The 60,948-nt window shown below is 37.2% G+C and overlaps 3 protein-coding genes across 3 annotated transcripts; 2 read left to right on the forward strand and 1 right to left on the reverse strand.

The window, feature by feature from the left end:
* Positions 1 to 22,896: 22,896 nt before the first annotated feature.
* LOC110890461 (histone H2A.1) lies at positions 22,897 to 23,613 on the reverse strand. The gene is made up of 2 exons (XM_022138067.2): positions 23,341 to 23,613; positions 22,897 to 23,265 (listed from the first exon to the last, which is right to left on the reverse strand). Exons 1-2 carry the CDS (start codon positions 23,545 to 23,547, stop codon positions 23,029 to 23,031), a joined length of 444 nt encoding a protein of 147 aa, XP_021993759.1. The 5' UTR covers positions 23,548 to 23,613; the 3' UTR covers positions 22,897 to 23,028.
* A 24,175-nt stretch (positions 23,614 to 47,788) lies between these two features.
* Positions 47,789 to 48,486, forward strand: LOC110890460 (histone H2A.1). Its single transcript, XM_022138066.2, has 2 exons — positions 47,789 to 48,050; positions 48,128 to 48,486. Exons 1-2 carry the CDS (start codon positions 47,844 to 47,846, stop codon positions 48,362 to 48,364), a joined length of 444 nt encoding a protein of 147 aa, XP_021993758.1. The 5' UTR covers positions 47,789 to 47,843; the 3' UTR covers positions 48,365 to 48,486.
* Positions 48,487 to 49,496: 1,010 nt separating this feature from the next.
* On the forward strand, positions 49,497 to 60,670 carry LOC110890458 (putative protease Do-like 14). Its single transcript, XM_022138065.2, has 11 exons — positions 49,497 to 49,636; positions 49,744 to 49,834; positions 51,704 to 51,793; positions 51,889 to 52,047; positions 52,225 to 52,352; positions 52,497 to 52,708; positions 53,168 to 53,249; positions 53,388 to 53,530; positions 53,599 to 53,719; positions 59,695 to 59,787; positions 60,329 to 60,670. The coding sequence occupies exons 1-11, from the start codon at positions 49,622 to 49,624 to the stop codon at positions 60,443 to 60,445; spliced, it is 1,251 nt and encodes a 416-aa protein (XP_021993757.1). The 5' UTR covers positions 49,497 to 49,621; the 3' UTR covers positions 60,446 to 60,670.
* The last annotated feature ends 278 nt before the right edge of the window (positions 60,671 to 60,948 follow it).

Here is a 60,948-nt window from a genome sequence, read left to right on the forward strand (position 1 = left end):
TGAATCTCAGACTTATATATAATCTCTTTTATAAGCCTTAAAATGACCAAAATGCCCCTACGGGGCATAGTTTGAGTTTGAATTCGTTTTGGGCATAATGGAAGGTATCCTACTGATATCACAACATATTTAAGGCATATTAACTTAGGAAACCTATTCATGACTCATTTGTTAACCCATTATGCATTTTTCACGTTCGGTGCGGTTTATGTAACTAGTTTGCATAAATTAGCCGAAACGGGTAAAACCTTATCATTTTTATCTCAAAATCCAGAATGTGTTTAGTTTACCCATATTACACAAGTCTTCAAACTTGTCGGGTCTAAACCACATTCTAATCCGGTCTTCGCTTAATCGTGCGTTTTGAACCGTATATCTTCCTTTAAAACTAACCGGTCTAAGTTAGGCTTAATTAAGACCCGTTAGAAATCAAATAGGTTATTAAAAACCTTCGTTCCAGATTAGGAGCCTGGTAAAAGCTACTTGCACTCGCTGTTTGTGATATATACTTGCTCAGGTAAGTACTTTTAACTTATTTTCCCTATACGGGCTTAGGATACGGTATTATAATAATACCGCTTGGTTGGGTATGTAGTTGTTTAAATCGGATTGTGATTAATATATTTACATAACCCGTTTTAATCTGTTTTATTTGGTATATGGCCCTTGGGGGTTAATGACCATGTCCCGGATATCCTTGGCATCATTCATTGAAATGGCCACGATGTCACACCCTGACCACGTAAAACAACAAAACGTGGCGGAAACGTCGGGGAGTGTTGTAACAGAATCATTGTTTCACAACCATGGAATAAATAGTTTTGTTTTATTGAATTCTTGAACTAAATGTTTTGACACAAATTAGATAAATACAACTATTATCCTCCAAGTTTTAAAGTCGCTAAGGCCTTGTCCATTCCTATGGGAGAATACACCAATATCGTCATCAAGCATCATCAACTATAGTACCTGAAACACATGTGAAAATAGGTACGTCAGCATAAAAATGCCGGCGAGTACATAGGTTTTGTATGAGTTTCAGATTCATGGCTAGTTTGCATGCTGCAATACTTATTTAAAAAAAAAAACCTTGTTTTGAAAAGTATAGTATTGCGACACAATTAACCAACTCAAATCAAATTGGTTATAGTTTATAAAATCCCGTAGCCATGATTCTTAACTTCAAAACATTTGTTTAATTAAATCCAGATCGTAAATCGTTTTTGGAATAAAAACTCGAAAAGTATATATATATCATGGGAAAAATACCTTGTAATATAACTTTGTTTTGTTAACCATTGCCCAAGTGATCTAGATAACGCAACGATATATAATGTGTTAAAAGCACTTATATATAGGAAGTACCAGCGGCGTATCCACCATGCTTTTAACACATTACACCCGCCCCGTTACCTAATCACTTCCCTAACCCAACGGTTCAAACAGATTTCAAACGGTTCATGTCAATCAGCGATTACAAACGGTTCACATAGTCAAGTAGTCACAAACGGTTCACATAATCAAACGGTTACTAACGGTTCACATAATCAAGTAGTCACAAACGGTTCACAGAATCAAACGGTTACAACGGTTCACAGGATCAAACGGTTACAACGGTTCAAAATGTAAAACAATGTGTCCATAAGCTGGATGAGCATATGCGACAAAATGTAATATACGGAAATCAATATGCTAGCATGTTAAGTGAACATACATAGCAAAACGTAATAAAATCATGTACTAATAGTGTACTATTGAACATAGTAATTATAGGATATAAAAACATGGGAAACATGAAAGTATCAAGTAGGCACATGTGTTCCACCCCAAAACAGTTTGAAAACAGTAAAAGAGGGGACTATGTACTCACCTGAGGGTGCTTAGAAGTCTTTGAACAACAACCAAGCAAAGCTAGAGTGATCAGGGAATCAAACGGCACCCTATATAGGTAACTATGTAAATAACCGGACCTAAATCGGGAGATAGGATAGAATGAGGTTCTATAAATCAAATGAGTAATTAAACTCATATGGTATGATTTAATAGACCTTACATTCTGATTGGAAAGTCTACCTAAGTGCTTTTGACCCGTTTCGACACATTATGGTAACATAAGCTACTATAAGGTGTCGTTAGCGTAAAACTATGTTCGGATAGTTAACTATGTGCTATGCCAAGTCTTACATGCCCAATTATCCCTAAACATGTTTAGACCGCTTACCTTACGACCCTAAACAAGCACTAAACTAATAGTGTCGAGTTAAACATGTCAAAACATGTATAGCCTACTGATTTGGTATCAAAGCAAAGTGTTTTGATACACTAAAGTAGTTCTGTTGCAAAATGCGGTGCTAAAACGCATTTTGACCGAAACTTTGACTCGACACTACACCTAGCGAACGTGGTAATCAGCGGGTATAATCACTAAGGATTATAACCAACGTGATTACAATCACGTTGCAAAGTTCAACCGAACTTTGCGTTGACCAAAGGCTGGTCAAACTGATAGTCAAACACTTGTTTGACTATTTAGACTAGAAAGCAAATAAAAGAATGAAAGAAGGCTCACCCAAGTCCTTGCTATCTTTTCTACAAAGAAGACAAGTCCCAATTCAGATTGAGAGAGCTCCAAAGCAGAAGTAGAGGAGAAATGAGAGGAATGAGCAAAGAATTGAGGAGGTTGGCTTGCTATTTATAGTTGTGTTGATGCTCTAGGATCATCACAAGTGTTTTGCTTGGCCATTAAGCAATAAATCACAACCATACATGTGTTAAAGCCAGCTAATATTACTTGGGAAGGTGTTAACTTGGCCACCACACAAAGAAATTGCCAAAAACAGCCCCTGAAGTATCAACAGTTTGCTAAAATCAACTTTCTGGTCGCTGGGCACCTGAGGCGGCCCGCATAAGAAATGGGGAAGGGCTTACGCGCCCCGCCTGAGGAAACTTTGACAGAAATGTCAAAACAGGTCCCTGCACTTCAGAAACTTGGATTTCGGCTGATTTTTGACACGTTTAAGCCCCGTTAACCTCATTTCAAGGCTCCAAAATGAAGTTAAAGTATTGGGAACTCAAAACATGCTCAAAAATATCTCGAATGTCGGTTCGTTTGGTCGTACGGTTGCGTTGTTCGGTTAATTACGACGGAAGTCGTAACGAACGCAAAAACGATCCAAATTGAGCGACGAATGGAATTTTATCATGTCAATCACTAAAATATAATATTTTAATGGTAACATAAATTTTTTGGGTGTCCGGATATATTCAGAACGTAAGATATGCGCGAAAATGCAAACTTGTGCATTTTTTGACGCTTTTAGTCCCTGAATGAGCATAAAGTTTATTTTAGCACACCGAACCCCTCAAAGCCTATTTCTAAGCTATGGAAAGGATATTTAAGGTGTGTTTAACTTATGGTCAAGTTCCGGATTGTTCATTACAGTACAAATCAACATACTTTCGCAGTTTGTCGAAGTTATTCCCTGTAAGCGAATAAACTTGATTTCGGCATACCAAACCATCCAAAACTTAATTCTAAGTTATGTAAAGGTTATTTAAGGTATGTTAAGCCTATGTCACTATTCCGGAGTGTTTGTTGCATTAAACTGGTTATATTTACAAATTAGATCGCGTATAACCTTCCAGAAAGCGATTTAAAGCCCGAAATAGAACAAGAATTGATATGTGCAAATGATACACATATTTTCACAAATCCCAAGTATGAAACACAAAATTTCATTGGTTTAGAATTTGTTTGACGGTCACAGTGACACAGGTGTCACAGTCTCCCCTACTTTAGGAAATTTCGTCCCGAAATTTATTCGTAGGAGTCTGTCTGTGACTTTGTGTCAAATAACCACTAGAGATATGCAAAGCATAATCCTATCATTTCCTTAACAGACATTCTTCAGAAATGAAAATGAATGGACGGAGTCATTTTCAACAGATGCTTCCTTAGAAACGGAAAGGAAAAGGATAATCAAACGGATATTCATTTCCTTCAATGGATATTCTTCAGAAACGAAAATGAACAAACGGAGTCATTTTCAACAGATGCTTCCTCAGAAACGGAAATGAAAAGGATAATCAAACGGATATTCATTTCCTTCAATGGATATTCTTCAGAAATGAAAATGAACAAACGGAGTCATTTTCAACAGATGCTCCCTCAGAATCGGAAATGAAAAGGATAATCAAACGGATATTCATTTCCTTCAACAAATATTCTTCAGAAGCGAAAATGAATGGATGATCCATTTTCCTCAACGGATTCTTCATCAGAACGGAAATGAAGGATTAAACAAACGGATATTCATTTCCCATCAACGGATATTCTTCAGAAGCGAAAATGAATGGATGATCCATTTTCCTCAACGGATTCTTCATCAGAACGGAAATGAAGGATTAAACAAACGGATATTCATTTCCATCAACGGATTATTCTTCGGAAGCGAAAATGAATGGATGATCCATTTTCCTCAACGGATTCTTCATCAGAACGGAAATGAAGGATTAAACAAACGGATATTCATTTCCATCAACGGATATTCTTCAGAAGCGAAAATGAATGGATGCCCCATTTTCCTCAACGGATTCTTCATCAGAACGGAAATGAAGGATTAAACAAACGGATATTCATTTCCATCAACGGATATTCTTCAGAAGCGAAAATGAATGGATGATCCATTTTCCTCAACGGATTCTTCATCAGAACGGAAATGAAGGATTAAACAAACGGATATTCATTTCCATCAACGGATATTCTTTCAGAAGTGAAAAATGAATAGCTAGTTCATTTTTCTTCAACGGGTGCTTCATCAGAATTGGAAATGAACAGGGTTCACTCTAGACACATGACAAAACTTGCTGTGGTTTCTGTGCACTAAATTCCATAATTATGTAGGCCTCCATAATTACGTAATTCCTTGCACAGTCCGCACAGTTCATTTCATAATGTGTAGGGGAAGAAGATCAAACCTGTGATGAGTGTGGCTAGACTACCATAGGGTCCTTTTAATTAGATCGACAGATGATCTCTTTAATTAGACCACCAAGGAGTCTTTTCAGCTATATCATCACATGATATTCCTAACCAGATTTTTGGATAAATCTGTTTAACTAGACCACTCAAGGGGTCTAATTATGGAATAGTACTTCATAACCCAAGGGACTTAACTACAACGTAGAAGTCCATTAAGGATTTAAGATAGTACCTTTGGATATCCTACTATGAATCCCTTATACGAAGATATGGAAGATTCTACGAGGATTTGGATAACAAAAATTTGGATCACACAAAACATAAAAGGGAACACATAAGCATATAATCACATAATTGATTAACTTGACCTTTAATTTGTTATCTTTGGACACGGATATTTAAAGCGTACCAGGAATCCAATCCGTGGATTTCATTTGGCACGTTAATCATAAGAATCTAACTATGGAGATAGAAAGATCTTAATAGGAATTTGGATTTATCCTTACTGAATCATAATATACGTATTAAGGCATACGAATAATTCAATTTAGGTCTCCGATTTGATTGATAATCATCCATAAGGATCTAATTATGAGGATGGAAAGATCCTATTTTGGAATTTGGAATTTTGTGTAACGAGAGGTGTTCCGACACCTAGCACTAGGCGTGCTTAAGTCGATACACAAAGTAGAAAGTTCATGAGGTTGAGGCGCTAGATATGCCAAGGCGACATATGAAGCAGGATTTGAAGAATTGAACAACAACATGGTTTATAACAGCTTTGCTTTGGATTGCAAAGCGGCACATATTAACCAAATGTCCCCATCGTCCACCGTGGGTACACTTGAAACAGGGTATTTGATTCGGATGATGACGGCTATATTGATTGCACCAAGGAGCAGTTCTCTTATACGGTTTCATCCCTGAGGCGAGTCATGGTGATAGCTAAAACAACGGTCCTCTGGAGTACGACGCCTATTTGTTGGGTAACTGCAGCACCTGGTTCGGACATTTGAGTGTTGTTGCGATGAAGAGGCATCTTGAAGACAATGGAAGGCATAGGAGGAAACAAGCGAAAGATAGCCAAAAGAGAATGACAACGCATGAAGATTGTGACCATTTGTTTGTTACCAAAGGCAAACAAATGAGACAGTGACTAATCAAAGTAAGCGGGTCAATATAATGTATTGCGAAGACATGCTCGCCTATAAGTGGACACTCACCCCAAGAGTTCCCAGGTAAGAGTGATTGGTCCGATACTGCGGATTTGTACGAACACTCTAGCCTTAGACAGAAGACCCAGGGTACAGGCATCCACTCTTCCAGTTCGCACGTGTTCACATTATAAGACCCAAACTTTGACGGGATCTTTGAAAACTTAAAGGGTTCGAAACCTTATATTAAAGGGTTCAAAACCTAGTAATCAATCATCCTAGAACAGATGATTAGTTTTCAAAGCGGATTCGAATTTCGTGTTCTCGTTGTGGTTATCACCTAAGGATAGGTGACGGTATTGTTTTATGACTAAACGCAAGTAAACTCGCGTTAGGGTCCTAGGAAGGTTATAGTCTAGGTCAAAGCATTACTAATAACCTAATTCCCTATAACCATTGGCTCTGATACCAACTTTTCTGTCACACCCCGACCACGTAAAACAACAAAACGTGGCGGAAACGTCGGGGAGTGTTGTAACAGAATCATTGTTTCACAACCATGGAATAAATAGTTTCGTTTTATTGAATTCTTGAACTAAATGTTTTGATACAAATTAGATAAATACAACTATTATCCTCCAAGTTTTAAAGTCGCTAAGGCCTTGTCCATTCCTATGTGAGAATACACCAATATCATCATCAAGCATCATCAACTATAGTACCTGAAACACATGTGAAAATAGGTACGTCAGCATAAAAATGCCGGCGAGTACATAGGTTTTGTATGAGTTTCAGATTCATGGCTAGTTTGCATGCTGCAATACTTATTTAAAAAAAAACCTTGTTTTGAAAAGTATAGTATTGCGACACAATTAACCAACTCAAATCAAATTGGTTACAGTTTATAAAATCCCGTAGCCATGATTCTTAACTTCAAAACATTTGTTTAATTAAATCCAGATTGTAAATCGTTTTTGGAATAAAAACTCGAAAAGTATATATATATCGTGGGAAAAATACCTTGTAATATAACTTTGTTTTGTTAACCATTGCCCAAGTGATGTAGATAACGCAACGATATATAATGTGTTAAAAGCACTTATATATAGGAAGTACCAGCGGCGTATCCACCATGCTTTTAACACATTACACCCGCCCCGTTACCTAATCACTTCCCTAACCCAACGGTTCAAACAGATTTCAAACGGTTCATGTCAATCAGCGATTACAAACGGTTCACATAGTTAAGTAGTCACAAACGGTTCACATAATCAAACGGTTACTAACGGTTCACATAATCAAGTAGTCACAAACGTTTCACAGAATCAAACGGTTACAACGGTTCATAGGATCAAACGGTTACAACGGTTCAAAATGTAAAACAATGTGTCCATAAGCTGGATGAGCATATGCGACAAAATGTAATATACGGAAATCAATATGCTAGCATGTTAAGTGAACATACATAGCAAAACGTAATAAAATCATGTACTGATAGTGTACTATTGAACATAGTAATTATAGCATATAAAAACAATCCTATGTGATCATAAGGTATAACCTCAGTGGTTATTCCCTAAGCAACTATGATCACTAACTAATCTTGGTCGGATCCTAAAGATCGACCAACCGGGTCGGGTTCGAAAGTCTAAGCGGTTATTTAGACCGCTTACCTTACGACCCTAAACAAGCACTAAACTAATAGTGTCGAGTTAAACATGTCAAAACATGTATAACCTACTGATTTGGTATCAAAACAAAGTGTTTTGATACACTAAAGTAGTTCCGTTGCAAAATGCGGTGCTAAAACGCATTTTGACCGAAACTTTGACTCGACACTACACCTAGCGAACGTGGTAATCAGCGGGTATAATCACTAAGGATTATAACCAACGTGATTACAATCACGTTGCAAAGTTCAACCGAACTTTGCGTTGACTAAAGGCTGGTCAAACTGATAGTCAAACACTTGTTTGACTATTTAGACTAGAAAGCAAATAAAAGAATGAAAGAAGGCTCACCCAAGTCCTTGCTATCTTTTCTACAAAGAAGACAAGTCCCAATTCAGATTGAGAGAGCTCCAAAGCAGAAGTAGAGGAGAAATGAGAGGAATGAGCAAAGAATTGAGGAGGTTGGCTTGCTATTTATAGTTGTGTTGATGCTCTAGGATCATCACAAGTGTTTTGCTTGGCCATTAAGCAATAAATCACAACCATACATGTGTTAAAGCCAGCTAATATTACTTGGGAAGGTGTTAACTTGGCCACCACACAAAGAAATTGCCAAAAACAGCCCCTGAAGTATCAACAGTTTGCTAAAATCAACTTTCTGGTCGCTGGGCACCTGAGGCGGCCCGCATAAGAAATGGGGAAGGGCTTACGCGCCCCGCCTGAGGAAACTTTGATAGAAATGTCAAAACAGGTCCCTGCACTTCAGAAACTTGGATTTCGGCTGATTTTTTACACGTTTAAGCCCCGTTAACCTCATTTCAAGGCTCCAAAATGAAGTTAAAGTATTGGGAACTCAAAACATGCTCAAAAATATCTCGAATGTCGGTTCGTTTGGTCGTACGGTTGCGTTGTTCGGTTAATTACGACGGAAGTCGTAACGAACGCAAAAACGATCCAAATTGAGCGACGAATGGAATTTTATCATGTCAATCACTAAAATATAATATTTTAATGGTAACATAAATTTTTTGGGTGTCCGGATATATTCAGAACGTAAGATATGCGCGAAAATGCAAACTTGTGCATTTTTTGACGCTTTTAGTCCCTGAATGAGCATAAAGTTTATTTTAGCACACCGAACCCCTCAAAGCCTATTTCTAAGCTATGGAAAGGATATTTAAGGTGTGTTTAACTTATGGTCAAGTTCCGGATTGTTCATTACAGTACAAATCAACATACTTTCGCAGTTTGTCGAATTTAGTCCCTGTAAGCGAATAAACTTGATTTCGGCATACCAAACCATCCAAAACTTAATTCTAAGTTATGTAAAGGTTATTTAAGGTATGTTAAGCCTATTTCACTATTCCGGAGCATTTGTTGCATTAAACTGGTTATATTTACGCATTAGATCGCGTATAACCTTCCAGAAAGCGATTTAAAGCCCGAAATAGAACAAGAATTGATATGTGCAAATGATACACATATTTTCACAAATCCCAAGTATGAAACACAAAATTTCATTGGTTTAGAATTTGTTTGACGGTCACAGTGACACAGGTGTCACACACGACCTAAGAACGGGGTGTAGGCATACACCTGACAGTTGCATATGTAAAAAAACTGGTAACCCACTTTAAGGAATCAACCTTGTGGGCATTATACCTGTGGCGTGTCAATTAATCTTGTCCGGCTCTTCTAACCGGCCCTGACGGACGACAAATAAGTAAAATTGTATACAAGATTATTATTAAATAATTGTCCCAAGTTATAAAAGATATTTTGTGCCTCGTGCATTCAAACCAATTTTCTTAAACTCTTTTCAAAATGAGTCGGTTAATTGTATTTTCCAGTGTAAACTGGCGTATTTTCCCAAAAAGGCTAAGTGCAGGTACTATACGGAATAAGCTGGTTACTCCTAGCATCACTAAAGAGTCTTGTAAGCTTAACAAGTTAAAGTCTGTTGAACAATGATCTTTTTATCTTTTGATCCGCCTGTGGATCCTTTACAGTCCGTTTGTAATACTTTGATATTACTTTTTATTCGGTTTGTAATGTGATTCATCTTTTTCTTCCGCTGTGCATTAAATTGTGTTGTTTGACTATGATGATATCAACTGCATCACGATACTCCCCACCGGGCCCACCGGTAATACGTGGAAATATCGGGGTGTGACAAAACCGAAGTCAGAAACCTGTTTTACACCTTTGCAGTTTGTCCACACGGGGTCGTGTTCACCCGACACGCCCCCGTGCCCATCGCCCAAACCTGCTCTTTGTTTAAATTATGCAGACCTTTGCCAAACACGGGGCCGTGTTCACCCGAAACGCCCCCGTGTCCACCTTCTGTAAGTTTTCCTTACTGGCAATCTGACCACGGGGTCGTGCTCAGCAAGCACGGGACCGTGCCCAGATGACCAGTAACATTCAATTTTGTTTTTAACACACCTTTTACACATTCAATCAACCTAAAAACTTATTTTTGGGACACATTGAGGACAATGTGTAATTTAAGTGTGTGGGGATGCTAAAACCTTGAATTTTGCAAGTCCTAATTACAAGCTTTACACAAAACTCTATTGGAATTGCTAAACACCCCAATTTTTTTCAAAAAAAATCTTTCAATTTTTTTACTTGTCTTGGTTTAATTTGGGAATAACAAGTTATAAAAAGGTTTTATCTTTATAAATTTACAACCGATAACGTCGTGATAAAAAGAACCAACATAAGAAACTTATGAAAAGGCATGACAAATCTAGTTAAAATTTGATTATATATACTCGATCACATTAAAACCCATTCCCACAAAAAGTGAGTTTTGAGCCTTTATTGAGCATACAAATACACATCTTTAAACTAAATGCTCATTTTTCGTTTCTTGTGTGAATAGCCGCTTGGTTTCTTACGACTCTAGAACTTGCCATGACGATTCATTCTCGGTCCTTACCAACTTAAACTCAAGTAAGTAAATGATAGAGGCATTAGGACTAACCCTTTTTCTTTCAACACCATTATTTTTCTTTTTTTTTTACCACCTACCCAAAATCCCCCTAGTTAACCCCTTTGAGTCTAAACCTTTCCATTTCTAAACCCACAAAACAAACACCCTTTACCCACCAAAACCTTTTTTTATTTTTAACCCTTTTATTTTAGTAACAAGCTCGGTTTTCTTGTGACATTCCTTATCAAAAAAAAATTATGAAGCCTAGCAATAAACAAACAAGTTCATCAAAAAGAAACTTTGTTTGAAAATGCTTCATTAAAATAAAAAGTCACAAAAACAAAAAGTTTTACGAAAACCGATGCTTTTTACACTTTTCGCCCTTTTCTACTAACCACTAACCCAAAACCACCTACCTTTAACCCAAGCCTACCCCTTCCCCAAAAGTCCTCTTGATATTTACAAAGGTTTATAGTTAAAAAGGAGGAGGATTGATTGCTTGGCAAGCTTATGGTAGAAGTAAGTTTCATGCCGGTCTCGAGTGTTTCACAAATACACCTTCGGCTGAGTGTTGAGTGATCTCCCGTGAGGTATGTGAACTTGTATATGAATGGAATTTTAAAAAGGCATGTTATGCCCAAATAAGTAATTTCTCTTATGAAATGTTCTAAATAAATCATAACGAATAGGATTGTAAATAACATAAAAATAAGCCTAATAAAAATCTTGGAATCCCGACACTTAAGACAAGCCCAAAAACCTTCTCTTCTACCCATTCCATTTGGGAGTGTAAGCCACATTGTAAAGAGTTTTGCTTGAGGACAAGCAAAGATTCAAGTGTGGGGGTATTTGATTTGTGTAAATGCAACATATAAATTACATCAAATGAGGCATAAAACTAACCCTTTTTTAGTACTAATGTTGGAAAAAGTGTGCTTTTGTCTTCCTTTTGTATTTTCAGGATTAAATGAGATCAAATGAACAAAAGAAGCAAAAAATGCAGCCAAATCTAACAATAATACAAGAAAAGTAATAAACATGGCATGACCGACGCCTCGACAGCATCTTCCCAAGCAAAAACAAGAGAACAAGAGGCTGAACACGCCCCGTGCTCAATGAGCACGGGGGGCGTGCCCAAGTGTCTGCAGAAAAGACAAACCAATAGAAGCTTCTATCACCCAACACGGGGGCGTGTCCACCGGACACGGGGCCGTGGTCAACGCAAAGATTTGTAGAATCCAAGCAAATCTTGATGGTACAGATACGCTTCTGCACACGGGGCCGTGCCCAGCGGACACGGGGGCATGGTCAACTAATGCAAAAAAACTGCATTTAATAAAGAAAGAGAAGATGGATGGACACGGGGTCGTGTCCGGGCTTCTGTGCAGGCTATAAATAGGGGTGCCTGGCTCACTTGCAAATCATCCCTTGGCAAACCACCTCTCTCTCACTTCACCCACACTCCACCACCACCACTACAACACCATCATCCACCACCATCATCCTTCATCCATCATAGAGTGTGTGTAGTAGTCTCGGGATCCAAGATTGATAGTAAGAGTTCTTGACAATCAAAGGCCATGTTTGCCTAAGTCTCTTACATCACTTGGTGAAGACAAGCATTTAGTGTAATACTTTTTATTTTTAATCTTTTCGCACTTTTTATTTGGTTATGTATTAATGACTTTAATAACTAGTTTCTTATGTTGAAGGTGAAACTTCCTGATCATTTGTCTGTGATGTATTGGCGTTATTTTACTGTCTATATAAAATAAAAGATTTGCACCATTCATATCTCCACGATCTATATGGAGATATGTTGGCTACCTGGTCGGGGTTAAGGGAATGGTTTGGTAAGCGTCTTGCCTTGTTCAGTGTATAGATCATGCAAGGACCTGGGTCAATCTTCGTAGGATCTCCTTCAATACCCACCGGTATTGGATGGCGGGGGTCCGAATTTCTTGATCCCCTCATATGTAAACTACTATTAATATAGTAACCCGGCTACTTAGGATTGTATCCTTGCTGACTCAAACTACTTAGTCGAGGGTAACATCACCTTCAAAAGAGGGGCCTACCACATTACGCATTAATAACTTAATTAATTATCTTTCAATAATCCAACCCTTTAGGATTGTATCCTTGCTGACTCAAACTACTGGGTTGAGGGTAACGTCACCTTCAAAAGAGGGGCCTACTACAATAACTAAGATAATCTCTTAAAAAGTGCAAAAGTGCGGAAATAATCAAAGGTTACACTAAAGGCGAGTCGGATCCAAGTGATTCATCTTGTCTATCTGTTTTTATTTTATTTTTATTTTCAGCATTTTAGTTTTTATTTTTCATGTTTAAACCTTTTTCTAAACTTTTGATTTGATTAGACGTTGAGGATAAACCGGTACTAAAAGCTCTTGTGTCCTTGGATGACCTCGATATCTTACCAACGCTATACTACGCTCACGATGGGTGCACTTGCCCATATGTGTATTTAGTGTTAGTAGAATATCGTGTTTTATAAATTTAAAACTTGACTAAAGTGTTAAAAAGGGCTAAAAATATACATAAAAATATATACACACCGACACACATCATGAACACATGATTTAGTATGTTAAATTGCGAGAAAATTGATGATGATGCAAGATAGTGATACTGTGCATGAATACTAGACCAAGGGTTTGATTATTGTGAATAAAACTTGGTTAAAAACTAATTAGGAGCTAAATTGATAAAAGTATGAAAATCTTGCCCACCAGGTGTTTGATAAATTGCCTAAGTGAAAACATAAAAACTATAGAAGTATGATAAAACTTGAAAAGAATCATATGTAACGATTCTTGACAAAATTGGATGATATAGATGCTTTAAAGTGGCAATTTAATAATTAGTCGGGTTGTTCACTATAGGCGACTCGAGCGAGAAGGCTGGCGATAAAGCCGGGAGCGATACGCGGCATAAAGGAAAGATTTAAGGTATGCGACTTGTCGTCCCATTACATTTATGTAGACAAGCTTAGTTAAAATATGTGTAATTCTGATATAGCGAAAATGGTTGCGTTGGTATGTCATTAAGGTGATGGAATTCACTTGACAACCAAACAAGTCAAAATAAGTAGTTAAAATATGTGTAATGTTGATATAGCGAAAATGGTTGTGTTTGGTATGTCATTGAAGTGATGGAATTCACTCGACAACCAAGTGGGTCAAATAAATAGTTAAAATAATAGCGATCAAAACAAAGACACTATTTGGTAAAAGTTATAACGGGTCGACAATTTAAGAATATTGTCTTTTAAGTAATAAGGGGCGAACCGGAATAGGTTTAAGGCGCATGATGGTTTTAATATAACATCATACATTGATAAATGGTTATGCCGACTAAACGGGTCAAATGATGTGTTAATACCATTTGACAATTATAACTGACGACTACTTGTTGAGTTTTGTGTTCACAAGAAATAATATATGTTTTTGATGCTTTAACTAGAAAAATTAAAGCAATAAGTATGTAAACGGGTCGATGCTATGACCCAAGCCAGGTACGCATATTTAGAATTTTAGTAGAAGTGATATTTTGGTCAAATACTAGCGAAAGTCCTTCGTCATAAAATGAAGGACTAAAATTAACCAAAAAGCCCTTGATGGGTGATTTGGGTGAACGACCCATATGGGTTATTAGGAACTTGTATGGTGAATTCGGAATATAGGTAGATACTTTAGGTAGGGAATTGTAAAAATGTGAAAAGAAAAGAGGCAGTTTTAGACTAAATTGCTTAGATCCCCTAAACGGGTCAAAACGGATCTATGCGCATAACTTGTGTACTAGTTGCGTAATTCATAAGAATTACGAACCCGAGCTAAAGAATTTTTGTTAAACGCATTGGAGCATTATTTTGATTAATTAGATACAATTTAGTGGTTTTAAACTTAAACGGGTCAAAAGTTTTAGTAAAATAATTTCAAGCCGATGGCTTGACATTCTATATTTTGAGAAGATATATATCAGGTTTTAACTCCATAAGATGGAGAATCCAATTACGGTCGCGTAGGAAAAAGAATTACACAAAACGGAGGTCCAGATCAAAAGTTATGCTATTTTGAAATTGCCATTTGGTTAAAACTTAGTTGGGCAAATATGTAGCTCAAGAAAGAAACTTGCTGTCGAAAATAGGGTCTAGCGTCGCGCGACAGGTGAAGGGCCTCACCGTCGCGGCACGCGACACCTATCACGGCCCGCGACACCTGTCGCGGCACGCGACAAGAACTCCCAAGACCGTCGCGGCACGCGACGGGAGTATATCCTGCAAATTTTTGTTGTTTTGTTTGTTTGGCTTAAGGAACTTGGTATAACTAGTTATAAAATTATCAAAACTAACTTTTAAGTTTGTTTTGATTCCAGGTGATCGATATAGGCCTCCGGATGAAGATCGAGTGACGAACAAGAACCGAACACACCTCTCAATAAAGCTTCCGCATTTGTTCTTGGTTGTTTCAATAAAAGTGAATTATGTAAACACTTATACTATGTTTTAGGTTGTTGTAAACATGTTTAAACACTCGTAATGTAATAGCTTTTAATAAGTGGAATTTTCTTATAAAATGCTTACTTTAATTATTATATATTTAAATATTAATTCAGTATAGGTGTTACAACATGGTAATCTTACACTAACCTCCTTTCCTATGTCCACAAATCATCACCAACACAACCCCCCCCCCCGGATGGTGTCAGATGATCAAGAGGATACTCCACATTATCATCTTTACGAGTCTCCTAATGGTACTAAATTCTAGACACTGATTGTCGACAAGCGGTATCTCCCTCTTATTGGTCAATCATACGACACACTCGAAGAACTTCTTGTCATGTAAAATACATATGGCCAACACGCTAGGTTTAACGTCAAAAATGCTCAAACGAAGGTGTGGAATTGTGTGGCCACCCACAAATACCTTCGGTGTTCGAAGGCTACAAAACCTCGGCAAAAAAGGACATTTGACACACTATGTGACTCTTCTATAATCAACAGTCAGAAATCAACTTTCACACTCACCGATTGCAAAGCCGAAATCCATGTTTTAATCACACATGAACCTCTTCGTTTTGTAGTTCACAACTGGCTTGATGTGCATAACCATGAACTGGTTGACACTTTCAACCGAGACCTTTCAAAGATTTCAAGAAAACTTACATACACCAAGAAGCAGTTTATTCAACAAATGAGCCTTAATCGAATTGGCCCATTCAAGACACACGAGTGTCTCGTAGCTATTAAAGGGGGACACCACAAGGTTAATTATCTTGAGAACGCTAAATATTGCGAGAACTGTGAGAATGAATAAGAAAACCAATCAAAATCTTTTTTAATACTAACCTCATTATAATTAAAATACAACATTAAAAAAAGAAATTACTCTTTAAATAATTCATCTTTCCTTTCAAAATCACTCTTATCAAATTTTGAGTGAATTTCAAATATTGTCCTTTATCATTATACCTATTTTTAGGCGTTGTCCTTTATGTTTAACATTGACGAGTTTTGTCCTTTATGTTTTCATATCATACACCTTTTGTCCTTTAGGCCTAATCCAGTTAGTTTTTTCACTTAAATTTGGTCATGTGCTTTGCACATGAGGGCATTTTTGTCAATTCAAAGGTTGCAGAAGCTTTGACCTGTAAATCTGCCGTTAAACTTACCTTTGAATTGGCAAAAATGCCCTCATGTGCAAAGCATATGACCAAATTTAACTGAAAAAACTAACTGAGTTAGGCCTAAAGGACAAAACGTGTATGATATGATAACATAAAGGACAAAACTCGTCAACTTTAAACATAAAGGACAGCGCCTGAAAATTGGTATAAAGATAAAGGACAATCCTTGAAATTCACTCTTAAATTTTTTACACATGTGTAAATTTTCTTTATTTACGTATACATGTAAATTTAAACGTGTAAATTTGATTTCTAATATTATATTCGACTAATAATGATAAGTGTAAAAAGAAATTTTGATTTTTAATTGTTTTTGACCAAGTTCTTGTTGTTTTTTCATTCATTCTTACGATTCTCGCAATATTTAGCGTTCTCATTTAAACCCTCCCCTATATATATGTCACACATGAATAATCGTAGATTTCATGCATTTTGTTTATCAAAATTTCAAGATTCATTTTTATTATTAAAAATGAATTTTTAGATTACATGTAGGGCTGTTCACGAGCCGAGCCGAACCGAGCGGACCTTTGCTCATGTTTGGCTTGTTTACAAAACGAACCGACCGGAGCGACTCATTTTAAACCGAGCCTCAAATCAAGCGACCATTTTCCGAGCAGTGAATATTCTGAGCGAGCGTCACTCTGCCGTAACTGAGTTTGGTAGTAACTCTGTTGGTACCAAAGATGTACCATCTTCTAGTACTGAGCCCATAAAAGGTACTAGGGTTAGGAAAGCCAAGTCTTTTAGCTCTGACTTTCATCTTTATTTGGTGGAAGGAACCAGGAATGAGGTTGAACATCAGTATCAATATTGTTTCAATATTGAGGAGGATCCGAAGACATGCAGTCATGCAATAGCATCTAGGGATGTTTTCTCGAAAGAAGCCATCCAAGATGAGATGGATTCTACATGTATAATAATACATTGAAATTAACTGATTTTCCTCCTGGTTGCAAACCTTTGGGTTGCAAATGGATATTTAAAAGAAAGATGAAAGTTGATGGTAGCATAGATAAGTTTAAAGTCAGGTTGGTTATCCAAGGATTTAGACAAAAGGAAGGAATAGATTTCTTTGATACATATGCTCATGTTGCAAGAATTTCCGCCATAAGGCTTCTTTTAGCTCTTGCGTCAATTCGTAACTTGGTAATTTACCAAATGGATGTTAAGACCTTTTTCTTGAATGGTGAATTGGATGAAGAGGTATACATGGAACAACCTGAGGGCTTTGTATTACCTGGACAAGAGCACAAGGTGTATAAACTCGTCAAATCATTATATGGTTTGAAACAAGCACTTAAGCAATGGCATAAAAAATTTAATGAGGTGATCTTATCTCATGGTTTTCTTCTAAACCAAGCTGATAAATGTGTCGACGGTAGGTTTGAATCCTCTGGTAAATAAGTTATTATTTGTCTATATGTGGATGATATGTTGATCTTTGGCACTGGCCAAGATCAGGTTGATATGACAAAGTAATTGTTGTCTTCTAATTTTGAAATGAAGGATACGTGGGAGGTAGATGTGATCCTTGGAATAAGGATTAAAAGGAGTAACAATGGTATAACCATGACACAGTCTCACTACATTGAGAAAGTGTTTAAGAAATTCAATCGTTATAATTGTTCTCCCGTTAGCACTCCTCTAGATCCTAGCATCCGGTTAATGCCCAATTCTAGTGATTCAGTTTCACAATTAGAGTATTCTAAGATCATTGGATGCTTGATGCATGTTATGATTAGCATAAGGCCTGACATAGCTTATGTTGTGGGTAAGTTGAGCAGATTTACTAGTAATCCTAGTGCTCAACACTAGCAAGCAATGAATAGACTGCTTAAGTACCTAAAAGGAACCATGAACTTTGGTTTATGTTATTCCAGTTTTCCTTCAGTTATAGAAGGGTACTCTGATGCAAGTTGGATAACTAATAGGGAAGATCACTCTTATACAAGTGGGTGGGTATTCCTACTTGGAGGAAGAGCATTTTCCTGAGCTTCAAAGAAACAAACCTGCATCACTGACTCAACTATGGAATCTGAGTTTGTGGCTTTAGCTGCAGCTGGTAAAGAAGTTGAGTGGCTTAGAAATTTGATCTATGAGATTCCATTATGGCCAAAACCGATATCACCAATCTCTATCAGGTGCGATAGTGCAGCCACCTTAGCTAACGCATATAGTCAAGTGTACAATGGGAAGTCTAGACACTTAGGTGTTAGACACAATATGATTAGAGAGCTAATCATGAATGGAGTGATATCCATTGAGTTTGTTAGATCTGAGCTTTATTTAGCTGACCATCTAACCAAAGGGTTAGAAAGAGATCTCGTGTAGAAATCAGCTAAAGGGGTGAGTTTAAAGTCCATTTAAATATCTTATGTCAAGATACCCAATTCCCATCTAATACAACGTTAGATGCAGAATTCAATGCGGAAAGCTTGTCATAGCGATATTGGAACACATTAGCAAATAATCCCAAGGTATGTGTTCAGACTGCAAGATAAAGTAGGTTGAAGTTGAACTTCTTAATAGTTCATTGATAAATTGCAGTGTAGGTGCAAGAGTAATGAACTACCTATAAGAATATGAAGTTTAGTCGCTTCAATAAGCTTTGGACTTGAGCTTTGATATATTCTTTGAAGGATTAGGACACAGGCTAGTAAAACATTGTGTCAAGTGGAATTTGGATTTGTAAACGCGTGTGTATGTTGCCTACATGTATTTAAATGGATAACATGGGTTTAATCCATATAGACATACTGTTATTTTAATATTTGTATCGTGTAACATATCAAGTGAAAATTGAATCCTCTGGACATTTTCATTATGCATGTGTTTGTGTTTCTGTGAGGATGGTTAAGTTAATCATGGATATCACTAAAATGAGGGAGGATTGTTGGTAATTTTAGTGTTATCAACGGATTTTAGGATATTGGATTAACTTGTCGATCGGGGAAATAATGTTAGAGACTAAACGAGTTAGGTGACGCGGGAGTGCGAGCTTGATTTAATCCTAATATTATTTGAATTCATTATCTAATTAGTTTACACGGGCCTTGTACTTAATACTTAGTTTGTAATTAATGTTTTGGACTTAATATAGATTTTATACTAATATTGTTTTTGTTGAAATTCCACTAATTATTAGAACTATTATATCTTGAATGGGCTTCATGATTTTAGATAAGTCTGACTATTTTGTTAGACTTAAAAAAGTTCAAATGAAAAGTCGAAAACATGATGTGGGTCAAGTTATTCTACAAAAACTCTTAACTGTAAGAAGTGTAAGAAGGATTTATAGAGTGATAAGTGTCCAATAACCTAAAATTAAACCCACTACATCACCACCCAAAACCTAAACACCCCACCCCACCACCACCCAAAAACCTAACCCCCCCCCCCCTCCCCCCGCGGGGAAAAAAAAAAAAAAAAAAAAAACTATACCTCACCAAAAAAACCCCAAAAAACCCAACCCCACCTCCACCCCCCAAAAACCTATCATTGCGTGTAATCTGCAAATAGTTTATCTGATAGTTCTCATACGATTCAAAGATTAATCCAGGTTTCAATCACAAAACTTGCAATTTCAATTCGGGTTTCAGGTTTGTTATTTTATTTGTATCATGTAATATATCAAGTGAAAATTGAATCCTCGGGACATTTTCATTATGCATGTGTTTGTGTTTCTGTGAGGATGGTTAAATTAATCATGCATATCACTAAAATGGGGGAGGATTGTTGGTAATTTTAGTGTTATCAACGGATTTTAGGATATTGGATTAACTTGTCGATCGGGGAAATAATGTTAGAGACTAAACGAGTTAGGTGACGCGGGAGTGCGAGCTTGATTTAATCCTAATATTATTTGAATTCATTATCTAATTAGTTTACATGGGCCTTGTACTTAATACTTAGTTTGTAATTAATGTTTTGGACTTAATATAGATTTTATACTAATATTGTTTTTGTTGAAATTCCACTAATTATTAGAACTATTATATTTTGAATGGGCTTCATGATTTTAGATAAGTCTGACTATTTTGTTAGACTTAAAAAAGTTCAAATGAAAAGTCGAAACATGATATGGGTCAAGTTATTCTACAAAAACTCTTAACTGTAAGAAGTGTAAGAAGGATTTATAGAATGACAAGTGCCCAATAACCTAAAATTAAACCCACTACATCACCACACAAAACCTAAACACCCCACCCCACCCCACCCCACCACCACCCAAAAACCTAACCCCCTCCCCCCCCCCCCCCCCCCGAAAAAAAAAACAAAAAAAAAACTATACCTCACCAAAAAAACCCCAAAAAACCTAACCCCACCCCCACTCCCCAAAAACCTATCATTGTGTGTAATCTGCAAATAGTTTATCTGATAGTTCTCATATGATTCAAAGATTAATCCAGGTTTCAATCACAAAACTTGCAATTTCAATTCGGATTTCAGATTTGTTATTTCTTTGAATTACTTGTTCTACAACAACCATTCCCACCATTTGTAATGATTCATATGGTTCACTTTCCGTTTTTCATAACATGTTTCTTGTAACTACTGTTGTCTTCATAATCACTCCAAACAGATTCATATTTAACTGTTGTATTCAAGGGTGTAGCTTTGTGAGGGTGGAAGGAGCGGCTGACCCCCCGAACTTTTCACTCAATAGTGGAGAGTATGTAGTTTTCGTATAGAAATTTTTGGGTATGTACGTTTTGATCCCCCGATTTTATAGAAATTTTTGGTATATACGTCTTCGACCCCCCGGTCAGAAATCTCAACCTTCGCCACTAATTGTATTACAAGTCTAGTTCATCAAGTACGTGAATGCAACTTATGTATATATTTGCTCCTTTATTTGTTTTATTTTACTTCTTATTAATTTAACTTTTTATAATTAAAGATAAATTTTAACTCTAGACATGTTTACTTAATCATGTTACTTGCTTATTTTTGTTGTCGTTTATATTAAAGCTTAGTCTATATTAACCCTTTAATACACAAGGTAACAAATAGGATTATTTTTTATTTACCTTATTATAGTTAAAGCTAACTTTTAACTCTAGACATCTAGACATGTTCAATTAACCGTGATGATTATTTATTTTTACCATCATTCAGATTAAAGTCTGCACAATTTATGATAACTCATGGATCTATATCTATACTATATAATAAAAGAAACCAATAAAGTGACACATGTCATTCATTAAAGCCATCAATTAATAGATAATTATAAAATTAAATTTAATATAAATTTAAACAATTCGTATATGAGATAATCTAATATTTTAAAATATTTATCACCTTTTTTAATAATAATAATAATAATAATAATAATAATAATAATAATAATAATAATTTCTCTAAAAGAGGGTAATATTATAAAATAATTTAGTAAAATTAAACATGTTATTTTGGAGATTAAAACGGAGGTATAGACAGAAAAAAGATGGATAAGTTGTTAGGGAAATATCATTAAGAATATAGAGATTAGAAATAACTTAGGTAAAATTAATTAATGTTAACGAGTCAAAAAAATCGTAGGAGGCAAATCATGTGAAAAATGATTACGTACACCAAGAAAAGTAGTCACCAGATATATTTTTTTATTAAATTCATTTAACCTGTGTAATAAACGTGGTTTTTTAAAGATATAACATTTTTATTTTTTACCATACAAAATTACATTTATACAACTCGTGTAAAACACGGGGTTTTTAAAAATATAACTTTTTTATTATGTAGTATATAAAATTAGATTTATTCAATCCATATAATACATAGAGTTTATAAAGATATAACTTTCTATTGTTCGATATATAAAATTACATGTGCTCAACCCGTATAACACATGAGATTCTTAAAAATGCAAGTTTTTCATTATTTAATATATAAAATTAAATGTACTCAATCCGTACAATACACGAGGTTTCTAAAAATACAACATTTTTTTTATTATTTAATATATAAAATTACATTTATTCAACCCATATAATAAACGAGATTTTTAATTATTTATTGTTTTATTATTTGATAAATAAAATTATATTTATTCAAACCGTATAATAAACAAGATTTTTAAAGATATATATATTTTTATATTATTTATTATATAAAAATACATTTGTTCAACCCGTGTAATACACGGGGTTCTAACCTAGTATATCATAAAACAAATACATCCTCGCCAGCAACCTCCAATAACCGATCATGAAACTTGGACACCAATTCTAGTTAGGTTATAAAATGTAGCATGTTGGTAATCTCTCCTAATAACATTTGTAAGATGTTTTTTTGGTAATACATGTGCGTACATCATATACTAGTTCACGACAATATTGTATGTTATTTCAGTCTAGTTTAGACTTAAAGTCAAAATTGTTAGATTAAAATCAAATCGTTTATGAAACTGGCATTTAGATTAACAAGTTGCACAGATAAATAAAGAAGATAATATCCGATTAACATTTTGAAGACTACCAAAATAGTTACATTGCCAAACGACTAATTGAACAAAAGAGACTGTTTTGCTTCAACTTAATCTAACCAACTATAACCAGAAACATGTATCTAAGCCTTTTTAGGCGACTTTTTAGATTTGGGGGTCTTCTCAGCCTCAGCAGCAGAAGAAGACTTCTTGGGCAAAAGAACCGGATTGATATTGGGCAACACACCTCCACTGGCAATGGTAACACCAGCAAGCAATTTCCCCAATTCTTCATCATTCCTCACCGCCAATAGCAAGTGTCTAGGGTTTATCCTTGTCTTCTTGTTATCTCTCGCTGCGTTTCCCGCCAACTCCAAAACCTAAATTTTATAATTCAAAACACAAATCAATCGTTGATTTCACAGATCTGAAGAATAAACAATTCAAATTCTTACCTCAGCGGCAAGGTATTCTAGAACAGCAGCAAGGTAGATCGGAGCTCCGGATCCGGTACGTTGAGCGTATCTGCCTTTTTTAAGAAACCTAGCGATTCTTCCGACGGGGAACTGGAGACCGGCTTTGACGGACTTTGTGACGGACTTCTTCCTCTCGCCGGCGCCTTTTCTTCCTCCGGCGGCTTTCGTTGCTTTTCCTGACTCCATTGATGTTTGTTTGTGAAGACTGAAGAGAGGGAGTTAGTTTTGGTTTGAAATTGCGATGATGTTCAAGGAGATGATGAGTGGGAATTTATAGTGCGCGGATATATGAAAATGTGCCACGCTGGCGATCCATGACTGAGCTTTTTTGGACGTCTAGTTAAAGGTTTTGATCGGACGGTTCAGATGTTACATGTTGGCAATCCGGGATTAACGTCAACAAATTTAAATATATATAAACAAATAAATAATCAATATATATTTCTAAGACTGCGGGTATGGGGCGGGAGTTTGGGCGTGGGTAGCGGGAAAACGCCCAAGCCATCACCCCGGGTGAGTATGGGTTTCGGCGTGGCCCTTGGGGAATGGGTTTCAAGCCGGGCGTGGGGCGGATTGGCCATCCTAGTTGGCTGAATATCATTGGCTCACCCGCCACGTCATAGCGGGCCATCCCAAAAGTTTTGATTTTTTAAATTCAAACCGTTGGCTTGGCCAAGCGGTCACCCCAACCGGTCACCCAAACCCCAACATCCTCAATAAATACCCCCAAACCCCAACCGGGTGGTCCATCCCAACCCCCACCGTGGTCCCAAAAATTCGACAAAACCCACCCGCTGCCCCAGCCGGTCACCACAAACCCAACATCCCACGAACCCGCTATGGCATCCTGGACCCACCACGAAGAACTTGCCCTAGTCACAAACGTCGTTGACGCTATGAAGGGGCGGCCACCGGGCCAAACCAAATATTGGCCGGAAGCTTTCGCGGCCTACCGACTAAACGTCGGTAACGACCGCCACAACATGAACGCGTGCCAACATAAATGGCGCGAGCTACGTCCCAAGCTCGACCGTTTCAAGGCTTACTACGAAGCCGTTCCCGGGGGCGAGTTAAGCCACGAGGACCGGGTGGCGGTGGCGAACATAGAGTTTCGCGGCAAGGAAAAAAAAGCGTTCGACAAGATGGACCTTTTTGAAATTTATTTAACGCTTTAGGTTTCTTATTTTGTAATTTTTAGGTTTATGTAATTTTATAAATAATGAAGTTGTATGTTTTTTTTATAAATGTTTGTGTGATTTTTTTAAATTTTGTATATTTTTTTTTTATAAACCACCCTGCCACGCGGTGCACCCAACCCAAGCCCAACCCACGCCCCACCATACCTCGCGGACACGTACCAGGCAGTGGGGGGGGAGGCTCCCATTCCACGTGTCATCACCCGCCCCAACCCACGGCCAACCCAAACCCCATCATACCCCGCAGTCTAAGCTACTGTATAATATATTTAAGTTAGGCCTTAAATATAAACAAATAAAAAACCAATATTTATTTCTAAGCTACTGCATAATATATTTAAGTTAGGCCTGTAGTAATTTCACCTTACATCTAAGATAAATTTTAGTGTGTAAAGTACAAGTGTTCTATATGTGCAATAGTTCATAATTTGTTTTTATTTCTCTTATTCAAAAGTTGAGCAAAATCTATTATTACCCAACCCGATAACCGAGAACCCATTATAACACTACCCGAAATACCACCTTAAATAAATTCTCGGTTCTGGTTATTTTGTTATTCGGGTATAAAACCGATCCAGTGTTAGAAAATATTCAAGGATCAGAATCCTCTTCATCATCTCCTAGTAGGCTAGTACTAGTAGTATACCATCCAATTGAACTAAAGATACGATGAATCTATTTTAAGGTATTATATACTAGTAGTATATCCAATTGAATTGAAGATAGGATGAATCGATTACATGTTAGTGATCACATATTGAATTGGATTGGTGTTATGTGATGTTGCTTATGTCATGTTTATGTACAAGTTGATTGAATTTGTAGTTATGAGATGTACATATTGAATTGGATCAGTTATGCTACCAAATTGAATTGATAAGGCAGATGCATTTAAATTCTTTGCCAGTCAATTCAAAAACCAGGAGTGGTGAGACCTCAGTTCACTAGTCATGGCATCAACAAAATAAAAGAAAGCGACTTAGACATGCTTGTGGCTCCGTTTTTTATTGCGGAAGTAAACAAAAAAGGAGTTTGGGATTGTGATGGAGCTCGGGCCCCAGGTCCCGACGGTTTGATTTTAACTTCATTCGGTTTTATGGGCTGGTTAGAAGCAGATTTTGTTACTGTTTTGATGGAGTTTCACAACTTTGGAACCATCGGTAGGGGATGTGTCTCAAGCTTCATTGCATTAATTTCGAAAACGGCGGACCCGAACACCTTAAACGAGTTCAGACCAATCAGCCTTATGGGGTGTGTTTCGAATATAATTTCTAAAGTTTTAGTTAGCCACATTAAGCTTGTTATTGGTTATTTGATTTCCAGTAGCCAATCTGGGTTTATTGCGGGTCGTAACATTCTTGACAGGCCCATGATTCTTAATGAACTCCAACCTTGGTCCAAAAAAACCAACAAGAAGACTTTTTTATTTAAAATCGACCTTGAAAAGACCTATGAAACGGTCATAATTTTTCAAGAAAACAACAATTTTTAACTTTGACATGTTGACACCTCATGAGATGTATACTTGCATTTTTTCGGACTTTTAAGAACATTTTTGTAGCCCAAAATGTGTTTGTCATAATTTGTGTAAATCGAAACCATATACACACTTGGGTCACCTATTAAATGGTTATAGTACATGGGTGACCTAAATGAAAAAAAGAAGTTGAATGTTTAGGGCGGCCTCCACATACATTATCCATACTATTAGTTATAAACAGTAGGGTGGGAGTTGGCTACAAAGTTTATTTTTTCTACAAAATGTAAAAAGTTATAAAACACCATAATGCCAACCATAAAAAAACACACTCAAAACCCACAAATAACAAAGTGAAGATAACAAAGTGTAGGTTTTGTGTTTTGCTTTGAATGATAAAACTTTGATTATCGAATGACTAACATTAGTGTGTTTTATGTTGATTATCATGTTGTGTTTTATATTCATAGTTCTACGATGGTGTGTTTGAAGTTTTTATGAACTTTTCAGGTTTGGATGTTGTGTTGTAATGATCTTCACTCTATTATTTGTGGGTTTTAAGTGTGTTTTATGACTTTGTACACTTTTTGTATGAAAAATGACCTTGTAGCCGAAACCCACCCACAAAACAGTATGTGTTAAAAATACATATTGTCCTTAATAATATCAATTTCATTATTTTTAGTATTGTAGTTATTATTGTTTTTTATTTTGTGTACAGGTGGGCTAAGAGCCCGTTCAGGCCCAAGACATATAAGACTATATGTGGGCTGAAGCTCAGGACTAAAAGATCTGCTGTTGGGATTCTGGGTATGGGCTTGTATTTGATGCATAATTTAGGAGGCTTTGTGAGTTCAGGATATATAAACAGAAGGTATCTTTAGTTTGGATTCGTTCACCTAACCTGTCTTTTCTCTCTTGATTCCAGAACCCTCTATGAGTTCTGCAACACTCTCTATCTCTTAGGGTTTCACTTTGTGATTAGATTTAGTAAGATTATGTTGAGATCTTGGTATATACTTGTGGATCTATCATTTGTGAGTGAAGCAGATCATCGTGTTGATGATCTGTGTGTGAGGTTTAGAGAGTTGTTATTATTGTTGATGATTCTTTGATTTTATATCTTTAGAGTTCAATAAAAAGGTTTCTTTGTGTCGATCCATGTTTCGTGACATGGAATCAGAGCATTGTTAGGTCTTGAGGGTGAATCTGTGGTCTTGGATTTGTCTGATTGTTTTCCGCTGTGATTATTTGATCAGATCTGGTTTAGATCTGATTATCTTTACTACTTACATCTGGAATCTGGGTAGTTCATATGCTGTCGTTTCCAAATCTGATTGTTCTTATGGCATTGAAGTTTGTGTCTGGTGATCAAAGATCCCTTCTAATTAGGATTAGGGTTTCATCAAATCTTGAAGTCTGTTTCACATTGTATAAAGATCCTTTCTCTTAGGGTTTGGATATACATCAGATCATCTAGATATGAGTGATTACAAGAAGATCTAAGAAAGCTTGGCAGTTTGTTGGATATGTCGATTCCAAATTTTGGCGTTAGATTGTATAAGTGAGAAGTAAAAACCCTAATTATAGGGTTTGCGTGACAACCCTCACTAAACCAGGTATCCGTACGACTTAATTAATAATTAATTACTGCTTAATTACTGTGCTTACTTGAAATTGTGGATAAACTGCTACTTGAAATACTGATACATGTACATACTTGCATCATACTCTATTTGCTGTCATTCCATTATTTACATACTGAACTCTAGTGACAATCTTGATGCACAAAAGCACAGTAGCACTATGAACGGATAACCTATTAAACGTGCTGACATAGCCAGCATCAGGCAAACATTGCCTCTAAGGCCTGTATGAGCCAGAGATATTTTGCTACACTGGTAGAGAGTGTAGGGATATAAGGGTTGTAGAACTGCGTCACTAGGTATTAGTCACAGTGACCGGATGTGCCTAAAACGTACTCTAACTACAAAATTCAGCACTTTAATTAAAAATTCAGCATCTAGCTAACTAATAAAGTGCCAGAACATGAGAAAAATATTACTAGACACTTTCCAAAGTGTCGGGAATAAGTTGTGTCACTAAAAATAGTAATAACGACACTTTAAAGCTTTGTTAAGCACTTTAACGGATCACTATCCAACCGAACAACCGGACTTTACCCGGAACATAAAAATATTGCCATTTACATTGTTTTTATTTTTCTGAGCTAGTTAGGGTCCCTGAATACCCTAACACCCGCTATAATGCATAACACGCTAGTAACCGAGTTAACCTCCTAATCACTTAACTCTAACCTAACTATCTAGTTGAAATTGGACTAAGAACCCCCCCCCCCATCCAACGAATTCGGTCCCCAAGGGACACCCACTGTCCTTCCATGATTATTTTAATCATTCTTGTCCCATATCATTTAGACATGAAATCCATTGGTTAATCTTGGTGAACTTTGTCTATAAGTATAAGCATTAACACACCATAATCTTTCCACCACATTTGATCAAACATCACTCTCTCTCCCTCCCTTGGAGCTCTCGGCTGAAGACACCCCCCCCCCCCACACACACACACAAAACCATTTTTCGATTTCCTTCAACCCATTTCAAGTGCATACAAGTGTTAAGGATCTCACACAAGGAGGCTTGGTGCATTCGAAACATGAAGGACCTCACCTCATTGCTTTTATCCACCCAATCTTCGACTAGTTTCTTCCCTAGCCTCGAGCTAGTAGTAAGTTGCTATAAACGCCCTCTCGATCTATTTTAAAGTGGTTAAAATGAGATATGATGGTTAAAACTCATGAACTTACAAGATGACATGTTAAAAGTCTACTAAAATGTTAAAAATGCTGGATAAAAGCTATGTTGTTGTGTAAAACTTGTAAGACTTGTCTTGTGGTGATTATTTAGTGCCGATCTATGTTGTGGTAGCTCGGATCATCATCTAACCCGGATCAGTCATGATCATGAATCATGGCATAGAGTTTGTTTAAGTGTAAAAAGGGTTAAATGATGAAACTCTACCACATACTAAACATGAACTTGTGTAAAAACGATTTTACTTACGAAATAGTGTTCTAAACTAGTAGATCTACGGATCTACAAACGGTATTTTCAAAGGACCAAGTGTCAAGAGAAAACATACTTTAAAACCGGATCTTTCATGAACAAGAGTGATTTTAAACACACAAGTGTGTAAACACTTGTGTAACACTAAGTTTCGACAAAGAACTATTTTTGTCAAATTTTACAAGAAGATGTGAAAGTATATTTTCTTTAAAAACAAGATTTTCAAGAAACCAAGTAGATTATTGCAAAGATCCACTGAAAGTAAAATATAGTTTGGAGTTAGAAATAAAATATATTTTAAGTGGGACTTAATATAATATTTTTTTTGGGAAAAATATTTATAGTTTGGAGTTAGAAATAAAATATATTTTAAGTGGGACTTAATAATATATTTCGAGTTTTACGAACGCACATGTATTAAGTCCCCCATCCTTGGGAAGGAATTTATTTACCAAATAATTACTAAGTGTAATTACGAAATAGTTGTCTAACTATTTCCCAAAAACTTAAACCTTAAAGCACGGCCGTCCATCTAATAGATTTAGTACGTGTTGGTCGTCGCTCAGCGGTTTGATCAGGAGATCTTCTTATTAGAGACGCACCACTGTGAGTTCATGTCCCCCTTTACTCTTAACTGTTTTCGGTTTTCTAAACTGCGGGGGTGAAATACATGTTACTATATTTATGAGTACTTTATACATGGTATGGTTAGCGTAAGGAGGTTTACTACTTAGATCATGTGAGTGGGTAGGCGGAAACTTGAGGCCATTAATCCTCAGGGTAGGACCGAGGGACAGGAGCGGTAGATCTATCTGGGTGTAGCGAGCCCAGCCCCAGGCCCAGCATAACAGACCTCGGGGTGACTTTGTGCCCAACGCATAAATCCGCTAGGTTTGAGTCTTCCTACTTGCACTTCACACATGTCAATGGCCTTGCAAACCATTGGTGATCTCTTTTTTTTTCGTTATTTGCTACATACCAGGATTTTATACTTACCAAAGGTTTTATTACTCACTTACGCATGAACTCGCTCAACATTATTGTTGATTTTTTTCCAACTTACATGTATTTCAAGGAACTAAAGATCTGGCGCGGTATGTTATGTTTTCCCGCTGCATAGGAGTTACGAGGTCATCCGGGTTTAGGGGATGTGACTTTTTCCTGAACGAGTCACAGTCCTTAAACTGCATTTATATCATGTTGATGTTTATGTCTTTCAAACAATGTCTTTATGTTATCAGGTTGTAGTTTCCGGTGCATGAACGCCGTAAAACAATGTTATGTTACGCTTGTTTTAAAACTTAATCCTATGGATGATCTTGCATGGTTTTTATTTCATATAGCTTGTTATGGTTAAGCTATGGTATTAAGAAGTCACACCAAAATTAACCACGCTTCCGCAAAGCCAGGGTGTGACAGCTTGGTATCAGAGCTCTGATCATAGCGAACTAGGATTCCTTCTCGAGTCTAGACTATGATCACTAGGGCTCTCACGAAAACATTTTTACACTGCATGACACTCAAGTCCAGATCCAAAACATTTTTTACAAACAAATGTTGAGCACATTTCATTTATTATTTATAGGCTCAGTCTGGGAGGCTGAGGCTCAGTCTGAGAGGCTGAGGCTCGGTCTGGAAGGTTGAGGAAGTAGGCTAGTGGGACTAGGAAGAACAATCCGAAAGGCTGGGAAGGTAGTTTGAGAGACTAGGAGATTCAGTCTGGAAGACTGGGAGGCTAGTGGGACTAGGAGAACTATATGATTGCTTATTGGCGACTAATATGTTTATTTGACTATATGATTGATTATTTGTGCATATGTGTGTTTGTATTACAAAACGTCATGCCTTCAATCAGATACTGGAGAATTGGACACTACAGATTCCATGGCCATAGTATCAGGCGACATAGTTTCATCAAAGCACGAGGTGTACGTTTCCGATACTACCAGCACAGACGATGACGACTTTCATCCCTTTGCGCTGCCCGATGTCGTAGCAGAGCCTGCTAATGGCCATCTTGTTGGGGATTGCCACTCGTGGTGATCCCTGCTCCTGTGCCCCTTGCCACTGGGCGCAACAGCACGTGTTCTTTAATTTTGGTTTTTTATCCCATTGTTGATATGCCCCCCGACGTTGTCTCCAACGACGATGTCGAACTATTAGAGGAGGACCCACTTGAGGGCGAGGCCCTATTGCTGCTGGTAATAGCCTACTGCTTGCGGACGCTCCTGCAGAGGAAGCTCATGCCCATTCCCCTGTCCCAGACTCATTTGAGTTTCTGACGTCCGCATCTTCGCATATACAGGGAGAGCAGCACCATTCACACGACGCCGACCCTGATATGGCGTCATCAGCTGCACCAGTTCCCGCACACAGCTTTGAGTTTGATCACGATATTGAGGATGATCCTGTTTTTCCACCTGGTTTTGATCCAGACCATGACATTGAGTTCATACACTTAGACCAGCCCTTGGAGGATCCTGTAACCCCGGTGTTTGTTGATCCAGCTGATTTTGAGATGGAGTTTGTTGATCCGGAGCCAGCCGTGGCCCCTGAGCCAGGCGTTACTCTTGACCCCGCATTGGAGCATGACCCTGTTCATGCCGATGCACCTGCTGTTGCTCCTTGATTGATCATCTGCTTGGACGAGAGAAAATTTGGGGTAACTGTGCAAGACAATTTATTATTACGGGGGCCCACGTAATAACGACTGGTAGTGCACAGAAATCCTGGTGGACTCTGCGGGTCAAGCTAATGAAAACCAATGTAGCAGGAAATAACTCAAACACGAATGACCAAGGCGATGTAGCCTCGAGTTCATCCTATTTCAAGCAACGAGCCAAATTGGCAAACCTATGTGAAGGCTCAGAATTTATTTCCTCACTCATACATTGAGTATATTTACGCGTGAAATTGGGTGATTACATGATGGCTTATGGTGCTATGTATCTCATAAACAATTGAAATGTTGTCTAACCCGCTTCATGCCACTTCGGCAGAAGAGAATGCCGCCCAGGCGTGACACAAACACCAGTACGTTGCCAAGGATAGAAGCCGAGCTGCGAAAACGCATCTCACAGGCAATCGCACGACATGAAGCCATCCGCTTTAAGCACAGCGATGACACTACTGGAAATAACCCTCCAACTGACTGCACCTATAAGCAATTCCTGAACTGCAAGCCTTTGAACTTCGACAGAACAGGAGGCGCCGTTGCATTTGTTCGTTGGTCCGAAAAGATTGACTCCATTCTAAGAATGACTAACTGTTCGCCCCAACAGAGTGTTACCTTTACCTCAGGGTCATTTCTAGATGGCACACTCTCATGGTGGGACCATCAGGTTCAGGCCCTTGGCACAGATGCTGCTTATGCACTAAGCTGGGACGAGCTCAAGGAAATGATTGAGAAGAGATGTTGTTCTAGGACTGGAATCCAGAAGCTTAAGGTGGAGTTCTGGAATTTGAAAATGGACGAACCAAGGATTCCTGAATACGTCCAGTGATCTCACGGCTTGTCTAGGGTCGTCCTCTACTAAGTCATTGAGGTTGTATGATACAGTTGTGTACTTTTTTTGGGTAAAGGGTTACCCCGGTGAATCTATTATAAACCGCAAATAAGTACAAGTAGTGAGGATGAGTTCCACACTAGTTCATATACAGGACATGCCCCATATATGTATGCCAACAAACATAAAAGCACCTATGACAACACATCAAACCTAGCCTACTACACATCATGCAAAGATATCTAGTAGACAAAACAAAACAAAACAAAACATAACCAAAATCTTCAACCTCCATCGTCGAAAATGAAGTTTCCACGAAACGGCAGCCCCTTTAGACGAACCAAAGACAAACTAACCATTGGAGCTCTTTGTGGAAGAGGTGCTTGCCCCTGTTCTAGAAGACGAAGGATAGGTACCCGAATCTTTGGTTTCATCATAGACAACATCAACCCCGTCCTCATCTAAATCCACATGAATCTGACTACCCCTTTTATTTATCTCTTGAGTTGAAACACCACGTCCCCCAACACACTCGAGCGCGGAAAACGGATTATGAGTTTGGATTTTATGGGAAGTAGAAACCTGATGAAAAGCAACAGCCTTTTTCTTCCTATCCACCGGTCTGTACTCAAAATTAGGCTTCTGGTTATTAACTTGAAAGCCATTCTTCTTTGCACTCTTCTTAACCGGAATTTCAGTTAAATTATCCTTGTCTACTATTGGCCTGTTCGTCGGAGGTTTGGATGTTGAGCCATTACGTGTAGGACATTCCACAGAGTCATGCCCAAACACACAGCAGTGATCACATCTCGGAGGTTCCCATTCATACTCCACCCGAATAGTCTCCGTAACATATTTGTTTCCATCCAAATCAGGAATAGCCATGGTTATAGTGCCTTTCAAATCCTGATCAGCTGATATTTCAATGAGAGCCCTAGCATAGCTGCTCCGTCCCCAAGCCTCATTACACATATCAATAGTGTACGAATCCAGCCGCACAGGAGATCCAATTTTTGAAGCCAGCATGCTTAACCCATCATCAGAATAAGCCACTAGAGGGACGTCATGCAATTTTACCCAAACTGCAACCTTTTTAAACTCTTCTTTTTTAAGGGTATTTGTAGGGGACCAAATGTTGAGAAACAAGGGTTTGTTACGGATCATCCAAGGACCCCCTTCAAGAACAGCATCCATTCCCTTTCTATCTTCAAACTTGAAGAAAAAGAACCCATTTGAATTCATCATCATTTTCAGAAGACTGTGTTTCTTCCAATTTGTTTTCACAAAGTATTCAACAACCGGATATGCAATTCTATCCCCCAGGAAGTAACCATAAAGAGTGTTGGCTAACCTGTTGTTAACTTGGCGAACAGAATCAATCGGAAGCACTACATCCACACCCTCCAGAGAGGCATCTGAGATTAGCTTTCGGAAATTGACTCTCGGAACTTGGTTAGCCGCATCATTGGCCTTCCTAGCCCTTTCCTCCTCACTTTGATTCTGGTTTGGATTACCAACCTGTTTAGGACCACTCTGCTCTACCTGTTTGTTTAGAACCACATCAGCATACAAATGTTGTTGGACTCGAGCATTATCACCATGTTCCTGCTTTCGGACACGAGCAGGACTGACATCATTTAGCGGGAGCACAAATGATACCTTTCGCTTATCAAAAACCATTGCATACTCCTCATCTGGTGAATCCGAACAGCCAAGAACGTAGTCAGTATCATTCAGCGGTAACATGAACCGAACCTTCTTATTACCCACTTCTGAAACCGTAGGAATTTGTGAATTCTGTCTTGGCTCAAAAGGTTTCCCATCGATACTTCGGATCTTTCTCGCAAAAACGTTTGCATTATCCTCAGTTTGTTCATCCTTATCAACAGCCATATCAAATGTTTAAACAGGCAAGAAAAACAGCAATTAAAGTGGTCAAAACCCTAGTGACGGCTGATAATGAGTTCAGCCGCAAACCCTAGTCAGAATTGAGTAAACCGCCGCAAACTCCTAGACTAAATTGACGCTAAAAATTGGCTGCCAAACCCTAATCTGAATCGTCCCAATCCAGAAAAATCAGAAATGATGCAAACCAGAATTGACTGCCGAATGAAACCTGTTTGCACCGTGATGAAACCTGTTTGCAATCCAGAAAAAACAGCGCCAGCACTTATTAATGCAGCCTGCCAAAACCCTAATTGATTGCAGACACAACCGATCAGCCAAGCACCTCGTCTTCAATCAGAAAGCAAACGAAAAAAAGAAAACGGAACCCTAATGATTGAAAACCTAATCTGATTTCAACTGTTTAGCGTCTAAAGGATGAATGGAAATCCATAGATGCTAGCAATATCGATCAAGACTAGGAATAGTATGAATCTTCTAGGGTTTCATGATGTCTCCAAAATCGCCCAGAGCCCCATTCGTCTCATAGTGTCATTCTGTCTTAATACAGTTGTGTACTTGAAAACTTTACATTGTGATCTTGATTTATGGCAATGCAATCGCAGTATTCTCATCACTTGTGATGTTTGATCTACTGTTTAAGTTCTATGACATGAGATGTTATGTGTTGATATTGATGAATACATACGTGCACTTGACTTGCTATGACCTAACCTACGTGAAACATCTTTTAGAAGATGCCACCAAGACGCGAAATGTGCATGCCCACCTCGGAGGCAGAACTTCAAGAGATAATTGCTGCAGCTATAGCACAGCACGAGGCCCTACGCTTCGAACCTAGCAGAGGCACCTCAGTAAATAACGGTTGTCCCTACTGGCACTTCCTCAACTACAAGCCTCCGAAGTTCGACGGCACTGGGGGTGCCATAGCTTTTGTGAAATGGATTGAAAGTATGGAATCCATCTTTTGAATGAGTGGTTGTACGCCAGAACAACAAGTCCCATACGTTTCTGAGTTGTTTCAAGATGGAGCTCGATTATGGTGGAATCTTCAGGTTCGAATAATGGGCCTAACTACAGCATACGCGTTAACTTGGGATGAGTTGAAAGGAATAATGCGTAAGAAGTATTGCACCCAAACAGAAACACAGAGGTTGGAAGGTGAATTCCAGAGCCTGATAATGGAAGGTCCGAAAATGTTGGAATACATGCAAAGACTTCATGATTTAGCACGAGTCGTTCCGTACTTGGTGGAACCAGAATTGAGGAAATTAGGACATTTCATTTGGGAATTGGCACCTCAAGTCCTGAGCTTAATGACAGCATCTACGCCACCAACAACTATGGCTGCAAGTAAGATGGGCTTGGCACTCGTTACGGAAGCCATTAGACTAGAAAAACTTGCAAACCCTGACAAGGAGACGCAGGTAGAGTCGTCCGGAAAGAACAAAAGGAAGCTCACCGAAGATACCCGAACGAATAACGATGAACAAAGATCTATTCGAGGTTGTTTTGACTGCGGAGACAAAGGGCATTTCAAGAAAGATTGCCCTAACAACAAACAGGCCAATGATAAGATTTACTTAGAAACTAAACCAAGACGTGCTGGGTGCAAGTATCACCATGAATGTGGATGTCGGAAGCCTAGGTGCGGGAGGAAAGGACACAACAAGGATGGTTGTGGGATGAAGAGTCCCAGACAAGGAGAAAACAGTAACAACGCTCAAGGAGGAAATGGGAAAGGAAATGGCCGAGTGCCAGGATGCTTCCATTGTGGGGACGTTGGACATCTTAAGAGGGAATGCCTGAAGTTGAAACAAGACCGTGAAAGGACATCCAGCATCAGAGTTTGTGAAGCATGCCAGGATCCAGGCGTGATTACTGGTACGTTCTCTAACAACCAAAACTCTTGCATCTATTTTGTTTGACACTGGTGCCGATTAGAGCTTCGTGTCATTTAGAATTTAAGAATATTCTTGGTTTGACGCCTAGTAAGTTAGACGTCCCATATTCGATCGAATTAACAAATGGAAAACTAGTTGAGACCAGTGAGGTTGTCCAAGGATGTGTGATGGAATTTGGAGGGCACGGGTTTACGCTAGACTTACTGCCTGTTGAGTTGGGAAGCTTTGGTGTGGTAGTGGGAACGGATTGGCTATCGAGTAACAAGGCCGAGATTGTTTGTCACGAAAAGGTCATTCGTATCCCAATCGAAGATGGAGAAACAATTGTGGTTCATGGGGAGAAGCGTGATACGCCTTTAAGAACTACTATCAGATGCCTGAAAGCTCGTAAGTGTTTACAAAAGGGATGTGCTGCCTTCCTGACACACATCGTGGATAAGAAAGCTGCTGAGCCGAAAAACGAAGACATCCCTATCGAGAGGGAATATCCTGAAGTCTTTCCTGACGACTTGCCAGGATTGCCACCCCAAAGGCAAGTGAAATTTCACATTGACTTAGTTCCAGGTGCCGCGCCTGTAGCTAGGGCACCTTATAGACTTGCACCGTCTGGGATGCAAGAACTGTCGACACAACTTCAAGAGTTGTTAGACGAAGGATGTATCCGACCAAGCTTCTCGCCTTGGGGAGCTCCAGTCCTGTTTGTCAAGAAGAAGGACGGTAGTTTTCGAATGTGTATCGACTACCGGGAGTTGAATAAGCTGATGATCAAGAATAGATACCCTCTGCCAAGGATCGATGATCTATTCGACCAACTGCAAGGTTCAAGCTTTTACTCGAAGATCGATTTGCGATCTGGGTACCATCAGCTAAGGATACAAGAGGAGAGTATCCCTAAGACAGCTAAGGATACGAGTTCCTAGTTATGCCGTTTGGGATGACAAACGCACCTGCAGTCTTTATGGATTTGATGAATAGAGTTTGCAAGCCGTACTTGGATAAGTTCGTGATTGTGTTCATCGATGACATTTTGATTTATTCAAAGACAAAGGCTGAGCACGAACAGCATCTAAGAGCTATTTTGGAGCTGCTGAAGAAAGAACAATTGTACGCCAAGTTCTCTAAGTGCGAGTTTTGGCTACGCGAAGTCCAATCCCTTGGACATGTGGTGAATGGAGATGGGATTCATGTGGATCCAACCAAGATCGAAGCGATCAAGAATTGGGAGACGCCAAAGACGCCAACCGAGATTCGACAATTCTTGGGTTTGGCTGGCTACTACCGAAGGTTCATTGAGGACTTTTCAAAATCGCTCAACCATTGACACTCCTCACGCAGAAAGATAAGAAGTTTGATTGGGGAATCGAACAGGAAGAAGCGTTCCAGCTATTAGAAGATAAGCTTTGTAATGCGCCAATCTTAGCACTACCGGAAGGTACAGATGATTTTGTGGTATACGGTGACGCCTCACGCCAAGGTTTGGGTTGCGTATTAATGGAACGCCAAAAAGTTATAGTTTACGCATCGCGTCAACTGAAGGTACACGAAAAGAACTATACCACACATGATTTGGAACTCGGCGCAGTGATATTTGCTTTAAAGATCTGGAGACACTACCTATATGGTATGAAGTGTACAATCTTCACAGATCACAAGAGCCTACAACACATATTCAACCAGAAGGAGTTGAATATGAGACAAAGACGTTGGGTTGAGTTGTTGAATGATTACGACTGCGAGATAAAGTATCATCCAGGGAAGGCGAATGTAGTCGCTGACGCCCTAAGTCGAAAAAGAAAGGATCAAGCCCATAAGGGTTAGGGCTTTGGAGATGATTATACAAACAGATCTTTCTCTGCGTATTCGTGCCGCGCAGAAAGAAGCTCTCAAGGAAAGAAACCTTGAAGGAGAATATCTCCGTGGGATGGAGAAGCTATTGGTGCCAAACGAGGAAGGAACGTTATGTTTTGAGAAAAGGATTTGGGTTCCTTTGTTCGGTGATTTGAGGAAAGTTATTTTTGATGAAGCTCACAAATCACGGTACTCTATCCATCCAGGAGCGGATAAGATGTACCAAGATCTTAAGGATTATTATTGGTGGCCTAGGATGAAAGGCGATGTTGCTGTTTATGTGAGCAAATGTTTAACGTGCGCTAAAGTGAAAGCGGAATACCAGAAGCCTTCGGGACTTCTGCAACAACCAGAAATTCCCAAGTGGAAATGGGAACAAATCTCCATGGATTTTATTACAAAGTTGCCAAGAACGCCAAGAGGTCATGACACTATTTGGGTAATAGTGGACCGATTAACGAAGTCAGCGCACTTCTTACCTATTAGAGAGAAGGATAATACGAGCAAGTTGGCTGAAATTTACATGAGAGAAATCGTTACGCGCCATGGAGTACCTCTCTCAATCATCTCGGATAGAGACGGAAGGTTCGTATCAAGGATTTGGCAATCCTTCCAAGAAGCTTTTGGCTCACAATTGAATTTGAGCACTGCATTTCACCCACAGACTGACGGACAAAGCGAACGAACTATTCAGACTTAGATATGCTGAGAGCATGTGTTATGGATTTGGGCGGTAGCTGGGATAAGCATTTACCTTTGGTCGAATTTTCATACAACAACAGCTACCACACTAGTATTGGTGTCGCGCCATTTGAAGCTCTATATGGCCGCAAGTGCAGATCACCGCTTTGTTGGTCTGATGCAGGTGATAGACAATTGGTTGGTCCTGATATGGTCCAGGAAACCACAGACAAGATCGCACAGATCCGAGATCGCATCAAGGCGGCTCGTGATCGTCAGAAATGTTATGCGGACCGAAGGAGGAAACCTCTAGAATTTGAGGTAGGTGATATGGTTTTGTTGAAAGTATCACCCTGGAAGGGTGTGGCACGCTTTGGGAAGCGTGGAAAGTTGAATCCGCGGTATAATGGTCCGTTCAGAATTTTGGAAAGAATCGGGTTAGTAGCATACAAGTTGGATCTACCTGCCGAACTGAATGGTGTTCACGATACATTTCATGTATCAAATTTGAAGAAGAGTCGAACTCAAGATATCGTTGTCATTCCCACCGACGAGATTCATGTTGACGACACGCTCCATTTTGTGAAAGAACCGGTTGAGGTTACGGATTGGAAAGTAAACAAGACCCGCCGGAGCAGTGTCAAGCTCGTCAAAGTTCGTTGGAATGCCAGACATGGTCCTGAATACACCTGGGAGCGTGAGGACCGGATGAAAGAGAAATACCCCCACTTATTTCCCAAGAACCCTGCATCTAGAAGCAGAACTTAAAATTTCGGGACGAAATTTTTCTAACGGGGGGAGAATGTGACAACCCTCACTAAACCAGGTATCCGTACGACTTAATTAATAATTAATTACTGCTTAATTACTGTGCTTACTTGAAATTGTGGATAAACTGCTACTTGAAATACTGATACATGTACATACTTGCATCATACTCTATTTGCTGTCACTCCATTATTTACATACTGAACTCTAGTGACAATCTTGATGCACAAAAGCACAGTAGCACTATGAACGGATAACCTATTAAACGTGCTGACATAGCCAGATCAGGCAAACATTGCCTCTAAGGCCTGTATAAGCCAGAGATATTTTGCTACACTGGTAGAGAGTGTAGGGATATAAGGGTTGTAGAACCGCGTCACTAGGTATAAGTCACAGTGACCAGATGTGCCTAAAACGTACTCTAAGTACAAAATTCAGCACTTTAATTAAAAATTCGGCATCTAGCTAACTAATAAAGTGCCAGAACATGAGAAAAATATTACTAGACACTTTCCAAAGTGTCGGGAATAAGTTGTGTCACTAAAAATAGTAATAACGACACTTTAAAGCTTTGTTAAGCACTTTAATGGATCACTATCCAACCGAACAACCGGACTTTACCCGGAACATAAAAATATTGCCATTTACATTGTTTTTATTTTTCTGAGCTAGTTAGGGTCCCTGAATACCCTAACACCCGCTATAATGCATAACACGCTAGTAACCGAGTTAACCTCCTAATCACTTAACTCTAACCTAACTATCTAGTTGAAATTGGACTAAGAACCCCCCCCCATCCAACGAATTCGGTCCCCAAGGGACACCCACTGTCCTTCCATGATTATTTTAATCATTCTTGTCCCATGTCATTTAGACATGAAATCCATTGGTTAATCTTGGTGAACTTTGTCTATAAGTATAAGCATTAACACACCATAATCTTTCCACCACATTTGATCAAACATCACTCTCTCTCCCTCCCTCCCTTGGAGCTCTCGGCCGAAGACACCCCCCCCCCAACACACAACCATTTTTCGATTTCCTTCAACCCATTTCAAGTGCATACAAGTGTTAAGGATCTCACACAAGGAGGCTCGGTGCATTCGAAACGTGAAGGACCTCACCTCATTGCTTTTATCCACCCAATCTTCGACTAGTTTCTTCCCTAGCCTCGAGCTAGTAGTAAGTTGCTATAAATGCCCTCTCGATCTATTTTAAAGTGGTTAAAATGAGATATGATGGTTAAAACTCATGAACTTACAAGATGACATGTTAAAAGTCTACTAAAATGTTAAAAATGTTGGATAAAAGCTATGTTGTTGTGTAAAACTTGTAAGACTTGTCTTGTGGTGATTATTTAGTGCCGATCTATGTTGTGGTAGCTCGGATCATCATCTAACCCCGATCAGTCATGATCATGAATCATGGCATAGAGTTTGTTTAAGTGTAAAAAGGGTTAAATGATGAAACTCTACCACACACTAAACATGAACTTGTGTAAAAACGATTTTACTTACGAAATAGTGTTCTAAACTAGTAGATCTACGGATCTACAAACGGTATTTTCAAAGGACCAAGTGTCAAGAGAAAACATACTTTAAAACCGGATCTTTCATGAACAAGAGTGATTTTAAACACACAATTGTGTAAACACTTGTGTAACACTAAGTTTCGACAAAGAACTATTTTTGTCAAATTTTACAAGAAGATGTGAAAGTATATTTTCTTTAAAAACAAGATTTTCAAGAAACCAAGTAGATTATTGCAAAGATCCACTGAAAGTAATGGAAATTACTACATATTATGGACAAACCACAAGTTCATGTAATTCTTGCGATTTACTTATATATTGACTAATTTGATGGTTTGGAAGTTGTTATTATGAGAAAATTGTTGATTTGAATTATAAAAGAAAATGATACGCTTGAAAGCGTGGCCACCTCCAGTTACAGGGGAAACTCTGGCGAAATTTTTCCAAAAACCTAACACTTAGAAATATTTTCATCACAAGTGTTATAAATGTATTTTTGACTTGTTTTCAAAGTGTAAATTTCGCCACGACTTTATTTACAAAATATCGAAGGTGGGATTTTCACAAAATAAAACGGGGTAAATTATATATATGATATATATATATATATATATATATATATTTTTTATAGCGTCACTTGTATAAATGATTATGATTATTTTGTGAACTATACAAATATTATTTTTAGGGTAAAAATAATATTACCAAATGTTAACGACTCCAAAATAATACGAACGCCTTCACAGTAATTATTTAAGTTACACCGGTAATTATTATTACCACTCGATCTTTGAAACGTAACTTACGTATTCTCAGAAAATACTATTGAACGCGTATTTTGTCAAATTATTATTTTGGGAAAATCATATGTATTAAAATATAATATTTTTTTTGGGAAAAATATTTATAGTTTGGAGTTAGAAATAAAATATATTTTAAGTGGGACTTAATAATATATTTCGAGTTTTACGAACGCACATGTATTAAGTCCCCCATCCTTGGGAAGGAATTTATTTACCAAATAATTACTAAGTGTAATTACGAAATAGTTGTCTAACTATTTCCCAAAAACTTAAACCTTAAAGCACGGCCGTCCATCTAATAGATTTAGTACGTGTTGGTCGTCGCTCAGCGGTTTGATCAGGAGATCTTCTTATTAGAGACGCACCACTGTGAGTTCATGTCCCCCTTTACTCTTAACTGTTTTCGGTTTTCTAAACTGCGGGGGTGAAATACATGTTACTATATTTATGAGTACTTTATACATGGTATGGTTAGCGTAAGGAGGTTTACTACTTAGATCATGTGAGTGGGTAGGCGGAAACTTGAGGCCATTAATCCTCAGGGTAGGACCGAGGGACAGGAGCGGTAGATCTATCTGGGTGTAGCGAGCCCAGCCCCAGGCCCAACATAACGGACCTCGGGGTGACTTTGTGCCCAACGCATAAATCCGCTAGGTTTGAGTCTTTCTACTTGCACTTCACACATGTCAATGGCCTTGCAAACCATTGGTGATCTCTTTTTTTTTTTCCTTATTTGCTACATACCAGGATTTTATACTTACCAAAGGTTTTATTACTCACTTACGCATGAACTCGCTCAACATTATTGTTGATTTTTTTCCAACTTACATGTATTTCAGGGAACTAAAGATCTGGCGCGGTATGTTATGTTTTCCCGCTGCAGAGGAGTTACGAGGTCATCCGGGTTTAGGGGATGTGACTTTTTCCTGGACGAGTCACAGTCCTTAAACTGCATTTATATCATGTTGATGTTTATGTCTTTCAAACAATGTCTTTATGTTATCAGGTTGTAGTTTCTGGTGCATGAACGTCGTAAAACAATGTTATGTTACGTTTGTTTTAAAACTTAATCCTATGGATGATCTTGCATGGTTTTTATTTCATATAGCTTGTTATGGTTAAGCTATGGTATTAAGAAGTCACACCAAAATTAACCACGCTTCCGCAAAGCCAGGGTGTGACAGTTTGTGCTCGTTGGAACTTTGAGGCATATTCTCTTGGATGTGGCTTTCTATCAGTGTTTTGTAGCCCTAAGTGAAGGCTACAAACCTGATTACTTGGAGTTATACGCATCATGTGTTACTATTCCTTTCTTGTTTTTTATTGTTCATTGCATTTAGGCATTCTGTTGCCGGAGTAGTTGGGCAGTGTTTGATTGGGGATACAGAGAGGGTACACTCTGTTGCATTTCGTGTGATCTTATTGTTTCTTGATTACTTGCTATTGTGTATTTCGTGTTTACTTTCTTTGTTATTGCCTATTGTTGTTTGTGGTGTAGGTCACAGTTTTTGTGCAAAGGCTTGGGTAGGCACCGTGTGTCACACCCCAACCAATGGCGGAAACATCGGGATGAGACGAAGTATGAAGATTGCTAGAGACATCATAACACTATTTGTGACAATATTTAATAAACCGATTTCATTTCATAGATAAATTGTCAAACATACAAGGAAATTCAAATAACAACATGTTCAAAGGAAATACGTAACAACATAATCAAAATTGATACAACATATTAAACCTAAACGTCTATATGTGTATCTAGGCATCAACGCTACTTCTTTTCATAGCATCGTCATCATCAACCTGTAACATGTTTAAAATACAATTCAATGCAAAAGCAAAGGCGAATATACAAGTTTAAGCATAAGTATAAGTGTAAAAGTTTAAAACGAATCCACATGGCAACTTAGTGTATACGAGATCAACCTAGCGTGGCATGCAATATTTCTAGCCAACCTCTGTTTACGCAAGAAAGTTTAATTAATTCAACATGACCCAAGTTTAAGGGGGGCGGTGCGTTACTCCTATAGCGCTATACATGTCGAAGGGAGGCTCGTGAGAGCTAATGACTGAAACATATCACATAAGTATGGTCCACGTAAGCATCAAGTATCGTAACATAGTATTCATGTATAAGGATTGTTTTGTGCATTGCATAAAGAATAAGTTTAAGTGTAGTTTAATAGTAAAACATGTTACACCCCAAAAAGTGGTAAACATAAAAAGGGGATTGCGAGTATACTCACAAATTTGCATATGTTTTCCGATTATCCAAGTGTTGACGAACGTAAGAGATTAGGAGGAAGGAACACCGAAGTCTCGAGTTTATGAGTGGTTGCGATGCGACTCCTAGTGAAATAACGCACAAGTAAAGATTGGAGGATCCAAGAGAACGAACGAGAGCGTTTATCCTAGATATGAAGTACCACAAGAGAGGCGATCACTATAAGTTTTAAAATAAATGCTCTAATATTTGCATATTAGTTATTTAGATATTAAACTTTACCTTATATTATCATTTAATGTTATAAACGGGGTTAAAATAACTTGTTAGGTATTTAGGTTAATAATGAATTTAGAGGGTTTTTTTTTGTAAAAAGGATGAATTAATAAAATAAAAGATAGGTGGTAATTAAGGAAGTTAAAAGAAATAAGTACAGGTGTTTTATGCATTAAAAGAAAATTGAAAGATGGTTAATTGATTTGAGGATTTATAAAAGAAAGGAAAATTAGAAACAATATACTAATTTAAATTATATATTAGTATTATTAGAAGAATGGACATGTCCATATTACTGTTGGATACAGAATTAAATTAGAGAATAATTCTTTCGACGGTTTCAAAGTTAGGATCCAAATTTTAAAATGGGTAGAGTTTTGGATATCCGTTTTTAACAGATGTTACACCGTGAGTGATGAACCTACCATCTGGTCCCTGGCACTGATTGACTGTTTAGGTTTTTTGTGTTTGTTTGATTTGTGTTACCCCTGATTGACTTTTAGCTTGTCTTTGTTTGGTTGTGACTGATTGTTGTGTTTGATTTCATCTATTGCTGATCTTCTTAATGTGTTTGGTGAAACATTAATACGTATGCTAGAACCATATAATCATTTATATTTGTATGCTAGTGATTCCACTACTCTAACTGTTGTTAGTATAAAAATAAAAGGGACTAAGAATTACACTGTGTGTAATGTAATGAATCTTGCCTCAAGGGTTAAAAATAAAATTGGTTTTATTGATGGGACATTTGTAAAACCAGGAGGTAATGAGATTCTAGAAACTCAACGGAAAAGGTGTAACTCAATACTCTTAACTTGGATTCTAAATTCTGTTTTTGAAGAGTTGTATTCTGGTCACGTGTATTCAAAATCAGTTGCTGAGGTTTGGAAAGAATTAAGGGATACATATGATAAAGTAGATGGGATAGTAGTTTTTGACTTGTATAAAAAAATTAACTCATTTAGGGCATGTTTGGCTAAGCTTTTTGAAACAACTTATTGACTTATTGGCTTTTTGAAAAGTCATAAGCTTCAAATGATGTTTGGCAATAAGGGTGTATGTGAGGGGAAAAAGCCAATAAGTCAATAAGTCACTCCATACTGACTTTTCCAAAAAGCCAATAAGTCAATAAGTTGTTTCAAAAAGCTTAGCCAAACCTGCTCTTAGTCAAAGTGGTATGTTTGTGGCCGAATATTATCACAAGTTAAATTAAATATAATGTGGAAAAAGTTAGATTAAATATTACAAAATTCCTACTTGTAGATGTGATCATCATATCATATATCATCTTTAATTTTTTTTTTTTTTTTTTTTTTTTTTTTTTTTTTTTTTTTGCTCTTGACCATACTAGGTAAAAAAAACAAATCAATGATAATATGGACAAGTATTAGCAATAACCAAAGCCATAGGTACATATGGGTGGTGGTTTTTTTCTTGAATAAATATGTAAAGATTTTGAGTTTTTTTCTAAAGGGTGTTGGTGCAAAACTTATTTACTAAAATAGGGGATTTGAAAAGTATTTACTAAAATAGGTATTTTTTAAAAAAACTATTTTTTCTCACTCCTAAGTTTATTGGATAAAAACAATTTCTATTTTAGAATATGCTCATAAGAAGAAAATTATAAATTATAGTAAAATTAAAAAGTGGACTTATTAATATTTCTTTAACTTAAAAAAAAACAAATCTTTAAAAAAGCAAAAAAAAAACATATTTTAATGTTATATTTTTTATGTAATTATTTTATTATAATGAGAAATATGTAGTTAGACATTTAATAAACCCATTAAGGGTAAGATAGTAATTCTATAACAGTATTTTTTAATAATATAGATAAGTATGTAATATATGAGGTTTATAAAGGTGAAATATGTAATTAAATTTAAAGATTTATGAAATATGTAATAAGACATTTTTAAAAAGGGAAAATATGTAATTAAATTTAAAGATTGGAGAAATATGTAATAAGGCTTTTTTAGAAGGAGAGCATATGCAAAAATCCCTATAAAATACGATGGAAAGCTACACTTTGCATCCAAATGGTTTGTGGGACATTGGATGCTCACATAGTCATGGGTAACGACACATGGTTAAAAATAGATACTGGCAATGCCAACACAGGCACAACTACCTCAAGGGATCACCAAAATAATTAACTCACTTGATCTTGCTAAAGGGTGCATTGCTACAATATGTTTATACAAATCTTAAAAATATTAATATTTTCATAATTAACTTGACTATTTACATATAATTATAAAAGTTTGTGGTTCGAATTATGTACATACAAAGAAGATTGTTCACAAAGATGTGACGTGAAGACAAGATATATGCTTTCGGACAAGAATCGGACCTTAAAGATTGCAGACTTCAGGTTGCTCGTGTAGAGGCATGAAACCCGAATGACATGATCGGTGAAACCGAAACTTTATGTTAAACATCGCCAACTAAATAACAAAACTTGAGTTAACATGTACGGAAATTAACTCGTTTTTGCACCTACTCATCCTAGTTGGATAAGACGTTATCGTAATCTTGAATGTACACCTAATCTAAATGATGTGAATTTTAGAAAGCTGTCTTAGGGGAGACGGATACACTACTAGTTGTATAATATATGTGATGGTAGTATTATCAATGAACAAGATTACTCTCATTCCTCACTAGTTTCTTTTATAAATAAGTGTTAAATGTTATTTTAGTCTCTATGGTTTGAGTCATTTTGACAGTTCAGTTCAAAGGTTTGAAACGTTACCATTTTAGTCCAGATAGTTTTAAACGTTGCCATTTTAGCTTACTGAGTTAACTCCATCTATTTTTTCGTTAACTAGAAGGGTAATTTGATCATTTTATATGTAATTTCGTTAACTAGAAGAATAATTCAGCCATACAAAATGATCGAACTGCCATTCTAGTTAACAGAAAAAATAGATGAAATTAATTTAATAGAATAAAATAACAACGTTTCAAACCTTTGAACTAAACTGCTTAAATGACCCACTAAAATGACATTTAACTTTATAAATAATGGTCACAACTTTTGTCATTAACCTTTACATGAATATAACACACTTGGAATTTTATATGCGTGGGTGAACGGGAAAGGCTCTGGCCACGGATTGCCAGCATGGAATACCTTCCTACCGTCAGATCATTCAATCTCAAAATTCAAACAAGCAATCTGCGTCCACTATATAAACCCTATTTCCCCTCTATTTTTTCACCACCACACTAACTCAAACTCAAACTCAAACTCAAACTTCAATCAATGGAGTCAGGAAAAGCAACGAAAGCCGCCGGAGGAAGAAAAGGCGCCGGAGAGAGGAAGAAGTCTGTCACAAAGTCCGTCAAAGCCGGTCTCCAGTTCCCCGTCGGAAGAATCGCTAGGTTTTTGAAAAAAGGCCGATATGCTCAACGAACCGGATCCGGAGCTCCGATCTACCTTGCTGCTGTTCTAGAATACCTAGCTGCTGAGGTATGAATTTGAATTGTTTTATTCCAGTTTCAGATCTGTGAATCAACGATTGATTTGTGTTTTGAATTGAATTTTAGGTTTTGGAGTTGGCTGGAAACGCAGCGAGAGATAACAAGAAGACAAGGATAAACCCTAGACACTTGCTATTGGCTGTTAGGAACGATGAGGAATTGGGGAAATTGCTTGCTGGTGTTACCATTGCCAGTGGAGGTGTGTTGCCCAATATCAATCCGGTTCTTTTGCCCAAGAAGTCTTCTTCTGCTGCTGAGGCTGAGAAGACCCCCAAATCTAAAAAGTCGCCTAAAAAGGCTTAGATACATGTCTGTGATTACAGCTGTGTCGAAGCATAACCCTCTTTTGGCAATGTAACTATTTCGTAGTCTTGATATGATGAATGGATATCCCCTTTATAACGATTTCTAGATTTTCAAGCTTATTTTAATTGACATAAATGTTACTAATTGACATGTCAATATAAGAGATGATGATTAGTAATCTAACAATATCAACTTTAATTTATTAATGATAAGTGTTTTATAGTTACACCTTTCTTTTTGAACGGCTTAAATTATATCAATTTTGTTCATCTTTGACAAGGCTTGAATCGTTAACCTAATGTATTATTTCAGCTTCTATTTGTGCAAATACTTGTAGCTTAAGTGACATACTGGATTGTATGGATAAGTTATATTCACATATTTGATTGACTAGACTTGTTATACAGTAGCTACAAGTCAAACTTGAACTTTGTGTATTATGAATGAAATAGGCCGACTGTGTGTTCTAGTAAGTTAAAAAAATTTGACTTTGTTTCCTTCTCATCGGACATTATTGTAGAAATGCCCATCGTTTTTCATTCCCATGGGAAATGGTGTGGGGCATTATCAAACCCTTTCACACCCCTATAACGCTCATTACGCATGACTTTAAATTCCAATGTTTTTAAGTGAAATTAATTGAACCAAACATTAAAATGACAAAAACTCTTTTAGAAAAAACCACGTGAAATCCCCCAACCTGTGGCCTAGTGCTAGGAATTTTGAGTTTTCTCAACATAGACTCAAGTTCAATTCCATTTGTGTCATATTGGGGTGGGTACATGCAATGAAGGATTTGGACTAGGCCTTGTGTGAGGTCGTCAGTTCGATTCCTGAGCCCAACCAGGTTTTCGTTCCACCGTGTGTTATGACAGAGAGTTTTGCTCTTGTGGTGACACAACGACTGTTAAGTGGCAGCCGGCGGTATGGTTTCACAGGAAACACTAAAAAAGCTAAACTTTGAAGCCACGTGACATGCATGTGATAGATAAAAAACCACTGTTCAATGTCTTTGACGAACGTCAAGTTAAGAACGGACCCGATGCATTTGTTTCTCTGTCAATTACGCAAATGAAAAACTCATGGGGCCAAGTTAAAAACATAAAACTTTAGGGACTGAATCTGAGCATCTTCTATTTCCTGCTTTTCTTCTCGCTCACGTTCATATAGAACAGCACAGCCTGACTGCCTGAGGGTTTTTGTAGTTAGGGTTCTACACTCGAACATCCGAGACGCAAATCCTGTATCCTAATCATGAGGCGTATTTTGGTAAGATCATATCACCTACTTCTATAATTTTTGGTTGGAGGTATTTGATGACTTGCACCATTTGGTACCAATCGTGTTAATTACGTTCATTGTTCATCATTTTGCAGAGAAATTCTTCATTGTTTAAAGATAAGTCGTTCATCCGTTTAGTAGCATTGGCTGCTGCGGGTTCAGGGGTCGCCTATGGACTTGGTTCTGGTCAGTGGCTCGATAATTCTATACATAATCAAAATTTTAGGTTTATTACTGCACTGTTTCTTTAGTTGGAGTTAATTTTCTTAGTTCTTTTTATCAATTATCTATGTTAGATCTAGGTATACTGATTGAGATATTGTTATGCCTGTTTGGAATTATCTGTCTCCCAATTTGGATTTTGGACTCTGATTGTTGAATGGATGGAGTATGATTAGGTTTAAGCATTGAAAAGCTAGACACACTCAGGCGCAATCCCCTGTGCGTCTGACGGTTTCAGGCGATGGGTGTACAGAGGTTCATTTGAGGTACTGGAAAAAACGAACTGAGGTTCAGTCATGAGGTGCGCCTCTTGTAAACGGGGATATTTTGGGCGTTAGGATGTTGTACATTTAGCTTTTTAGTTGTACATATAGGAATGCGTGCGCTTTGTGCCTTGCGCCTCAGCTTTGGGGACCCTATTGCCTTGGTGCACTTCACGCTTCATATAACCAAGGATCAAGGTAGTCAAAGGTGCAGGAGCAGCCATACCGCTTTGCGTGCATCACGGCAATCCAGCCAGATTTCAGCCCAATTCTGGTCAGAAATGCCCTGGAACCAGCCTAACAATCTAAACTAGCCCTAAACCATTCTAAAACACCCTTAGTGCCTTGAATGCGCCTAGAGCTTTCGACCACCTAGCTAAGGATGTGACTGGTCATAGTTGTTAATAGCGACCATAGCGGTCGCTATAGCGCGCTTTATGGCGATGCGACTATGTGTCGCTAAGTTGGTCATGGCGATGAATAGCGATTTTAGCGACAGTTATTATTTTTTAAAATTTTTTTTTTATTTTTTTAATGTTATAAAGGGTTATAGCTATAAAATAGCTAGATTTATAGGTTTTTGTTAAATATACATGTAAAATAGCATATATACAAGGGTATTTTGATGTAATATACATATAAAAATTTTCAAAATTCTTTTTCTAGTGTAATCGCTATTTATAAAATTGCCGTCAGCCATGCCTTGTCGCTATTCGCTATCGACAACTATGTGACTGGTAGTTTTTAGCGATCTTGATTGGTGTGGATTGAATTGTATCTTGTCGACTATCAATGGCATTGCGATTATTATAATGTATTCACTCTTCAGTACACTTTAGATTCATATTACTGTTGATTACTTAATTTTAAGTTAACAAATCTAACCATATAGATAGAATTTAGTATTATTGCTTTGATTTATAAAAGAATAAAACTGGATTTGGGATCACAGCTTACCTATATCTAGAGTGGCAGGAGATCTTCTTTACATTTGCTTCTCTTAAAATCATTAGTTTTTTTTTTTTTTTTTCTTCTCATTTTAACATCTTCTGTACATTATTACTTTATTATTATATGGTGCGAACGAGAAAGTCGATTTAAGCTATCTATATACAAAACAATTTACTTCAAATAGGTTAATACTAATAGAATGATCTCAAAACCTCAAAAGTTGTAGAAGACGGCATGCCACATACTTCGGACCAAATATTTGAGCAGAACAACTTTGTCAGGAAATAAAAGTGATTTAGTTTCCATCATTGCTAGAAATTCAGAAAGGTATTTTTGTGATGGAACATGTGGTCTAGTGTTTGTCATTGCTTTGATTTTATGAGAAAGACTGCAAGAGTGATTCACCTTTTATTGCAAGTATGATGAATTTAGCTTTTACTCTTTTAGTGGGGTCAACTACTGAACAGATTATTGGTTAGTGCTTATTTCACACATTGTCAATTACCCTTCGTTAGAAGCAACACATAAATTTTTTTGATCTTCCTTCTTTTAACTGTTATACATGTTTTTAATCACCTTGCATTTATGTACATCTGACGTTTCCATGCACTTACCGTAGATTGGTCCTCAAGAGTTTCCATTCAGGCACTACCGCATTACACATTTTCTCCCAACTCTCTGTTTCCTTCCTTAGCTCCTTCAAGATATGGTCTGTAATTATATTCATTTTCTCAACTATTGTTATTATTTTCTGTTATTTTTTATGTCATCAACCTTTTGATCAGTTTCATGGATTTCTTGCAGTAAACGCTCCTTTATCTTTTTCTAGCGTTAGCTCAGCGTCTGAAGCTGATGTAAATAAAGAATCCCCAAAACCCTGCTGTGGGTGTTTGGGGCGGGATACAATTGCCAATGCTGCTGCTAGAGTTGGTCCTGCTGTTGTCAATCTTTCAGTTCCCAAAGGTTTGTTTTGTAACAATATAAAATGCAAATTGAAGGATGTGTCGACCTTGTTGTTTTTGGGCGAAATTATCATATTTACTCAAAAACTGATAAAAAGCTACAAAACACTTACACTGGATCATAGATCCTACTTAGATTAAACCTTTCATTTGGAAAATGATTGATAGTTGTTTGAAGGTTTCCATGGAATGACCGTGGGAAAGAGCATTGGATCTGGAACCATAATAGATGGTGATGGTACCATATTGACATGTGCACACGTGGTGGTTGATTTTCAAGGCTTTACATCTTCATCCAAAGGAAAGGTAACACCATAGTCTTCACTACTTATTTAACTAATTCTTACATTAGATAGGTTAAAACTGGTAACTTTTGTTACAGGTTGAAACATGGTTGACTCGAAACACTTTTTGTCCAAAGTTTGACTGTCACTGCATTATCTGTTGCAGGTTGATGTGACATTACAAGATGGGCGTAGTTTCGAAGGTACAGTGGTAAATGCAGATTTGCATTCTGATATAGCTATCGTCAAAATAAATTCTAAAACTCCTCTCCCTACTGCAAAGCTCGGGTCTTCAAGTTCACTGCGTCCTGGTGATTGGGTTGTAGCCCTTGGATGTCCCCTTTCCCTTCAAAACACAATTACAGCTGGCATTGTAAGGTAAGCGAGAAATTAGGCATCATCCTAAGTGTATTATAATAATAATCTATGTTAGTCTTTTTAGTGGTGGATAATATAAGTGGCAATTACGAGACGTTTACTTGCTGGGTTGTGTTACATCTCAAACCTTAAAGGGGTCCGGGTCGAACGGGTTGAAATTCACCTAAAGTCTATCGTTAATGCTTACAACTTTCTAAGTCGTTTTGTTCAGATGTTAGATACTCGTTGTAATGATTGTTTTTGTAAACATATGTAACAATATTTATGTTAGAAGTTTGTAATGGCAATCTGTATTTGTGGGTCAACCCGATCTGACCCCTTTTGATCGGTGGTAAAAATGTACCTGTTTCATTCCCAGCTTGTTGTGAACCATTACCCAATCCACCACCTCTAGTGTATAAGATAGTGGAAAGATTACTAAACTGACACTTTTGTGCAAATATATTCTCTTTTTTTAAGTTGTGTTGATCGTAAGAGTAGTGATCTGGGTCTCGGAGGAATGCGGAGAGAGTATTTGCAGACTGATTGTGCCATCAACGCGGTACTGAAAATTTAGATTATTATATAATCTGTGAATTTGTATTGGTTTCTATAAGCTGATTAACAGTTTAGTAAGTTTTTTCTTTTTTTTTTTTCGTTTGTAACTGGAATCGAATCTTTCTTGATCTTGTTGGTATAGGGTAATTCTGGTGGACCACTTGTTAATATTGATGGAGAAGTTATAGGTGTTAACATCATGAAAGTGTTGGCAGCTGATGGATTGAGCTTTTCTGTCCCAATCGATTCGGTTTCCAAAATCATAGAGCATTTCAAAACAAAGGGGTAAAAAATACATAACTTTCTTCGCTTAATTGATAGTAGTTTAATTTGGTTGCTGGATCTTTATTCAGGAGAGTTGTGAGACCTTGGCTTGGTCTGAAAATGCTTGATCTGAATGATATGATTGTTGCTCAGCTTAAGGAAAAAGATGTGATGTTCCCTGATGTTACCAAAGGTGTTCTTGTGCCTATGGTATGCTTCTTTTTGTCTCTGCCTGATATATTGCGGTCTAAATTTTTTATTTTTATTTGAAATTTATATTTTATTGCAGTAGGGTATGGATCGGGCTGGGTTGACTTCAAATACTTGCCTTTTAAGTTCTTAGATTTTTATTTTGTAGACAGATAATATGATAACTACGATTCCGAAAACTATATCATTACAATAAGTCAATAACAATGCAATTTTTTTAAATAAAAGGAGTAAATTACGCAAACATAAAATTGCACAATCAACCTTTATGTTATACCTAAACTGCACTTCATACCTCTCACTATGAAATCGGCCAAACCCAACCTTTATGTTCATGTTTTGCTACAGGGTCAACCTTTACCACTAACCTCATTTGTTTTCTTGATTAAATTGCCTCACATGCTTTGCATGTGAGGGCCTTTTAGTCTTTTCAAATCCATATCTGTTGACTGAATGCATACAATGATACAAATACAATGAAACAAGAATGGAGACCTTTGTTTCAGCTAAAATCCAAATTTCTTCAGCAAAACACTTTCAAGTTTGAATAATGCAACAAAAATAAAGAAAAAAAAGATTACAAAGCAACATCACTACACATTCGAATTACCCATTATTTATTGATCTTGCAAGCTCTATTTTTACAATGTAGAATTACTACATATTCGAATCAATAAATCAAACACAACATGACTTGACCCACATTCTACAATTTTAATCTGCGAAGCGCTGCTCTTCCGAATCATTCTAAACAATAAAGCCTGGTCATCAGACGGCCTCCGGTTCCTGGTGAGTACGGTTCAGGTGCTAAACGAGAGCAATGAATGCTTAAATTTGGTGTTTCTCTCTAGAATTAAACAAAATCTACAAACAGAATCGAATAATAACAAGAATTTTGAACTTCAAACCTTTAGATCCAAGATCGAATCATCATCCTCATATTGTCGATCAAATCCTCTTCTATCATCTGTGCCGGGATTTATAAAGTCTGATATATCTCTACTCCGGTGAAGGGTTCTCGGTGTTTTGTGGTGTTTCTCTCTCAAGAAAGGATGGATCTCTGCAGTTTTAGTGAGACAGCAGGAGGGTTTATTTGGGAAGATGGTGCAGCTTTTTAAAAAGGTGGGGAAAAGACTATAATACCCTTACATGCATTAAATATGGATTTGAAAAGACCAAAAAGCCCTCATATGCAAAGCATGTGAGGTAATTTAACCAAGAAAACAAATGAGGTTAGTGGTAAAGGTTGACCCTGTAGTAAAACATAAACATAAATGTTAGGTTTGGCCACTTTGATAGTGAAAGGTATGAAGTGCAGTTTAGGTATAATATAAAGGTTAATTTGTGCAATTTTGTCTTACACAAATTGTCCTTTATTTATATACTAAATTGCACTCTTTATCCTTTGTCTCTATAAATCACGCAAAATGTCCTTTATTTTGTAAATTGTGCACGCTCTTTGTCCTTTAAGCTAACTAATGTTAACTTTCAATCATAGTTATCAAAGTCGTTAGGCGCACTCAAGGCGCATATGCCTCGCCTAGGGCCTAGGCGCAAAGCGCAAAAAAAAGCGCGGGCCTGAGAAAAAAAAAGCGCACTTAAATGAATATATATATATATATATATAATGTATATGATTGTATTAGTTTTATAGATACTGTTAATCTCCAAATATATTTTTAAAACTGATATAATTAGATATTAAAATCATCAAACTAGCATCTAACAATTTAAAACCTTTAAGATAATTAGTGTAAAAGAAACTCTTAACCGATGTAGTTGTGTACTAACTTGTATAAATATATAATATATTATATGCCTTCATTTTGCAATCTAGTATGCCTGAAAAAAACCCTATGACAAAATTCATTTAAAATTAAACACAATTCATTTAAAAGATGATAAAACAAATATAGAAAACCTCCATCTCTGCACTTTCTGCAACCCAGTCACTGATAAGTCACTGTTCACATATTAGACAACGCACAGCTACTTTTTACCAAGACACAAATGAATTGATACTATTTAAAAAGTCTGCCTTTTTATTTTCCTGTCTACCCCGTTCCATCTCTTCTTCCTCTCACTATCTCCTTCACAAACATGCAACTCTAGCCCCGGCAATCTGTAACATCACATAATTTATCCACCAGAGTAAATCTACTTCTTTCACCACCAGAAGTTAGCCGGAATGTGCAGAACTTTCGCCAAAATCTCGCCGGAATCTGAGAATCTCGCCGGAAATACGCCTGAACCATGGCTTAGAGAAAAGAGCAATTGATGCGCCTCGCCTGGAAATTGCGCCTAGGCGCACAAGGCGCTCGCTTTTGACAACTATGCTTTCAATTAACTTTAAGGTAAAATTACCAATTTGCCCAAATGACATAATTTGAAGTTTATTTATAAAAGATATAACCTGTAATTTACTTAAGTTCTTTTTTTGTTTTGTTTCTTTTTATTTTAATAAATTTAGCACTATTGTTTTATTGATTGCTTTAAAATTTTCTTAATTCATCAATTAACAATTTTTTTTATAAAATATATATTTGATTATAGTTTATTTACTTTCATTTGTTTGATTAAACTATTTACTTTTTATTTTTATTTTACAAGTAATGTAATTTTTTATATTATGTTTTTACATAAACCGTTGTGTGATTGAGATATTTTTTATCACTTTTACATTTATTATATATTATTTGAACGGAATTTACAATAAAATATGGAGAAAAATAAGCACGCCGGTCTCGCGTTACGACGGGTTAGTTTAAACATAGATAAAAAAATATGCCGCAATGTTGTATTTTGAGATGAGCGTACGTCGGAGATATTATAAAAGTGTCATTACAAAATTTCAAAATTTTATAGAAAATCGTAGTTTAAACTTTAAAGTTTGAACCGACCTGTCGTAATGTGACCGATATGCTTAGTTTTCTCCATATTTTGGTGCAACTTTCGTTCGTAATATTTGTGAAAGTGATAAAAAATAACTTGATAACACCAATGGTTTATGTAAAACTTGGTTTTAAAAAGTGAGAGATGCACAAAAGCGACGAGGTCTAAAAATGAGGCGCAAAGCGCAAAGTGCAAAAGCGTTGGGCTTTTCGTACCCGAGGCGCAAGAAGATTATATAAATTTTTATATATATCCCATAGGTTTTTAGCATCCCTTATCCAAAATATAGTTATAACTAAGGTTTATATATGTTTTTACCTATATGTACAAGCCAAAAAACCTATTGTCCAACACTTTCATGCATAAAAACAACATAACAACACCCAAAATACATAAGGTGCGCGCCTCAGACATCAAAAACCCAAAAAAATGCGCTTTTCTTGCGCTTTGTGGAAAAAGCGTGCCTCGGGTGCCATGAGGCTCTGAGACCTGCGCCTTAGTGCGCCTCGCGCCTAGGCACGCTTTTTAAAACCCAGATGTAAAACATAGTATAAAAATTTATATTATTTATAAAATAAAAAAAAGTAAATAATTCAATCAAACAAATGAAAATAAATAAATTATAAATCGTATGTTTTTATATAAAAATAATAATTAATGAATTACAATTTAAAAAAAAGTAATTGATAAAACAATAGTGATAAATTTAATAAAATAAAAAGAAAAGAAATACAATAAAAGAACTTAAGTAAATTACAGATCATGTTCTTTATAAATAAACTTCAGATTATGTCCTTTGGGCAAAATGGTATTTTTACCTTAAAGTTAACTGAAAAGTTAACATGAGTTAGCTTAAAGGACAAAGAGCATGCAAAATTTATAAAATAAAGGACATTTTGTGTGATTTTTAAAGACGAAGGATAAATAGTGCAATTTAGTATATAAATAAAGGACAATTTGTGTAATTTACTCTAAATAAAAGTGATTTAGGAGGTTGTAGACAAGTATAGATGGGAAACCTAGGATAACACACAAGCACGAACAAGATGAAGCTTAAGGTGCAAGAACTCATAAGAACACAGAAATTTAACGTGGTTCACTGATCGATCTGGTTGGCCAAGTTCACGACCAAGCTAGAGAGAATTTTATTCATATGATGAACACTCGATCTGTACTGATTATAATTACAAGGAGCATTAGAGTCAGTGACTTGGATCTTAAGCTAGACGTTACTGTCAATCTGTCATAACCATAGTAGTCAAAGGCGCGCTCAGGTGAGGCGAGGCGAGACCAAATCGCTATGAGTGCGCACATGCACAGGGAACCAGGGTATAATCAGTAGGAACCAGGGAAAACTGGACTGAAACAGCTAAAACCAGTGTGCACCGTCTAAAAATGGCTCGGTATCAGCCTAAAGTAGTCTAACCCGCTAAAAAAGCCTAAAAAGCTAAAAATGGCCTGGAACATGTATGAGTTTTGCTGGCGTGCACTTTTTAAGCACCTTGCACCTAGGCGACAGGTCATCAGTGTAGTTAATATGTCAATCAGATTGGTGTAAGTGACTTGGATCTTAAGCTAGACGCTACTGTCATAACGAAAATCAAGGAGGCTTAACAACCAGGTCATCTGTGTAATAAATATGTCAATCGGTGTATGTGTAAGTAATGCTGACTGATCCCTCAATCGAAGGAGCTGCACCCCGCCGGCCCACATCTGAGTGTCACGGGTCGAGTCTTATTAAACTGACCAGGAATGTTCACACCAAGGTTAATCTGCACCTCCCCAATAATCTTCACACTGACCAAGGTAACTTTGCGCCGACCCAAAGAATTTCAACTATATGGTTCTAGGCGACCTGATGAGTAACTCTGGGCTGACTGAATTAGACTTCCATACCTTAACAACCTCCTAGTTAAAGGCAGATCCCAATAAACCATCCAAGACATCTCAATCCAGTACGCTAACTTAAAACCTTCCTCATCTCAATCCAGTACGCTAACTCTGGGCTTGTACCTCATCATTAAACATAATGTCAGTGATACCAATCTAGACAATCACATTACTGTAACAAAAGCCCCTTCCCTCATCTTCGTGTTTTACCAATTGCACTATTAAAAAAACAGGTAGTCTTTTTTTTTTTTCATACATATTAATAATTAGCTCCTTGATCAAACCATATGCTGTCTTATCATTGACGACGTAACATTTTTCGCCGACAATCGAACAACATAGAAGGGCCTGCCGATCCAATGATTCCCAATCCTCGGGTTTTTATTATCCCATGCAAATATGCAATTTATCATGATACAAATAATCTTCAGTCTACATCTTCCAGAAACCGAAATCATGGCCAATAAACTTGTACATCCTTACTTTCATGTCTTCTGCCATTTCTTTAACATGAACAAAAACCCATAACACTGAGTAGTTGGGAGCTATGATCAATCAAAGAATGAGATAAAACCCAGGATAATACACAAGTCAGAACACAGAAATATAATGCGATTTACTTGATCGATCTAATTATCTACATCCACGACCAAGCTAGAGAATTTTATTTACAGGATGAATACCTGACTCACACAGATTACAATTACAGTGATATATATATATATAGGGTTAGGTTCACTAGTGAACAACCCCCTTGATTGTGAACACCAGTGAACTAATCCTAGCCCTTGATTATCAATACACAAGTGTAAATCAAATGGCCATGATTTGATGATGAAAATACACTAGTGTATTTTACGATTTGATGATGTAAATCAATGGTCAGGATTTGTTTACTCGGTTCACAAATACACCAGTGTTCACTCTAGAACCCCACCCTATATATTTATATATGGAGAAACTTTCTAGTTATGAAACAGGTATAGAACCAATAGGTGACACAATTATTTTAATAATGGACTAGTAAGGCCCAACGGTGGGTAATTAATAAGAGTCAGGGTAATATATATTTACCTGCCAACTTGCTTCTGCTTTCAAATAAGCCACATTCTTCTTATATAGAATAACATGTTATTATCATTCTCAAGAATATCATACTTGGACTAACAGCTGATTAACTTTTCTGAACTCAGGTAAGCCCAGGATCCCCTGCTGAACGGGCTGGGTTTCATCCGGGGGACGTGGTTGTTGAATTTGAGGGGAAGCCTGTTGGAAGTATAAAAGAGGTATGGTTCTAACTTCATGATCAAAATAAAAAACCCCGAGTAGTTGACTTTTACGTTTAGAAAACACATTAATCAAACATTGTTCTAGGATAATTATGAAGTAACCAAAAGTATATCTTGTTAACAACTCTTATTCCCTATCAAAGTAACCTCACCAGCCACTTTCGTATATACATGATCCACAAATAGAAAAAAAGTGCTTTTTAAAGCATTCCGAAGTGTTTAAAAACCTGTGTGCTTTGATAAAATATAAAATAAATTAAATTAAATAACAAAGAGATAGGTTAGAGTAACACAATGTTTTATTCATTTATTAATTAATTTATTTTATATAAACCCTGGAGGTGGGAAAGGGGAAAAGGGGGGGGGGGTCGTGAGTCAAAATGGGTTCGCAGTTTATATGTGGAGGTCAAAATGGGTCGGTTGACTTGCAAACACTTTTGTATAACTTGTTTCTGTGTTTGTAACTACTTTGATACATTAAATATGATCAAGAAACTTTATTATTGTAATAGTACTGAAGTTCGGTTGATTTCGACAGGTGATTGAGATTATGGGGGATAAAGTTGGAAAACCGATAAATGTTGTAGTAAAAAGAGCCAAAAACGCTAGTGTGACGTTGACTGTGATACCAGAGGAAGCAAATCCAGATATGTAGTCCACATGATCTGGTGACATCTTTTTACTCGGGTGTGACTCCTAGTTAAATTTTTTTTTAGGAATCAGTGCCCTAGCTTTACCGTTTCGGGCCACATTGGTTCGTATAAAGGAACCTTTTCTTGTCTTATTACACATGATGATGAACATGAACCTCATATAACTCTCAAAAGGTCTGCTTGCCAAATCTATAAGATTATTAAAAGAAAATTGTTTTTGAATTTTATGCATCTGTTCCCTGGCTTTCATAAAGATTTTTCTTATAAATTTTGGTAAAGTTACTTAGAAATTAATAACATACATTCATAAAGAGTTATATATATATATGTGTGTGTGTGTGTGTGTATAGATAACCTCAGTGGCGGATCTAGGATTCACGCCAAGCCGTAACGTTTTATAAATAAGCCGTAACGAAATCGGAAAAACATCAAATTTTTCCAAAATTTACACTAAAAACGTCAAATTTTTCCGAGCCAAGCCGTAGCGGAGGTTACCCCCCGGTTA

The sequence above is a fragment of the Helianthus annuus genome, chromosome 11 (genome assembly GCF_002127325.2).
Source record: "Helianthus annuus cultivar XRQ/B chromosome 11, HanXRQr2.0-SUNRISE, whole genome shotgun sequence".
NCBI lineage: Eukaryota > Viridiplantae > Streptophyta > Magnoliopsida > Asterales > Asteraceae > Helianthus > Helianthus annuus.

Bases quoted from the DNA above. Each gene is read 5' to 3' on its own strand.
- LOC110890461 (XM_022138067.2), bottom strand. From the start codon at position 23,547: ATGGAGTCAGGAAAAGCAACGAAAGCCGCCGGAGGAAGAAAAGGCGCC. The intron at 23,266-23,340 runs GTAAGAATTTGA...TATAAAATTTAG, and splicing joins TAGAATACCTTGCCGCTGAG to GTTTTGGAGTTGGCGGGAAA.
- LOC110890460 (XM_022138066.2), top strand. From the start codon at position 47,844: ATGGAGTCAGGAAAAGCAACGAAAGCCGCCGGAGGAAGAAAAGGCGCC. The intron at 48,051-48,127 runs GTATGAATTTGA...ATTGAATTTTAG, and splicing joins TAGAATACCTAGCTGCTGAG to GTTTTGGAGTTGGCTGGAAA.
- LOC110890458 (XM_022138065.2), top strand. The intron at 49,835-51,703 runs GTCAGTGGCTCG...CACTTACCGTAG, and splicing joins CGCCTATGGACTTGGTTCTG to ATTGGTCCTCAAGAGTTTCC. The intron at 52,353-52,496 runs GTAACACCATAG...TATCTGTTGCAG, and splicing joins CATCTTCATCCAAAGGAAAG to GTTGATGTGACATTACAAGA.